The 65,288-nt window shown below is 35.6% G+C and overlaps 1 long non-coding RNA gene across 2 annotated transcripts; it reads left to right on the top strand.

Annotated features, from left to right (window-relative positions):
* Positions 1–29,542: 29,542 nt before the first annotated feature.
* LOC134475469 (uncharacterized) lies at positions 29,543–58,575 on the top strand. Of its 2 annotated transcripts, none has more exons than XR_010046603.1 (6): positions 29,543–29,748; positions 31,487–31,550; positions 32,067–32,096; positions 45,479–45,521; positions 46,315–46,407; positions 46,862–58,575. It is a non-coding gene; the product is annotated as an uncharacterized LOC134475469 (long non-coding RNA). The 2 variants fall into 2 exon arrangements; XR_010046602.1 differs by having other exon boundaries at positions 46,664–58,575.
* The last annotated feature ends 6,713 nt before the right edge of the window (positions 58,576–65,288 follow it).

The raw sequence follows: 65,288 nt of genomic DNA, 5'->3' as shown, positions 1-65,288 counted from the left end.
AATAGAACAGAATAGAGTAGAAATAATAAAAGCAAAACAATGAATGCAATAAAGGATTTCAAAATAAGCTAATAGTAAATCCAAAATGGCTACCATAATATGTCTTGTTACATTTAAATAGCTGCTCATGCCATCAGATTTGACATAATCAAATAAAACCAAAGAGAATAAAGCCCAGCCCAATAAAACAATGAAAATGTTATGGTTTTCAGACAGGGATCACCTCTTTGTGAGGCTTGTTCCTCCCTCCACCCCACCACACAGTCTGTGAATGACACTCACTCACAGAGAGAAGCTTGGATGTGGCTGTTCCCACTCTGGTAGCAATCCATGCATGGTACTGGTTTCTAGGTGGGGATCACCTCCTTGTGGGCCTAGTTTTCTCCCCCTGCAGTCCACAAGTGGTGCTGATACACTGAGAGAGGCTTGGCTGTGGCTGTCCTCACTCCAGCAGCTGCCCACGCATAATTTAAACATTTTAATGTTGCTATATATTGTGACATTCAAGAATCCACCAAGATATTTTTCAGAGGTTTATTCTCTCCTTAACCATCATAACATCTAATGAATCTGATTTGCAACTCAATAAATTGTGGATGAAACTAAGAAAAATGGTTAAGTAGGATGTCCAGTCAAAACATAGACCAGATAGTCCAATGCATCATTGCATATGTGGTTTCCCAAGTAGATTCTTTGCCAGAAAGTCTGAGTGCTCACACCCTTATTACTCTTCTGATTCCTCCACTGCAGAAATACAGTTAAATAAGACTCAGGACCTCTTTCTGCCAGGTTACAGATATTTCTGCAGAGTTTAATACAGTCTGAGTTCGTGGGTTAGGAACTATTGCTTTCCTTCTACCTACGTGTGGTGATTCATTTGGCAGGCAATTCAACTGTCACTAAATTGTCCAGAGTCAGGATTACTCCTATGCAATGAATTCAATTAAAGCAGTCACAGGATAATCTTTTACAGTGATATCTATCAGGGCTGTAGAGAATAACGTAAGATCCGGTTTTGGGTGTCCCTTTAGCACTGGGAACAGTGCTAAATTTGAGCCTCCAATCCTGCTTAACTTGTCTGAATCTGGTATCTGACTGCAGGAACACCACTGTCTCTCAGTGGAATTCCCCCCTTTCTGCTCTCCAACTGCTGGCAATCTCCAGTGACTGTCTTTCACTCATCCAGGCTGATAACTTGGCAGTGTGAAGCCACCAAGGTGCTGCTCTGGGACTGAGGTTCAAACACCTAGTCTGTCCCCAAATAGCATGTCCCTGTGCATGTTCTGTATGACTGTGTTCTGGGGATGCTTGTACTACACTCATCTACTGTTGCCTCTGCAGGCATGCTTGGGAATCAGAGTCTTGCATTTTTCCCACTGTCACCACATGTAGGGCGTTCTCCTGGTCCTGATACACTTCTCTGTGAGAAGGGAAGCTATTAGTTTCACTGTGTTTTCTACTTGGCAGCCAGTCAGCTGCCTTCAGCAGCGTGACTATTTCTCCTCTTTTAGTTTCTTTATTGTTGCTGTGTACCGCCCCCCCCCCCGCTCCCTTCCGCCCCCCTCCCCCCACGCCCACTTCAGTTCTTCAAGCTACTGTCCTCCAGACTTCAGATCCTTTATGCTGGAGAAGCCAAGCTGCTGGCAGTCATTGCTCTGTCATTTTGTCTCCCTTCTTAACAAACTATGAGGTGGAAATGTGAAACTTTATGCCTTCCTCCTGGTCTGTTAGAGAGTGATGTGAACTAAATATATTTTGGTATGCTGAAGAATGCTAGATTTTCTTTCATGGCCTATTTTTTTTAATCTGTGTCTTTTAATTGGGCAATTGAGACCAATTAGACTGAGGGTCATTACTGAAAGATATTGACTTATTCTTGCCATTGCATTATTTTCCTGTTACTGAATTCCACATTTTCCCCATTTTTTCTTAGCTGTTCATTCCAACAGATATCTTTATTCTTTTTGACTTATTGACATTGTTGATTTAATTGTATTTTTCTAGGATGTCCTTGAACTTTTTTTGTTATGATGGTTTGTTGGTCATGAATTCTTTAGGTGCTTCTTGCTGTGAATATTTTTTATTTCTCCATTAATTTTAAATAAGTGTTTTGAAGAATGAACAAGTCAGGGGCAAAAGTTGCTATCTTTTAGCACATGAAATATTTCACTCCAAGACTTCCTGGTCTTTAAGGTTTGTGTAGAAAAGTCTTCTGTAATTCTAAATGATTTAATTTTGTATATGAATCGTTGCCTTTCTTTAACAGATTTTAGTATTTTGCCCCATATAGTGGGCTTCTGGAATTTTGAGTACAATATGGGATAGAGAGGTTCTCTTTTAGTCTTGGTTATTTTATGTTCTATATGCCTCATTATCTGTGTTTTATTGACATAATAATAGTAATCTGCCATTATTTCTGTTAACAGTTGTTTATGACATTTATGATATCTTCTGCTTTTTCACTTATTCAAATTATTCTTAAATTAGTCTTCTTTGCTATATCTATAAAATATTGGATTTATTTTCAGTTTCTCTTATTTGTAAGATGTCTTTGACTAGTTGGTCTTGAAAGGCATCATTATTTTCTAGTTCTGAAGTTCTGTCTTCACATTTGTTTATCCTGCTTCCTATAATTTCAATATGAATTTTAATTTTAATGATTTTTGGTTTCTGATTGAAACATTTAATGGACTTTAATTATTTGGTCATTATTGTTATGTATCATTTTGTTTAGCTTATCTAGCATTCTAGTACTATCTTATAAGAGCTCTTATATGATTTTGGTGATCATTTCCAATATGTGTTTTGTTATGTTTTTCTAATCCCACTAATTATCTCTTTGAGCTATTTTCTAATTTTTTCTGCTATGCTTTTAAGCAATTAAGGTGTGTGGTTTATACTATTTTGTCCCTTGGTGTACCTTAGATTGTCTTTGAGGGAGTTAGAGATTTGGGGAGGCATTTTGTTCCCTTTTCCTCCTATGCTTCTAATCTTATCTTCATTTGTTCATTTTGTTCTGTGTTAAATTTGTGAAATCTTATTATCTAAAGATCTTGTTGCTGGTATACAGTTGTCTTCAGCTGCTTTTTAGTGTTACACTTTTGGTATGGCTAACTATAACCCTTTGCTACAGCATAATGACTCAATAACATCAGTTACTGTGGGAAAGGAAAATACAGTGTAGTTATCCCAGCAACCAGGTTCTCTAGGAATGTTTTCTAGAATGGTTAATGTTACAAATGCAACCTGAGTATTGGCTTACAGAGAAACAGTGACAGTTTGTGACCCTGTTAATATCTAGTGAAATAGTTACAGTAGTACTACCTGAGACAAATTAGATTTTAACATGTCATAAAAAGCAGTTATGTACCATCCTTAATCCTAAAGAAGAAACTGCCAATTTTTCTAAGCAATGAAGCAACTCAGCTAGCATGTATAATTATAGCTAGCATGTACTAAATGCCACAGAGATATGTCTCTGCTAATGGTAGAAAATAATTCAATAGTAATTTTACTGCATTAACTATCAAAAGATTAAAAATGCTTTATAGTTATACTATTAAAGTTTAGGGTTTTGGAATAGAGGACACAATCAAAACCCTTTGCAAGATTAAACTCTATGACATAAGAATGGAAAGACAAAAGAGGCACAGAGAATATTTTGTGGAGTAGAAGGATGTGTACAGAATTAGTTAAAGGTAGGACAAATATCTAACAAGAAACAAAATTTAATAAAAGTGAGAGAAACCAGACCCTAGCCTTTTTCCATGACTCAGTGCCATTCTCAGACTATGGGAAAGAACTCAACAAGAAGCATGCCCTCCCTGTGAACTAGAACCATGTGTGGGCTGCCACCAATAGGGATCAGCCAGAATCCAGCCCCTTCCAGAGCACAGGTTGGGATACAAGAAGAGCCAAACACTCCACCCAACCCCATAATCAACTGGAAGATCTGGAGAAACACAGGCTATAATGATAGCTATTGAGGTAAAAGCAATTTGTTCCTTGTGTTGTTTGATATTTCACTGACTTTCAGATCTAAGGCCAGTGGTCTAATTGTCCATTCAGAGGATCATAGTACACAGTGTGGCATGTATGAGTGATCTCCTTCTAAAGGTGGCAGCCATTGTCAATTTCCTATTATATTGTTTTGAAGTCCTGTATAACTTTTATTGTTTTCTTGGGTTGGGTTTTATTCTGTTTTGTTTTGATTGATTTTGTTATGCCCAATGGAATGAGTAGCTATTTCAAACATAGCAAGATATATTATGGTAACTATTTTGGATTTACTATTGTCTTATTTTGAAGTCTTGTATTGCATTCATTGTTTTGTTTTTCTTGGTTCTATTCTTGTTGGAGATCACTATGAAGCAGCTCTGAGCAGGATTTAAAATTAATTAATTGGCTTTCTACGTTTATCTGTGAGTCTGTTCTAGGCCTAGATCCTTTGCCTGGTGATAGGAACTGATTCATAATAAGTGAACCTCTATGAATCACTGGTCTTGGCTGAGGCCAAGGTCTTGGCTAAGGTATCTCAAAAAGCAAGATAATGCCACAGCTGAGGGCACTTGGCTCAAACACCAATTAAGTAGATAGAGATTCAGCTACAGGCATCTCACTCTTACCATAAATGTCATCATAGAGATAGGATGATTCTCCTTAATTGGCATAATTTACTATTTGGAGAAGCCTTTGAAGTGACTCTCAAAGTCCTGCTCATTTTCCACACTTTCCTCAGTTTCCCTGCTCTTTGTTTGGACCTAATAAATATGGGTAGTCCAGAGAAAACTTTGTCTTAGCCCTTAGAGTCTCAAACTTGGCTAAAGGGCTTTGATCCTCCTGGAGTCCTAAAGTCATACAATTGTCTCATTTATTTAAGCCTTCACTGTACACTTGTTTGGAAGATTGTGGATCTAGGTCAGGACTTGATATATTCTGTTCTATTTTGTTTGGTTTTCACTAAGTCTGAAGGTATCTACTGCTATTTTGAAGACAACAAGAGCCATTATGGTAACCATTGTTGATTTTCTATTGTTTTGAAGTCCTGTGTCACTTATACTGGTTTGTTTTGATTGGCTTCATTCTATTTTATTGCTTGACTTTATTATTTTTAAAATACAATTTTTTTTAATGTGAGGGAGAAAAAAGAAAAATTATACAATGAGTAAAAATAAGAAAGGAATGTTTAAGGGATGGAATTTAGAATGGAAAAGAGGGAAAATGAGGAAATACAGTGGAATACATTTTGCAAACTTAATCCTTTCCACAATTCTGGACATGAACCAAACTGGATGAGGGCTAAATCAAACTCAGGAGTTCCCACAGTGCCCCTTCTTGGATGAACTTGGTGCTGACACCCCACGACTGACTAATAATTCTTTCCTCCCCAGTTTTCTGTCAGTGGATTGGATAAGATGTACACAACTAATCCCTGGCTAACCCATAAGAATGAATAGTTTGGCATATGAAACTGGTTACATGGTGCTTATTAGCCCTTGCTTCTCCAGGAGATCCTAGCATAGGGAGGGAAAAGAGGACTGGAAAAGAGGACTGGAATTGCATCTATTTGCTTTGAAGCAGCCTAAATCCCCATGCCTCTGCTCTGATCTGGCTGGTGTGTTGGCCAGATTAAGTCCATTGTCCTGCCCTACATGGTTTCTCCAAATCAAAAAGGCTTACACCCAAGGTTCAACATGCCTACAGAGGGAACTGGCACCCTGGCACCAAAATCATGAGAAACGTGCCAAAAGGGAAAGAAAAAGTGGGATCTCTGCCTTTTAGCTTAGATCCCAGAAGTGCTGAGACACATCTTTGACAAGCAAATGATTCAGATTTTGTAGAAGCCCAGAGCCATAGCAAGAATAGGCTGTTGGGTTGATAGAGGGATGCGTGCCACTTACTAGAGGAGACAGAAAAACTTTGAAAAAGGGCTCAGAGAGCCTCAAGCTTCTCCCAGATGACAATCAGTATGACCAACAAGAAGTTACTAGATAGATGCATGCAACAAGCATTCAATCAAATCAGGTTATGTGTGGGACATCACAGAGATCTCTCAGTCACTTCTACATGCAGGTGCCAGATGATCAGTGTCTTTAGTACGGATATAAAACTGAATCTGCTTCTCTTCAAAAATTGAAAAATAAGTGAATTGACAAAAGGTAGCTGAAGTGGCTGAGTGTCTTGCCAAGTTGTCAGCCTCTTTTGTCATTGTTTATTTTTTGTTTTACCATTTGTTTATATTTTGCATATTTCATATGAGAGAAACCATGCAACATTTATTCTTACATATCTGATTCATTTTACTTAATGCTATGTCTTGAAATGCATCCATTTAAATATAAGTGACTTAAGTTTATCCTTCTGACAGCTTAATACTCCATTGTGTATAAATATCAAATTTTATTTATCTGTTCATTTTTTGATGGACATATAGGCCACTTGTCTAATTAAGCTATAATTAATTGTATTGCTATAAACACAAATATGCATATATCATTGTAATATGATGTCTTTACATCACTCAGGAAGGAATCTAGAAGGGAAATAGCAAGATTGAATGCAATTTCTAATTTAGTTTTTCAAAGAATATCCATTTGAATTTCTATTGTACTAGTTTACACTTCCACCAACAATGAAGAAGAATTCTTTCCTCCCACAGTCTCACCCGTATTGGTTAATTTAAAATTATTGATAATAGTTATTTTTACTGGAGTGAGATGTCATCTCAGTGCTGTTTTAAATTGCTGTGATGGCCAGAGATGTGGAACATTTTTTCATGTATTTATTGATCTCTATTCACTAATCAAAGCAAACAGACTGGCAGAATGGATCAAGAAGCAAGGTACAACAGTATGTGGCATCCAAGAAACACATTTAATTAAAAAAGAAATTCATAGACTGAAAGTTAAAGGATGAAAAACAATCCAAGATGAAGAGATACCAATCATAAATATATATGCAACAAATACCAGTGCAGCATACCACATAAAACAAATGTTAATGGACATGAAAAACTGAATAAGCCCTAACACAATTGGATTAGGGTATCTCAATATCCCGCCATCACAAATAGACTGCTTGACCAGACAAAAATCAACAACAAAATAATATAACTGAACCAAACTTTTCAATGAATGGATTTATGTAGATATCTGAAAAGTGTTCCACTCACCATCATCAGAACACTTATTCTTATCAGCCATACAGAGGATGTTCCCCAAAATAGACCATATACTAGCTCATAGAACATGCTTAAGTAAATGTAAAGGAATTTGATTTATCCCATATATATCATCAGACCATAGTACAATGAAATTGGAAATCAATGGTAAAAAAAACCACAAGAACTTCTTAAATATATGAAAATTAAATAACAACCTCCTGAATCAGCAATGGGCCACAGATGAAATTAATGAAGATATTAGACCATTTCTACAGTTAAACAATAATGACAGTATAAGATACCAGAATTATATGACACAATGAAAGCAGTCTCATGAGGGTAATTTGTAGCAGTGAATACCCATATCAGGAAAACAGAACAATAAACAACCTAATTTTGAATCACAGGATTCTAGAAAAAGAAGAACAGTTGAAAACCAAAACTCATATAAAGATAGAAATTATAAAGATCAGAGCAGAAATTAATGCATTGGAGACTAGAAAAACAATATGAAGAATGAATCCAAGAATTGTTTCTTTGAAAGAATAAGAAAATCAACACAGCCTTAGTCAAACTTATCAAAAAAAAAATAAAGAAGGAAAGAAAAGACTCAAATTCATGTAATTAGAAATGAAAGGAGTGAAGCCACAAGGGACTCTGAAGAAATCCAGAAGTTTAACTACACCTACTTTGAGGAACTGTATTGAAATAAGATGGAAAATGCAAAAGAAATTGATAGATTCCGAGATATATATGAATTACTGAAGCTGAAACAAGAAGATATAAAAATCCCAAACAAACAAATATCATCAGTAAAATCAAAGATATAATTAAAAACCTACCAACAAAGAAAAATCCAAACCCTGATGGATTAAGTGCTACAAGAAATTTAGAGAGCAAGCATACCATTACTTCTCAAACTATTTAATGAAATTGAAAGGGAAGTGATGCTTCTAAATTCATTCCTGGAAGCAAATATTACACTGATACCAAAACCAGAGGAGGACCCAACTAAGGAAAAGAACTAAAGGCCATTCTCCCTAATGAATGTAGATGCAGAAATCCTCAATAAGATACTGGCAAGCCATCAATATGAATGTAGCAAATCATCAAGAATATTATGCATCATGACCAAGTAGGATTCACTCCAGTGATGCAGGCATAGTTCAACATATTCAAATTGATAACTGTGATACACCATATTAAGAAAGCCAAGTATAAAAGCCATATGATGAACACAATAGATGCAGAAAAAGCTTTTGACAAAACCCAATGTCCTCACATGATAAAAACCTTACAAATATTGGAATAGATGATCTTTATCTCAATTTGATAAAAGCCATCTATGACAAACCAACAGCCAACATCATCCTAAATGGACAAAAACTGAAACCATTCATTCAAAAATAAGGAATGAGACAAGTATGTCTACTGTGTCTACTCTTATGCAACAAAGTCCTGGAAACTTCAGCTAGAGTGGCTAGACAGGAAAAAGAAATAAATATAGGAAAACAAAAGGTTAAACTATTGTTATTTTTAGTTGACATGATGGTCTACTTAAAAGACTCCAAAAACTGCACTTCAAGATTTGATCTGTTCCAGAGGCTGGGCAGCCTGGGATGAGTGTTTCTGCACCATCTCCCTGACTCCAGTTAGTTTGGACCCTTGCTCGGCCCCAGACAGGGAATTTCACAGCTTCCTGTTGCACTGGACAAGCTCAGCGAGTCTTGTATGGACCTTCACAGGTCTCGCCACTCCCTGCCGGGCTAGGCGGACTCTGGAGTTCTGGGTCTCCAGTGCCATCTGTTCCAGAGGGTGGGCTGCCTGGGGTGAGTGTCCCCACACCAACCCCACAAACCCAGCTAGATTGGGACACTCGTTCAGCCCCGGACAGGGAATTTTGCACCTTCTTGTAGCAGTGGACCAGCTCAGTGGGTCTTGCATGGGCTTGCCCCACCCCAAGTGATCATCTCTCAATCTGGGGAACAGGGTGGCCAGAGTCCCAGGAGCTGAGGGAATAGAAGAGGATTTCCAACAGGTCATGGGGAAGCCTACAAATAACACTTGAAACACAGAAATATAGGAAAATGACAAAATGAGAGACAAAATTACAATTTCAAAACTCCAGCCCATCCCAAGAAACCTTAGTAGTTATATACGTAGAAGAAAATACATGCCATACACCTGAAATATCGGACATAATAGGAACTGAAATAAAGAATCAACTCCAGGAAGCTTTAAAGGAATTCAAACTAGAAATAATCTCCCAGGTAAAAGAAGAAATGATGAAAGAAATGAAAGAGATACTGAACATATCTAAAGAAGATACAGTTTAAAAATTGGAGGAACTAAACAAAAAGGTAGAATCCTTGGATGAACAATATAAGAAACAAACAGAATACATAAAGCAGATTCAAAAAGATATACAGGAAATCAAAAATTCCATTGAAAGCTGTAAAAACCACCTCAATGAAAGTGAAAATAAAATTTCAGACCTTGAAGACAAAATTGCAGCTAGTGAACAAGAAAGGAAAGATCTTTTAAAAGCAACAAGAAATCAGAAAATAACAATTCAACAACTGCAAGATGATGCAAACAAAAACAACATAAGATTGATAGGGATTAATGAAAAAGAAGGGGACAAAATTAAGGATATCAAGTAGATATTTAGAGAATAACTGAAAATTTCCCAAACCTGAGATTGGAAACTGATATCAAGATCAGTGAAGAATGTAGAACTCAAAATAGTCATAACAATAATAAAACTACACGCAGACAAATAATAATCACCATCCCAGGAATCCAAAATAAGAATAGAATACTAAAAGCTGTCAGAGAGAAAAGACAAATCGCTTATAAAGGAAAACCTATGAGAATCACAACAGAGTTCTCAGCACAAACAACAAAGTCAAGAAGAGCATGGAGTACAGTATTCCAGATACTAAGGTAAAATGACTTCCAACCTAGATTGATATACCCTGAAATACTGTCCTTCAAAATCGATGGAGAAATAAAATACTTTCATGACAAAGAACAGCTGAAGAACTTCATGATGACCAAGCCAACCCTGCAAAGAATACTGAAAGGCAGCTTAGATACATTTAGCAAAAAAACAAGGAAAGCAGTCAATTAAACAGAAAGTACAGATAAAGATTCAACAGCAGAAAGATAACATGTCAATAATAAACCAACATATAACAGTTATAACCATTAATGTAAATGGTCTCAATGCACCAATTAAAAGAAACAGACTTGCAGAGTGGATCAAGAATCAAAAGCCAACCATATACTGTCTCCAAGATACCCATCTAACCCAAAAGGATAGTCACAGACTGAAAGTCAAGGGATGGAAAACAAAATTTCATGCAACAGGGACCCAAAAATAAGCAGGGTAGCTATTCTGTTTGCAGGCAATGTGAACTTCAAACCAATAATGATCAGAAGAGATAAAGAAGGTCATCACATACTGGTTAGGGGAAAACCTCAAAAGGAAGAGATGGCAATCTTAAATATATACGCAACAAATTCCAGAGCACACAGTTATATAAAACAAGTATTAACAGAATGAAAAACCAAATTAGCAGTAACACAATTATAAAAGGAGAGCTTAACACACCATTGACACCAAGGGACAGATCAACCAAGCAGAAAATCAGCAAAGAAAAACCAGAATTGAATCACACCCGTGAACAAATGGATTTGATAAACATGTACGGAGTGTTTCATCAAACAACATCAAAATACACATTCTTCTCAACAGTACATAGGTCATTCTCTAAAATAGACCATATATTAGCTCACAGAACATATTTAAATAAATGCAAAAGAGTTGATTATCAGATCATAGCACCATGAAATTAGAAATTAATGACAAAAGATACTGTAAAAATCGTACAAATATATGGAAACTGAATAACACACTCTTGACTAATAAGTGAGTAACAGGGGAAATTAAAGAATAAATTAAACAATACCTACAAGCAAATGAAACTACAACTTACTGGAATCTGTAGGATGCAATGAAAGCTGTCCTCAGAGGAAAATTTATTGTACACAGTTCCCACATCAGGAAAACAGAACAAATACAAATAAAAAACCTGATCCTACACCTCAAACATCTAGAAAAAGAAGAGCAAAGTCAAGCCCCAAGCCAAGAGAGGAAATTATAAAAATCAGAGCAGAAATTAATGCCATAGAGACTAAGAAAAAAATTCAAAGAATCAATGTATCAAAGAGTTGGTTCTTTGAAAGAATACATAAAATTGATAAGCTCATAGCCAACCTTATTTTTAAAAAGGGAAGAAAAAGCTCAGATTCATGCAATAAGGAATGAAAAAGTGGAAATCGCTACAGACTGTAGAAATACAGAAGATCATCAACCACTATTTCATAAACCTCTACTCTCATAGGTTCAATAACACAGAAGAAATGGACAGTTACCTAGAAACATAAGAAGTACCAAAGCTGCGCCAAGAAGTTGTTAAACTGCTGAATAACCTAGTTTTTAAAAAATAAATTGAAAATATAATTAAGTCCTTACCTATGAAGAAGTGCCCATGACAAGATGGGCTCACTGCACAATTCTACAAGAAATAAAAAAAAAGACTTAAGGCCGACTCTCCTCAAACTCTTCAATGAAATCAAAAGGGAAGCAATTCTTCCTAAGCCATTCCTGGAAGCAAATATTACTCTAGTACCAAAACCAGAGAAAGACCCAACTAAAAAAGAGAACTACAGGCCAATCTCCCTAATGAACACAGTCACAAAAATTCACAACAAAATATTCGCAAACAGAATGCAGCAAATCATCCAGAAGATTACACACCATGACCAAGTGGGATTGATCTCAGGCAGCATAGATGTTTCAACATATGCCAACCAATAAATGTAATCAACTAAGTCAATAAAACCAAAAGTAAGAATTACATGATCATTTCTGTAGATGCAGAAAGAGCTTTCCATAAGTTTCAACATTCATTTATGATAAGAACCTTACAAAAAATTGGTATACATGGTCTTTACCTCAATATAATAAAAGCCATCCATGACAAACTAACAGCCAGTATCATACAAAATGCCCAAAAATTGAAGGCCTTTACTTTAAAATCAGGCACAAGACAAGGATGTCCCTCATCATGCATCCTATTTAGTATAGTACTGGAAATACTAGCCAGAGCAGTAAGACAAGAGAGAGAAATAAAGGGGATAAAGATAGTAAAAGAAATTAAATTATCATTATTTGCAGATGACATGATACTCTACACAGAAGACCCCCAATACTCCACTGAAAGACTCTTAAATATAATAAATAAATTCAGCAATGTATCTGGATACAAAATCAATAGCATTCCTATACACTAACAACAAATCACTGATAGAGAAATAGGAGAAATCACACCCTTTACTCTAGCAACCAAAAAAATGAAATATTTAGGAATTAATCTCATGAAAGAAGTGAAAGACCTATACAAGAAAAATTATGCTTCACTGAAAAAAGAAATTGAAGAGGATCTCAAAAAGTGGAAAGACATTCCTTGCTCATGGATAGGAAGAATAAATATTGTGAAAATGGCCATTCTCCCAAAACTGTTATAGAGATTCAATGCAATGCCAATAAAAATACCATCAACATTCCTCATAGATCTTGAGAAATCACTCCTAAAATTCATCTGGAGTGAGAAGAGACCTAGAATAGCAAAGACATTTCTAAGCAGCAAAGGCAAGGCACAAGGCAATCACAATCCCTGACTTGAAGTTATACTACAAAGCTACTATAGTAAAATCCACATGATACAGGAATCAAAACAGAGCTGAAGATCAATGGAATAGATTAGAACATACAGGCACAACTGCCAACACACTCAACCACCTTATCTTTGATAGAGGGGCCAAACATGTTCATTGGAAGAAGGACAGTATCTTTAATAAATGGTGTTGGAAAAACTGGCTCTCCATAGGCCAAAAACTAAAACCAGACACATGCTTTTCACCATGTACTCAATTAAAAACTAAATGGTTCAAAGATCTGAATATTAAAACAGAAACACTAAATCTATTGGAAGACAAATTGGGTTAAAACCTTGAAAACATAAGGGTAGGTAGAGAATTCATGAACAGGACTCAAACCATAAGGGAAATACTTCCCAAAAAGTTTCTGCATGTCAAAATAAATCTCCAGCACAGTGAAAAGAAAACCCAAAAACTGGGAAAAATCTTAGTGAACTGTCCCTCAGACAAAGGACTACTGTCTAAAACATATAAAGAATTAAAAAAAATTAGACCCCAAAATTCAAATATCCAATCCAAAAATGGGCATCTGAGATGAATACACACTTCTCAGATAAAGATATACAAATGACAAATAAATACATGAAAAAATGTTCATCATCATTACTCACTAGAGAAATGCAGATTAAAACCACACAGAGATTCCATCTCCTGAAAGAATGGCCAGGATCAAGAAAACAATAAACAACAAATGCTAGAGAGGCTGTGGGGAAAAAGGAACTCTCCTGCACTGTGGTGGGAGTGTAGATTGGTGCAACCATTGTGGAGGTCAGTCTTGAGATTTCTCAAAAAGCTGAGATTGGAAGTCTCATTTGTTACAGCTATTCCACTTCTAGGCATATTCCCAGAAAAACTGAAAACATCATACCACAGGGATATATGTACACTGATGTTTATAGCAGCACAATTTGTGATAGCCAGATCTTGGAAACAACCTAAGTGTCCATCAACTGAGGAATGGATAAAAAAGCTGTGGTATTTTTATACAATAGATTACTACTCAGCTATAAAGGAGGATCACATTGAGATATTTATAAATAAATGAGCACAACTTGAGACTATACTCATTAGTGAAATAAATCAAACCCACATTTATAAATACCAAATAGTTTCCCTTGTGTAAGAAATGATAACAATACATAAAATACGTGATAATCTTCATTCCCTGTTATATTGCTTTGAAGCCTTATAATGCTTTAATTCATTAATTGGAATGATTTTATTCTGGGTTGTTTGATTATATTGCCTGCGATAATATGAACAGCTATTTTGCAGAAAACAAGACATCATAATAGCTAGTCCTGATTTAATATCATCTTGTTTTGAAAGTCCATCAAGTTTTTTTGTTCTGTTTCCATCGATCTTAACATGTTGTATCTTATTGGATTTTATTATATGTGGTAGTACAAACAAAAAGTTTTATAGACAAGGAGATAATATAGAAACCACTGTTCATTTTCTCTTAGTTGGTTCTAAATACCCTGTAATGCTGTCATTCTCTTGACTGGTTTTACATTGTCTTGATATGTTTGATGCTACAGTATATGAAGTTTTACTCAAATATTTCAAGGAGAGAGACACTATGGTAAGTACTGTATTGTTGGGATATCTTGTGGTGAAACACTGTGTTGCTTAAATTGTTATGTTCTGACCTGTGCTGTTGTGTTGTTATGTCCTCTTTTATCTCAATCTCCTTTTTCTATTAATTTTTATTTGTATTTTTTAATTAAAAGAAAAATAGCAGGATATATTACAGTAACCATTTTGATTTCCTATTAACTTGATTTGAAGCCCTGTATTGCTCTCACCATCTTGTTTTGACTGATTTTACTCTATTCTGTTTTGCTTGATAGTATCAATTTTGAGGGTATAGGCAGCTACTTTGAAGACAATAAGATTCACTCTGATGCCTATTCTGGTTTGACTATTATCTTCTTTTGAAGTCCGGTAATGTCTCCAATGTTTTGGTTTTATTGGTTTTGTGCTTTACTGTTTTGTTCAATTTTATTATACCTGATTATATAGGCAATTCTTTTTAAGATAGCAAGAGGCATTATGGTAACCATTGTTGATCGCCTTGTATTCTGTTTTTACATCATGTACTATGTCCGTCCTTTTCATTTGACTGACTCTATTTTGTTATGCCACATTTGGTTTTATTCTCTTCAGAAAAAAGCAAGAACTGTGGGAGTAATAAAACCCAAAATCTGTACATTTTATTGTAAAAATGAGAGGAAAAAAGTGCTCTAAAGGATGTAACTGCATTTATATTTAAATATATAAGATAGATAACCATATTACTGAGTTTTGTTGGATCAGTGAACAGAACTGTTTGCAGTCTCATTGTTTAAATGTCCACTTTGTATGCTTTAATTTTGTAATTTGAACAACTATTTCTAAGATGACATTATGTAACCTATTAACCAGTGATTTCTTACTGCTTATTTTTTGAAATTCTGTGTTATTTGTACCCTTTTTATGTTTTTTTTTCTCTTTAAATAAAATTTTTAAAAAGTCTTCCATTTAATAAGCAAATTCAATAATTTAGCTGGTTGCAAAGTCAATACTCAAAAATCAATAACCTTCCTGTACATGTATAACAAACTTACTCAGAGAGAAATTATGGAAACAACACCTTTCTCAATGGCATCCAATAAAATATAATACTTAGGAATCAATCTTACAAAGGATGGAAAAGAATTCTGGATTGAAAAGTACAGTCCTATGAAAATTGAGATCAAAGAAGATATTGAAAAAGAAAAAATATTCCTTTTTCTTGGATAGGAAGAACCAATATAGTGAAAATTACCACAGTGTCAAAAGTATTATACATATTAATTCAATTCTGATCAAAATTCAAATAACATATCTCACAAAATTAGAGAAAAATATTCTAAAATTCTCTGGAAGCCATAAGAGACATACACTATCAAAGGCAATTCAGAGCAACAAAGTAAAAGCAGAGGGCATCATAATCCTTAACTTGATATTATACTACAAAGCTATTGTGGTAACAGCAGCATGGAACTGTCAAGAGAAAAAAAAAAACACCTGAGGATCAATGGAAGGGATGAGAAGATGCAGAAAGAACTCCAGAAACCTTCAGCAACTGTAGAGAGTGGCTCAGAATGGCTGCTGCTGCCCTGCCCCTCCAACCTGAGGGCATTTTGTGTGTCAGCCTACATTTCCCATGATCCTCCCCTTGCCTACAGTGAGCATGACATGAGCAACTTCCCACTTCAGCCTACATCTCCCATAATCCTCTCCTGCTTGCGTCATATCCAGATGTGACCATGACCTATCAGATAACACTCCGTGCCCTCTTCCTGCCCCATTGGCCCGCCTCCACCCTGTACAAGTTGTAGCCATTTTAAGAATAAATGGAGACTTGAATGGAATCCCGCCTTGTCTCCATCTCTCTTTTCTCTTGCCCAGCCCTTCAACCCCGTCCCTTCTCCAGGCGAGGCTCATGGACCAATCTGCGGGACGGATCAAGCCACCTTACCTTTGACAAAAATGCCAAACATCTTGACTGGAAGAAAGACAACTTATTTAATATATGGTTCTGGAAAAACTGCCTTTGAAGTTTGACTCATATCTTTCACCATTCATTAAAGTTCAAATAGATCAAAGATCTGACTATTAAAGCAGAAACATTAAATCTTCTGGAATCTTCTGAAAGAGCGAATAGGTAAAACTATTAAAGACTTTGGTGTAAGTAAAGACTCTATGAATAAATTCCCAGTTGCACAGGAAATATCACAAAGAATCAACAACTGGGATCTCATCTTAATAAAAAGCTCTTGCACAGGAAAGGAAATCACCAACAGAATTAAGAGACAACCCACATAGTGGGGCAAACATGTTTGCCAGCTGTTCCACAAAGGATTACTCTCAAGAACATATAAAGAACTCAAAAAATCAAACATCCCAAATTTAAAGTCTCAACCCAAAAATGGGCATTTGAGATGAATACACACTTCTCAGATTAAGAAGTACAAACAGCAAATTAATATATAAAAATACATTCAACATCACTGGTCACTTAAGAGATGCAAATTAGAACAAGTCCAAGATTTCATCTTACCCCAGAAAGAATGGCTACTATCAGGAAATCAACTAATGAAATGGTGAGGAGGCTGTGGAGAAAAAGGAACCTTTCTCCACTCTTGATGGGTGTGTAGACTGGTGCAACCGTCGTGGAAATAAGTATGGTGTCTCCTAAAAATCCTAAAAATGCACTAGAAGTTCCATTTGACCAAACCATTCCTCTCCTGAGTATCTTTCTGACTGAACTAAAAACATATACATCCATATATGCCCAAACATATAGTGGGCAGTTTGTAATAGCCAAATCTTGGAAACAACCAAAATGCTCACCAACTGGTGATGGATAAAGGTGTATTTAATTTTCATGACTAGAAATATAGCTCAGAGGTGTAAGTGCCTGCTTGGCAAGCACAAGCTCCAGAGTTCTATTCCTGGTTAACATGCGCACACACACACACACACACACACACACACACACACACACACATAAAAGGTTACTTTCCATGTCAGTACATGATTTCTGATTTTTCTTTTGCCATTGATATCTAGCTTTATTGCAGTATGATCTAGTGATATGCATGGCATAATTTCAATTATTTTGTATTTATTTAAACATATTTTATTGCTTAGCATATGTTCTATTTTGGAGAAAATTCCATGTGCTACTGAGAAGAATGTATATTTTCTTGTTCAGTGGAACACTATAGAAATCTAGTAAATCAATTTGTTTGAAGGCCTAGTTCATCTCTAATATTTCTTTGTTGATTTTTGGCCTAGTTGATATATCAATTTGTTGTAGTGTGTGGTATTCAGTTCCCCTATTATAATTATTTTAGTGTTTATCTGACTTTTTATGAGCAGTAGTATTTGTTTTATGAATCAGGTCATGCTGCTGTTTGGTGGATGTACATTCGTGTTTCTTATATGTTACTTTTGAATTGTTTGGTGGATGTACATTTGTGTTTCTTATATGTTACTTTTGAATTGTACCCTTAACCAGTATGTAATGACATTTGGGTTTTTTTGCTCCTTCTAGTAAGTTTTGGCTTGAAATTATTTTTTCTGAAGTTAGAATAGTTACTTTTGCTTTTTTCCTGCTCTTCATTTCATGGAATATTGCTTTTTCATTCTTTCATCTGTAAATTTGTTTTCTAATTAAATGTGTTTTTTGTATGCTGCATATTGCTGAATTTTTCCTTGATCCATTCTGTCAATCTGTGTCTTTTGATAAGGGATTGTCTTAGTTACTTTTCTCATTGTTGAGACAAAATACCCAGCACCCGGTTGTGGCCACCCCAGGGGAAGGACAACCAGCATGTCGTGATATCCATGCCATATTGGAACTTAGGACGCTGGGAAACCAAGCAACAAGCTCACATCCCTGCTAAACAGTAGTGAGCCAATTGGTGCAATGGCTGAGAATCAAACATCCCACCTCCCCTGCCACCTGTTAGCAAATGGGAGCCAGAGATCTGAGCATCTCTTGGGAGGTTGGCCATATGCAATATAGCAAATAAGAGGGATTTCCTTCCACCATCTCTCTGAAGGCAAATATTTTTACTACTGTTTTGCTTTATTCTGATTAATGGTATTGCTCTATTCAATATTCTGTTTTGATAAGTTCTATAATGTTCTGAATTTCATTTTATTTTGCTATATCTGATTGAAAGAACTATTGTGAAGATAACAAGATATATTGCTAATTATGCTGCCCTGACATATCAAGGGAATCAACTACAGTAGTATTGTCCAAGATGGATTGATTCATTAGATACCATAAAAAACTAATTATATGCCACCTCTAATGATAGAAAAGAAACCCATAACTTTATTATAAACACTAATACAAAGCAAATATTGGCATACAATTAATATGCACTAGATTTTTTTGTCTTTTTTATCGGTACCGGGGATCAAACTCACGACTACCTGCTTGGAAGGCGGTACTTATGCCACTGAGCTAAATCCCCAGCCCCTAATATGCTAAACTTGACAACTTTATGTCCACAAATAGCAGAAAATAATTCAACAGTAATTATGTAGGTTTGACTATCTGAAGCTTAATGAAACTTAAGGACTATGTTATTAACAATACAGGGTGTTGAGAATGTGAGACTGGAAGGAGAAAAATTTTTTTAAAAATAAACTATTGAAGAAAAAGAGTAGAGAGAAAGGTATAAGAGAACCCACTAAGGAGTAGAAAAATATTTATACAATTAGATAAAGGTAGCAGAATGTCAAATAAGGAATAAAACATAAAAATTTAAAAAGAAAAATAAATATTATAGAAAATCAACCTAAGAAAAAAGAAAAAAAATTAAAATTAAAAGGTACTGGGAAGAAAGAATTAAGAAATAGAAAAAAAGATTTAAAAAAACAGGAAAAAGAACAAAGAAAAAATTTTAAAATTCATATAAACCAAGGAAGATAATAGAGTAAATCAAAAAGAGAAAACACCCTCTCAAATTTCTCTGTAATTCTGAACAAGTGGTTTTATTCTGGGATGCATATTCTCAATTTTCTCCACCTAGCCTTAAAGCCTGTGGTTTCTGAGGTATCCTTATATTCCAAAGGCCCCTTGGTTTATACAGGCTGTGACAATGTCCAAGTCAAGATGTATCCTTAGTCATGCTGGTAGGAAGTCAGAACCCACATCTGTGCCAGATGCAGTCAGTAAGGTAAGGGTTCAAATAATCAATGCCTACACTTTGAAACCTAGAGCAACAGTAGCTTGAATTGGCGAATTGGCTTCTGGCTGCAATAGGTAGGATCAGTATCTTCAGGAGTCTCTTTTTAGCTCACTCCCTGTTCAAAGCTGTCTCCCATGGCTTCCTTTCACCAAATCACTGTGGGTGGGTAACACTGGGAACACTGGGACCCCCGAAGTGAAGCTGTTTCATAATGGTTTTGAGTTCCTGACTGAAATACTCAGTACTTTTCCAGAATTTCATGAAATCCACACTCTCTCCAGCCATATGGTGAGTGTTTTTTTTGGTTCACTCCCCAGCTGTTGCCTGTAGTGAAGATGAGCTCATGGATCAAAACTCTGTGCCATGCTGCAGATCAGAACTACCAGTCCAGTCCAGTTTTGGCCTAGCCAACTTCCATCACTTCTGAACACCCTGGATGACCCAGCACTTACTTTGCTTGGGCAGAGTGAGGTTGGAGAGAAAGTCCAGATAATTTGTTATTTTCTCTATGTTATGGTCCATCTCCTCAAAATTTCTGTAGTTTGTAATTTTCCTGTCTTTTCCCTTCCAATTTATGGGATTCTACTTCAGTTTTTTCCTTCCCAAATTTGTTATTTTCTAGCATCAAGATTTAGAATCACAGGGAGTCTGACTCATTACCACTAACCATTCTGTTACTTTCTTTTTAAAAACGTTGATATTTTTAACTTCTTCTGCTTCATTGTAAACATAGATATTAACTATGTTAAAAAGTAGAGACTAATTTTTTTGTTTTTGTTTTTACTATAAATTTAAAAGAAACAAGAGATTAAGATAAAAGAGGACATAACAACATATTAACACAGGTCAGAACAGAACAATTTAAACCACATATTGTTTTACCAAAAGATAACCCGAAATAACAGTAGCTAACATAGTGTCTCTTTCCTTGAAATATCTGAGTATAACTTCATATATTATAGCATCAAACACAACATGACAGTATAAAACCATTCAAGAGAATGGAAGTGTTACAGGGTATTTAGAACCAACTAACAGAAAATGAACAAGGGTTCCTATATTATCTCCTTATCTATAAAAAATTTGTTTGTACTATCACATATAATAAAATCCAGTGACATACAACATGATAAACCAGTGGAGACAGAAGAAAGAAAGCTTCGTGGGACTTCAAAATAAGATATTATATCAGCAGTAGCTATTATATTGTCTTGTTTTCTTCAAAATAACTGTTCATACCATCACAGAAAATAAAATCAAACAACCCAGAATAGAACCATTCCAATTAATGAAAAGAATATAAGGCTTCAAAGCAACATAATGGGGAATCATGTTTACCACACATTTTACATATTCTTACCATTTCTTACACTAGGGAAACTATTCAGTATTTGTACATATGAGTTTGATTTATTTTGCTTATAAGTATAGTCTCATGCTGAACCCATTTATTTATAAATATATCAATGTGATCCTTCTTTATACCTGAGTAGTACTCCATTGTATAAAAATACTACAGCTTTTTTGTAGTATTCCATTCCTCAGTTAATGGAAACTTAGGTTGTTTCCAAGATCTGGCTATTACAAATTGTACTGCTATAAACATGGATGCAGTTTTTCTAGGAATATGCCTAGAATAGCTGGAACAAATGGGACTACCAGTCCCAGCTTTTTGAGAAATCTCCAGACTGACCTCCACAATGGTTGCACCAGTCTACACTCCCACCACAGTGCAAGAGAGTTCCTTTTACCCCACAGCCACTCCAACATTTGTTGTTGGTAGTTTTCTTGATCCTGGCCATTCTTTCAGGAGTGAGATGGAATCTCTGCCTGGTTTTAATTTGCATTTTTCTAATGAGTAATGATGATGAACATTTTTTCATGTATTTAGTTGCCATTTGCATTTCTTCTTCTGAGAAGTGTGTATTCATCTCAGATGCCCAATTTTGGATTGGATGTTTGAATTTTGGGTGTCTATTTTTTTTTAATCTTTGTGTGTTTTAGACAAAATTCTTTTGTCTGAGGGACAGCTCACTAAGATTTTTTTTCCCAGTTTGTGGATTTTCTTTTCATTATGCTGGAGATTTCTTCTGACATGCAGAAAGTTTTTAATAACAGATGATGCCAGTTATTATTCTGGGAAGTATTTCCTGTGCAGTTTGATTCCTATTTATGAATTCTTTACCAACCCTAATATCTTTACGGTTTTTACCCAATTTGTCTTCCAATAGATTTACTGTTTCTGTTTTAATAGTCAGATCTTTGATCCATTTAGATTTTAATATAGTATATGGTGATAGGCATGGGTCTAGTTTTAGTTTTCAGCATGTGGAGAGCCAGGTTTTCCAACATCATTTATTAAAGGTGCTGTCGTCCTTCCAGTGAACATGTTTGGCACCTTTATCAAAAATAAGGTGGTTGAGTATGTTTGTAGTTGTGGTTGTATATTGTAATCTATTCCATTGATCTTCAGCTCTGTTTTTATTCCACTACCATGTTGATTTTACTACAGTTGCTTTGTAGCATAACTTCAATCAGGGATTGTGATGCCTCCTGCCTTGACTTTGCTGCTTAGAATAGTCTTTGCTATTCTAGGTCTCTTCTGGTTCCACATGAATTTGAGGAGTGATTTCTCTAGGTCCATAAGGTGTGTTGGTGATATTTTTATTGGGATTGCACTAAATCTGTATAGCAGTTTTGGAAGAATGGTAATTTTCACAATATTTATTCTTCCTATGCATGAGCAAGGGATGTGATTTCATTTTCTGAGATCCTCTTCAATTTCTTTTTTCAGTGTATAATAATTTCCCCTATACAGGTCTTTCAGTTCTTTTATGAGAATAATTCCTAAATATTTCATTTTTGAATGCTAGCATGAAAAGTGTGGCTTCTCTTATTTCTCTCTCTGTGATTTTGTTGTCAGTATATAGAAATACTATTGATTTTTGAGTACTTATTTTGTATCCCACTACATTGCTGAATATATTTATTATATCTAGGAGTCTTTCAATGGAAATTTTGGGGTCTTCTATGTAAACTATCATGTCATCGGAATTAATGATAATTTAAATTTTTCTCTTCCTATCTTTACCCCTTTTGTTTCTCTCTCTTATCTAATTGCTTAAAGTAGTACTTCCAGTACTGTACTATTGGAGTGGTGATAAGGGAAATCCTTGTCTTGTGCCTGATTTTAAGGTAAAGGCCTTCAATTTTTGGTCATTAATAAGACACTGGCTGTTGATTTGTCATAAATGGTCTTTATTATACTGAGGTAAAGACAATCTATTCAAATTTTCTGTAAGTTTCTTATCATAAATGAATGTTGGACCTTATCAAATGATTTCTGCATCTATAGAAATGATCATGTGATTCTTACAGTTGGCTTTATTGATATGATTGATTATATTTATTGATTTACGTATGTTGAACTATCCCTGCATGCCTGGGATGAATCACATTTGGTCATGGTGTATAATCTTCTTGATGATTTGCTGCATCCTATTTGCCCATATTTTATGGAGGATTTTTGCATCTGTGTTCATTAGGGAGATTGGCCTGTAGTTCTTTTTTAGTTGGGTCTTTCTCAGGTTTTGGTTCTAGAGTAATATTTGCTTTCAAGAATGACTTAGGAAGGATTGCTTCCCTTTCAATTTCTTTGAAGCATTTGAGGAGTGATGGCAGTAAGGCTTCCTTTGTATTTCTTGTAGAATTTTACAGTGAATCAGTCTGGGCCTGGGCTCTTTGTTGTAGGTAAGGACTTCATTACATTTTCAATTTCATTAAGAGATATTGGGTATTCAGCAGTTCAACATCTTGACCTAGCATTGATACTTCATATGTTTCTAGGAAACTATCTATTTCTTCTGTGTTATCAAACATATGAGGGTAGAGGTTTTCAAAATAAGTGCTGAAGATCTTCTGTATTTCTTTTTTCTTCTTTTTTTTATTTAAGGAGAAAAAGAAAAAAAATAGAAAAAGGGTACAAGTTATACAGAATTTCAGAAAACATAAACAGTAGGAAATCACTAGTTAATAGATTACATATTGTTATCTTAGAAATAGTTGTTCAAGTTACAAAATTAAAGCATATAAAGTGGACTTTCAAACAGTGAGACTGGAAACAGTTTTGTTCAATGATCCAACAAAACTCAGTAATATGGTTATCTATCTCATACACTTAAATATATATGCAGTTATATTCTTTAGAGCACTTTCTTTTCCTTTCTTTTGTACAATGACAATTACACATTTTGGGTTTTATTACTCCCACAGTTCTTATTACTTTTTTTTTGAAGACAGTAAAACCAAATGTGCCATAACAGAACAGAGTCAGTTGAATAAAAAGGATGGACATAATAGATAATGTAAAAACAAAATACTATGTGATCAACAATGGTTACCATACTGCCTCTTGCTATCTTAAAAAGAATTGCCTATATCATCAGTTATAATAAAATTGAACATCTTCTTTTAAAGTCCTGTAATGTTTCCAATGTTTTGGTTTTATTCTTTACTGTTTTGTTCTGTATTTCTATGGAGTCTGTAGTGATTTCACCTTTTTCATTCTTTATTGCATGAATTTGAGATGTTTCTTCCCTTTTTTTAATAAGGATGGATAGGGCCTTGTCAATTTTATTTACTCTTTCAAAGAACCAACTCTTTGATTCATTGATTCTTTGGATTGTTTTCTTAGTCTCTATTGCATTAATTTCTGCTCTGATTTTTATAATTTCCTCCCTTCTTTTGGCTTTGGGCTTGACTGGATCTTCTTTTTCTAGATGTTTGAGGTGTAGTATCAGGTTATTTATTTGTATTCATTCTGTTTTCCTGATGTGGGAACTCAGGGAAATAAATTTTCCTCTGAGGACTGTCGATGTCCGCTCCCGGCCGGCAGGAAGGACACACGACAAAGTCTGGTAGTGGACAACCTTTTCTTTTTATTTTCCTTCTCCGTACAGCCTGCCCTGGGTTCTCCCAGCTGAAGCCTCCTCTGGTCCACTCCCCGCGGCTCCTTTTGTGCTTCAGTCTGCCCCAAAGCCTCTACCGGTCCGCTCTCCGCGGCTCCTTTTGGGCTTTTACTTCTGGGCTTCTACCTGGCTTCTTCTTCCGCCCAGGGGTGGCACCGGTATATATACGGGTACAGTGTCCAATCATGTTAAAGTAAGCAAGGCAAGCTGATTGGCTAACATCATCAGTTGCCAGGCAGACTATATTGTTGAGCGGGTTGTTTACGCGGTAAGCAGGAAACTAACATATTCGATGGGAGGGGTAATCTACCTCAGGCTTTGCTCTTTACCACAGGCCGCACGTCCGCCGCGCAAGGCGAGCTATCACAGACGCGGCTCCCAACAGAGGACAGCTTTCATTGCATCCCACAGATTCCACAAAATTGTATTTGTATTTTCTTTTGCTTGTAGGTATTGCTTAATTTCTTCTTTAATTTCCCCTGTGACCCACTGATTACTCAAGAGTGTGTTATTCAGTTTCCATGTGTTTGTTGGATTTTTGCTGTATCTTTTATCATTAATTTCTAATTTCATGTCACTATGATCTGATGACATACAACGGATAATTTCAACATTTTTGCATTTATTTATATATGTTCTCTGGGCTAATGCATGATCTATTTTAGAGTATGTCCATGTACTGCTGAGAAGAATGTATATTCTGATGTTGTTGGGTGGAACACTCTGTATATATCTATCAATTTTGTTCACATGTGTAATTCAGTTCTATTATTTCTTTGCTGATTTTCTGTCTGGTTGATCTGTCCCTTGGTGTCAATGGTGTGTTAAGGTCTTCTGGTAGAATTGTGTTGCCGCTAATTTGATTTTTTTTCATTTCTGTTGATACTTGCTTTATATAACTGGGTACTCTGGAATTTGGTGCATATATATTTAAGATTGTTGTCTCTTTCTCTTGAAGTTTTCCTCTAACCAGTGTGTAATGACCTTTTTATCTCTTCTGATCATTATTGGCTTGAATTTCACATTGTCTGTAATTAGAATAGCTATGCTTGCTTTTGGGGGGGTTCCTGTTGCATGAAGTATTGTTTTCCAACCTTTGATGTTCATTCTGTGAGTTTCCTTTTGAGTTATATATGTTTCTTATAGACAGCATATGGTTGGATGTTGTTTCTTGATCCATTCTGCCAGTCTGTTTCTTTTAATTGGTGCATTGAGACCATTTACATTAACGGTTATAACTGTTATGTGTTGGTTCATCATTGATATGTTATCTTTCTGCTGTTGAATCTTTATCTTTCCATTCTGTTTTTCTGCTTTGCTTAGTGGTTTTTTCCGAAGTGTATCTAAACTGTCTTTCAGTATTCTTTGCAGGGTTGGCTTGGTCATCATGAAGTTCTTTAGCTGTTCTTTGTCATAGAAGTATCTTATTTTGCCATTGATTTTGAAGGACAGTTTTTGCAGGGTACATCAGTCTAGGTTGGAAATCATTTTACCTCAGTATCTGGAATGCTGCACTCCATGCTCTTGTTGACTTTGTTGTTTGTGCTGAGAAGTCTGCTGTGATTCTGATAGGTTTTCCTTTATAGGTGATGTGTTGTTTCTCTCTGACAGCTTTTAATATTCTATTCTTATGTTGAATTTCTGAGATAGTGATTATTATATATCTGGGTGTAATTTTATTTTGACTTTGATTATTTGGAGTTCTATATGCTTCACTGATCCTGATGTCAGTTTTTGTTCTCATGTTTGAGAAATGTTCAACTATTACTTCTCTAAATATCCTCTTTACATCTTTTATGTTGTCCTCTTCTTTTTCATTTATCCCTATCAATCGTATGTTGTTTTTGTTTGCATCATGTAACTGTTGGATTGTTATTTTACTGATTCCTTGTTATTTTTAAAAGATCTTTCTTTTCTTGGTCACTAGCTGCAATTTTTGTTTTCGAGGTCTAAAATTCCATCTTTACTTTCATTGAGGTGGTTTTTACAACTTTCAATGGAATTTTTGATTTCCTGTATATCTCTTTCATCTGCTTTATGTGTTGTGTTTGTTTCTTATTTTGTTCATCCAGAGATCCTACCTTTTTGTTTATTTCCTCCAATTTTTTAAACTATGTCTTCTTTAGATATGTGCAGCATGTCTTTCATTACTTTTATCATTTCTTGTTTTACCTGGGAGATTATTTGTAGTTTGAATTCCTTTAAAGTGTCCTGGAGTTGCTTCTTTATTTCAGTTGCTTTTATTTCAAATATTTCAGGTGTATGGCATATATTTTCTTCTATGTACATAGCTCCTAAGGTTTCTTGGGATGGTCTGGGGTTTGAGATTCCATTTTGGTTTTCCACTTTGTCATTTTCCTATATTTCTGTGCCTCAAGTGTTGTTAACAAGGCTTCCCCTGGATGTGTTGGAAATCGTCTCCCTTGCCCTAGGCTCCTGGAACTGAATGGAAGTTGCTAAGCCTGGTCAAGTTAGGCCCTCAGGACCTCCCATGCCACCTTCAGTGTTTCAGGTAGCTGGGCAGGCACCTAACCACCGTGGATGATGGGTTGAAGCTCTCCTCAGGCAAAGACCAATGCCCTGGAACTCACTTCACGTACTCTCAAATCCTGTAATTGAAGGTGACTGGACATAATATAGTTGGTCCACAAAACCTCCCAAGGCTATTCTAGTGTGCCTGGGCTCTGGACAGGTCCTTGAGCTCCGGAAGAGTTGATCTTAAAGTATCTCAGGGCTTGGGGTCATGCAAATTTACCTCTGCCGCCACAGAGTTTTTCAGTTTGATAGAAGGTCACTAGGACTGTCCTGGGTGTGGCTGGGCTCTGCATGGGTCCTTGAGCTCTGGAAGAGATGATCTTAAAGTCTCCCCAGGGCTCAAGATGGCGCATGAACTTACCCCAATCAGCTGTTTCCCGGTTTGGGAGGTCACTGTACATTTCTCGGCAGGCCTGAAACCTGCCAAGCACAGCCCAGTGTGGCTGGGCTCTGCACGGGTTCTTGAGCTCCTGAAGAGATGTTCTGAAAGTCTCCCTGGGTCTCCGGATGGTGCACAGACTTGCCCCAGCCAGCTGTTTCCACGTTTGCGAGGTCTGAGACTAATTTTAATAAGTAGAATTTAGTAAAATTACTGAATATTTTGTAACATAATAGATCTTACACACTCCTATCATGAGCTATTTTTTATTATATATTTTAATTTGCTTCACTGGAGCAATTATCATGTACATGTATACACACAGTATATGTGTATCACATTATACAGTTTGACTGTATTCACTTATTTTAACTTTAAAAGAGTAAAGGCATACTTATAACAAATGAGTGAATAAAAAATTTAAGGGAAGCAGAAGTCTCTGTGGTTGTTATGCCTTGTATTGAGATGTTCCCCCAAAGCATCATGCACACATATTTAGGGCTTTACAGAGGTGGTGAATTCTAGGATGTGTGATGTTGAGATTAAATTATGTGATGCTAGGATTGAGTGCAGGATTACTAAATTAGTCCACTGATTGATAAGTATAATTCTGGGTGTGGATAATGGAGAAGTCCACCCTGGGTGTGAATGGCACTATCCAAAAGGCAGGTCATCTGAAAGGTTTAAAAGTGAAGAGATTCTGCCTCACATGTGCTGTTGTTGCAGCAGCTGCTGCCTGCCTTGCTATTTCTTTTGTGATGCCTCATCGCCATTCCACCCTGCCTTTGAGCCAGATGACTATGGACTAAAACCTCTATAAACTGTGAACCAAATGAACCTTTCCTCCTTTAACTTGTGTGTGTTGGCAAGCTTGAGATTCTGAGTTCTAATACAAACAAAAGAGGAAAAGAGAAAGAAAGAAAGAAAGAAAGAAAGAAAGAAAGAAAGAAAGAAAGAAAGAAAGAAAGCTACCTGAACATGTCTTGGATTAGAGTAAATTTAAGGAGACACTCTACTTAGGCAAAAAAGTGTAAGGAGTCAATCCAAAACTCAGTAACTGAAGATAAACAATATTTAATGATATTTTCAAAAGGTCAAAACCGCTGCAAAACTATGCATGAAGAACAAAATATTGATATTTTAAATAAAGACAATATTTTACACTCAATCTGCAAGTTGTAACTCAAGCTAATGTATTGAGTTTTTCTCACACTTAAATTTTGTGCCACAAATGAGTCCTTTAATCTCTTATTCTAGTCCAGGCTCTTGAGTCTTGGATACTTTCATGTGTGGCACCTACTTAATTCTGTTCACTGTTACTTTTGGATTAAAAAGTCATTCGTCTTCTATTACAAGCTGCAAAGTACTATTGAATTCTTGGTGCACTCCCTCCAAGTGTGATGGTGGTATTTTAACAGGTATCCCTTCCCTAGGTGCCACCCTCTCTTCCAGTTCCCTGTATCCCTCCTTTCCACCTGCTGGAGGCATGCCATATTGACACCCTCCTCATGACAGGACCACAATTCTGCTTTGGTTGAAAGAGCCCACACAGACATATTTCAACTCTTTTTAATTCTGAATAAGTACTCCTGTCACTTCACCTCCTCGCTCCTGCCAAATTTTTCAGACACATACTTATCCAAGACTCAACAGGCTCCCCAAAGCACCCTTTCCCTCTGTGAAGAAGTGAAAGTAAGGCTCTGGAAACTGAAGAAAGCAAGTATTGGGGCCTTAGCCAGCCATTTCAAAGTAAAAGAAAGGAAAAAGATCGACACATCTCTGATTTTTCTTGCAGCCATGTGCAAGTACTATGCATCCACGAATTCCATGTGCATCTCCATCTCACCGCGGGTCAGAGTAGGCTTACTACAAGGGTTTTTGGCAAATCCGCAGACCACACCTTCCTATCCTGCCACTTCTTCTTATTGGCTTAACAGCCTGTCACTCCAATCTGGCTCCCACTCCCGATAAACGTAATTTGGTTGGGTCTTGGCTTGTTTCATGTTGCCGATAAACGAGAGGCTTTTTGTTTTTTTTTTAAAGAGTACGGGTCCTGCTGCAGTTAGTTCATTGGAAAATTCAGTTGCTTCTCAGAGTGATCAAGGAGAGTCTGCTTTTGTCTTTTTTCTGTTAACAATCAATCTGTCCAATAGAGTTGCAATAATGCCAAAAAGAAAGGTAAGTGAAACGGAAAGGTAGAAGGGAGTTTAGCTACTGAAATACGTCTTTCATAAGGCAGAGATATATTTAAAAACATTTTGACTTCTAGTTTTATTCTGTGATGTACTGAGTAGAAGGAAAGAGAAGAGGAAAAAGCAGTCTGGTCAACTCTTAAGATGGTCTCTCATGCAACTAGTGTTTACTTTTGATGTGTTTTGTTTAGGGCAGAGAATTGCTTCAGAGGTGTCTGCATGCTGAATTACAAACAGCCATGGTGTAGTGCCTTCCTTTCCTACCCCAACCCCTTTTTCTGCTTACTGTATTGGAGAACGTTTATCCCAGTCACACTTTCGGAAGCCAGTTTCTTCCTGTCTCCTGCTTGGCTCGGGCTCCCTTCTACTTTGGAGAAGCAAAAGCCCGGGCTTTCTTCCCTCTGTTCCTCCCTCCCGTCCTTCCTTCCTTCTTCCCTTCCTCTCTCTCTTCTTCCCTCCCTTTTTTCAATTCCCTCCTCCATTTCTTGTCTTGCCAGATGCTTATGAAATGGTAATACTGTACCATTAGGTGGCGCAAACTTCAAATGGTAGACTTTCGCCGCTGCAAATAGGAACTTTTAGGTTGAGAAATGTGGCTCTCTCCCAGCTCTCTATCAAAAGGTGGATGGTGAACGAGTCTCATCCCACTATTGATGTTTGGAGACAGCCGTAGATTTGTTGCCTTCTAACATACAGAATTGCTCTGAACTGTCTTGGGGCTACAGCTCTTTTGCAACCCTCACTTCAAAATTTCTGCCACCTTTCAGGTGGGAAATAAGATTAAGTTTGTTGTTTTTTTATGTTTGGGTTTGTTTGTTTCATCTAAGTCCCTATAAGTGAAACAGAATACGGATTCATTGCTTGGTAAGACTATAAAACATTTTAGTAATGTATATCTTTATGATTGCTTATATATTACTTGTATTAATCTGTCTGCTTTCCCTAGTCCTAAAACACAAGAACCAGGTTGAAATTCCCCAGTACTCTAGAGCTATAAGTTTGAATCATGCAATAGTTTGATTATTCCAAGGATGTAAAGTTACACAGATAGGGAAAACAATCCTTTCTAATCACCACACTTCTTTCTGAGGTTTCCACCTTTGTGCTTTCCTAGGCTTGTGCAATGAGTCTTGCTGTTTTACATAGCTGACAATACAGCAACTAGGTATGTAGCCGGAAGTTTTAAAATCCGTGGCCAGCTTCTCAGAATAAAGCATTGCTGTTATCACAGAAAGATTCTTTCTTCAAAGCATTATGAGCAATTGTAGTTCTTGTATGCAGAATGTGAAAAAGAGAACCAATAAAGAAGATCTTAGGATACAGTTGCATAGCAAACATAAATGAAGAGAGGGTACTTGCATGAACCTTTGCTTTCATTTGGCCAGTCCCCACTTTTTTTTTTTTTTTTTTTTTGCTCTAGCACAGTACAACAGATGTACTTCAAAATGAAAATGGTTTGTTTTTAAGAGATGTTATTTACACAAAAAGATGAAATTTCTCATAGATTGTGTAAACATATGTCTTAGGCATCCTGGTGTTCATTTATACTTTAGTAGACAGGAGTATGTATTATAACTTCTAGTAAATAACACATGACTACTTGAGTGGGTGCCCAGGAAAAAGTCATAATTAGCTATATTGCAATTATACTCCATAAACATTATTTTCTGATCTATGTGGTTATATTGATGACCTTATTCCTATGTGATTTTTCATCTTCACAGACTGCAGATCAAGGTGACATGAGGCAGGAGGTGATTGTCTTTACTTTCAGCATCTCTCCAGGAGGTAAAATCCACTTGTTTTGTAAATTTCAAACTCATAAACAGCTTAAAAATAGTTGTGGAAATATTTGGACCACATGAGTTCCAAAATGGGATAACAGTGAACTATTTCATAAACATGATAGTAATAAAAACTACAAGCTTCTTAACATTTAAGACCTTGTAGTTAAGATACAAAGAAATTATCTTTTTAATCAATAAATAAATATACAAACAAAATTTAAAAAGTGCTTTGTCACTTGTCCAGAAGGGCCTATATTTTCATTTTAAAATGTTTCCTGCTACTAGCCAATGTGTTAATATAGTCTACAATTAAGCTTACTTCAGGATTTTTTTTTTCCTTAGCATAAGAAGGATCCACAGCAGGGCACAATGAAAACTTAAATTTCTACAATGTTATTTGCTAAACATGTTAACAATTTTAATGAAAATATTTGTGTAATATTACAGTAAATATTTTCACAATAAAAATCATCCTAGTTTTGTGTATCTTACTTGACATTTCTTTTTTCATTTATAGCCAAAGAGAAGATCAGCTAGACTGTCTGCTGTAAGTAGTCATTTAAAAGAGAAGCACATGCATTATGAAATGTTGTTTTAAAATTTAGAGAATCTTAAATAATGATATATTTAATAATAGGTTTATTTTTGAAATTTAAGAAAAATATTCAACTAAAGGAATATTTTTTTCTAGTGTTCATTTGTAAATCACACTCATTTTAATAAAACATTGGATTTCATTGTCGGAATTTTTTCATCAATCATAATACATTCTATCTTTCACACTTTTTCCATGAATGAATATTTTTTGATGCAGAGGCCTGTGCCCACTATACCAGAGTTGAAACCCCAAAGAACATCAACACCAACTGAAAAAATATTCTATTTCTAGTGCTGACAAAAATCCTGTGCTTTTAAAGATATTTTTGATAAGGTACATGGCTGATGGTTGTGCTTTATTTTTTGTTCAATTAGTAATAGAGTATATTGCACCATATAACATATATAAACCCTTCAGGTTGGGAACAGTTTTTCCTGTTTTAAGATTCTTCACCATGTTTCAGCATTTTGTATAGAGACAAAACATCATTTTAGTCAAACAGACCTGTTAAATGTATATGCCTTTATTATCTCATAGTCACAGTACGGATATTCCTGAGAAAATAAAAGGTGCAAGGTGAAGTAAATAAGTAGTGTTTTGTAATAATCGTAGTAACTAACATGTGATGCTATCATGTACTTCCCACAGTGCTTTTGTACACATTAATTTTGAATAGATACAATTGCTTTTTTACAGTTGTCTTTGTTCTGATGATGATGTGGTTAAAAGCATGTTAAAAATAGAAATAGAATCAATAATGATTTCATTGGTAATTACTTCATACATAAGGATATTTAAAGTTTGTTGAGATTTTTAAAACCATAGAAGACTAAAGCCATAAGACATATTAGAGACCATAACTAATCCTTGAGTAGTTTAAAAATTTGGAAACTGTTGTCATGTTTACAAAGTGCTTTGAATCTTTGATTAGAGGATATTGTTAAGACAAAGGCTAATGAACTATTAGCAATAGTTGATTTACTACTAATAAATAAAAGCAAAAAATAACATTTTGTTCTTTTGTATGATGTAATAGTCTGCTTCTATGTTAAAACAGCAAAAATTATATAAGATTCTTTACAAATTCTACTTCCAATTCTAAGAAGGGCATATGTATAAATATACACAAAAGAACAAAAATGTGATAATAAAATATGTATGGTGAATTTATAATTTTTTCTCTATTTTTCTTTTTAATTATATGTAGTTAAATTGGTAAATAGAGTTTAACTTCTTTTAAACAGAGAAAATAAGGCTGGAGGTTTATTTCAGTGAGCATTTGCCTAGAGCATTTGCCTAGCATACATGTAGGTCTGGAGTGTTTCCCCAGCTCTGATGTGCTGAGTCAAGGTATAAGGCTAGACTAAAACAGTGTGTAATCATAGACTTGAAAATTGTTTACATTTCTTACGTCCCTGCCTCATTTTTTTAAAAAAGTTGTAACAGCAATTTAGAATTTTAAATCCAATTTCACATACATTTTTGCATGTGTAATGTGTGATATTACTTTCTTTCCATGTTTAAATAAAGCATCTTCAAAAAATTTTGTGCTTTTGCTTAAACTTATATCACATAAGTGGCAAATCCACAATTCAAGCACAAGTTTTCTGTCCTCTTAACTCAGTGGTCTTTCTATTACATGCACACTTATACAAAGAGTTTTCTTGGTAAAGCAATTAGGATTCAAGACTTTCAAAACTTGTAAATACAAAGATTGAATTACCTATAAATCCAAAGTGATCTCTTAAATATGACTAACAATGCTATCTATAATGTAGCATTTCTTCTAATTATTATCACTGAATGCTTTTCAATGAACAAAACCCTACTGATAATTTTTAGACTAGACTGAGATAAATAGACAACTTCTCATTGGGGACAATGCATTTGTCAGTGTAATATGATGCTGACAATTGGTCCTTGGTGGCCACTGATCACCATTCTAACTTATTGATTCCCCTACACATCAATCAGCATAAAAGTAAAACTTTGATTTATATCAAGGGAGTACTGCTCTTTATAAATCCTGCTTTACTACTTAACATAAAACTAAAAAGTGATATGTTAATTTTGTTAACATTTTTTCCCTCAATTATTATAAAAGTTGATAAATTACTTTGGCCATTTAACCAACAAAGCAGGTGATTTGTGCATTAGTTGTTATTGCTTCTGTGTTGCTGGACAGAAAATGAAGACAAAAAATGATATGATAGGAAGAAACACAGTTGCAAGTGCCAAAATACTAGCTGAAAACAAACAAGAAATTGATAAATAGCAATAAAATGGAGAAATTAAAATTATAGATTTTCTTTTACGTTTTTCTTGCCTTTTTGAGACAAAATCTCATTATGTAGTTCAGGCAGGCCTTGAGCTCACTTTGTAGCCCAGGCTGGTGTGGAACTTGCAAATGATTCTCATGCCTCAGTCTGACAAATTCTGGGATTACAGGAATGTGCACCATGCCTGACTGAGATATGTTTTTTAACAATGGATTCAAGTGAAGGAAATCTTAGTTGTCATTTAGTTTAAAAGTAGAGAAACATTAAACGAATGTTTATTCTTTAGTATAATGACATAAAGATAAAAGAAAATGAGTTGTTTTTATTTTATGAAAAAATAAAAATTTTATAACAAAATAAGTGAATAATAGCAATTACTGTACTATGTATTATTATCTTCAAAGTATTTACTTAGAAAACATATATAAACCAAAAAGATTCTTACAAAGGAGAACCAAACACAATACTACAAAACTTTTTAATGAAGAAAATAAATATACAATATGAGAATTTATAATACTTGTAGTGAGAGCAGAAAGTTAGCTTACTACTGTTGTAGAAATGTCAGTGATCATGACCTAGTAGTAACATAATGAACCAATTATTAAATATAGGCCAATCTTTCATTGCTGTTTTGGCATACAAGATATATGTAAATTATTTTCCTTAAATACGTTCTTTTATTTACACATAGAAAAATAAAATACTGGTTAAATGTTTCAGCAGGTTTTGCTTTGAATATTTAGTGCCCATAGTCCAACTTTAGGTATTCTAGAAAAATACTGAAAATGTCATATACTATGTGGTAATCAAATCTAAAATACTTACTAAATGATTTTATGATATTTGGTGAAAGATTTTTAAAATAATATTTATAAAATATTCTAATTTTCCCATTGATATAAACAATATATGTATTTTCCAATCCATGTTTGTACACGTGTTACTCATTGAGGATTCCTGACACAAAATAACTCTATGCCATCTTTAACACATTTACTTTGTACTTAGTCATATTTCTGAAAATTATTTATATGAATAAGCTTTCCTGAATTTATTGTCATACATCTGTGAATGTGTAGACATATTTTAATCTTATTACTTAGAATATTTCCTCATGGTGTGATTTTTCTACACTAAAATTGTTTTCTTATAAAAGTAATTTTTTTATTTTAAAAATAAAAAAGTCAGAAAAGAAAAACAAAAAGTAAGAGATAAACAACAACACAAACTCCAAACAATAACAACATAGGTTTTCAAAACAGAAAGAAAGAAATTTAACAGTGATTGTTATAGTGGATATTGTTCTTTTTTTTTTTTCAAAGAAAGAAAAGAAAATTTTTTTTCTTTTTTTTTTTTTATCAGTACCAGGGATTTAACTCACAACCACCTGCTTGTAAGGCAGGTACTTATGCCGCTGAGCTAAATCCCCAGCCCAAGAAAAGAAAATTGAAAAAAATAGAAAAACAGAAAAAGGTAGAACAATACCAAATTTTAAAAAATCATAAAATCGCTATTGATACATTAAACATTGTTGTCTTACAAATAGACACCAAAGTCACAAAATCAAAGCATAAAAAGTGGCTAACCCTTCTGTTCATTGATCGTACAGAAATTCAGCTATATGAGATCAAGAGAAGATGGCAGAGAGATAAAAGCAGCTACAAAGCCTCTCTGAGATAGCCAGCTTAGACTCCAGGAATGGTGTGGTGTGGGGAGTCCTAAGCCAAGGGAGATATACCCTGCCAACCCAGGAATGAACTAAGCTGAAAGAAAACAATTGGAAATGCCATCCTGGTGCTACAATTGGAACAGCTAAAGTCTCAGTGCTGCCGCTGGAACTCACGACTTGAATACCCTGCTGCTGCTGAATTAGCACAGTCGGGACAGAGATGTGAATGCTCTGAGAGCAGGAATCAGTGAACTGAATTGACAGCAGAACTGATAGGGAACCCTGCATCAACCTGCTGTGAGTGAGAGGAACAGACAAAGAGGCTCCAACAGAGGACATTCTGGGACTGGGCAGACTAGCTGGAATGGGATTGCTGCAGTGACTTCAGTCACATATTCCCCTCTCAAGCAGGATTGGTGGGGAGCGCTTGACCTGGGTGATGCCATGGACTGAGGCACAATAGGCCAGCCCAAACCAGGTCCCTGCATCCTAATGCAGTGAAGCCTTCAGTAGGTTAACTCAGAGGGGCGGGCCCATCGTAGGCTGCCTGGGTGTGTACCTCCTAGTAAACTGCAGTGGGCAGGACCACCTAGTCAGCGCACTTCAGACAAACTGAAACCAACAAAGAAAGAAAATGGTCCTCCTGTATATGCCTATATGGAAGGAACAAAAATATGAGAAGAGGAGGCAACAAGAAAGAATCCTCAGTCCTCCATCTTGAGAAGACCAATCCAGGAAAGGTAAATGCAAAGGAGAATGAGGACAGAAAACAAGCAATATCAGGCATGGCACCAATAGACATAAAGCGATATCTTCAAGACCTCATAGACAAGTTCAAAAGTGAAGTATTTAACCAAGTAAAGCAAGATATAATTAGAATAAAGAAATGCTAAGCACCTCCCAAGAAAAATCAGATAGTAGAATGGAAGAACAAAAAAAAAGGGAATTGTTTGATGGAGAAAATAGAGAAAACATAGAATACATGAAACAGGTTCAAAGAGATTACCAGGAAGCTAAAAACTCTATTGAAAGCTAGCATAACAGCTTGAAAGAAACTAAGGATAGATTATCTGAACTGGAGGACAGATTTGTAATGTGGGAACATATAACGAAAAAAAACCTTACAAATAATAAGGAAACAAGCAGTAACAATACAAAGGCTAAAATATGACAAGAGAATCTATAACTTAAGAATACAGAATATGGAAGAAGAAGCAGGCATACAAACAAAGGAACTGCAAAGGCTATTCACAGAAATAATTAAGGAAAACTTCCCAAACATAGGAAAAGGAAAAGGTGCTCAGATGTATGAGGCATACAGAACTCCAGCCACCTACAATCAAAATATAACTATACCCAGGCATATAATAATCAAGATTCCCAATATCCAACATAAGAACAGAATATTAAAAGCTGTCAGAGACAAGAAACAGATCACTTATAAGGGAACACCCATCGGAATTACAGCAGACTTCTCGGCACAAATCATCAAATCATGGGGCAAAATAATCCAAGCCTTGAAAAACAATAACCTCCAAGATTGATATATCCTGCACAATTGTCCCTAGGAATTAATGGAGAAACAAGGTGCTTCCAGGATAAAGAGGAACTGGCGGAATTTACAACCACCAATTCAACTCTACAGAGAATACTGCAGTACATTATAAAGAGAGAGAAAAGTACCAGGATTCTTGAAACAGTGGCAGAGACGCCACAATGAATGGAGCAGAAAGTGAAATGAAAAAGACAAACAGACAACTAATTACATAAAAAAGAGTGCAACAGAAATGAAGCAAAGAATGCTGGATATAATTTCTAATATAGATGGCCTAAATATACTAACTTAAGGGAAAAAAAGAGAGAATCACAGGCAGAGTGGATCAAGAGAAAGGGTCCACTGAGAGGCTCTTTATAGGAAACATAATTAGCCTGAAGAAGGTTATATAGATCAAAATCAAACATGAGAAAATGGAACTCGATGTGACAGGGAACCGGAGAGTAATAGGGGTAACTGGGCCAATATTTATGGATAGGTTTAACAGACAGGCTTTAATAAATGAAGAAATATAACTAGAAATCCAGACCAGGAGTGAAAAAGTTCATAAACACTTAGGTAAATAGCAGGTTGCCCCCTCCGAATATAAAACCATGAGTGATTGGGAGACCCAAAAATACACAGTTCATTCTGGGGGAGTAAGGGGAGGAATAGTCTTCAAAAAAACAATAGAAGATATAGCTAATAGTGTATCAGGAATTAAAACCCTTATTACTTACACCACTCTGCTTGGTTGGAACTTGTTACATCCTAGTTTATATACAAGCACTGGATCTGAGGGCACAGACAGCTGTCCCGAAGATATCAGGACATAGAACAGTGGTCATCTTTAATTTCCTATTAACTCAATCAGGATCCCTGCATGACTTATACTGTTGTATCATGACTGATCTTAGTTAAATCTGACTTGTTTGATTGCTGCTTATTATTGACAGATTTTATTCAAAACTGTTAAGTTGCTGATATCAAGTTAAGGAGTATAGACAACTATACTGAAAATGACAAAGATTTACCACGATATCTATTCTGATTTGATTACTACAAGTTTTTGTAGCTCTAAACTATCTAAAAAGTTGTATTTCTGTTAATTCTGTTATGTATTGATATGTTCAATTATAATTTATCAGAAGATATAGCCAATTCTGTTGATGATAACAAGAAACAGCACAGTGACCATGGTAGAACTCCTTATACAGAAGTTCTATATGTATTTTTAGTTTTTTGTGTCTATAGGAATGTTTAGTTCTGTCCTGCTCTGTTCTGTTTCTTCCTCTAATATATAAAGGATAGAAACAAATGTTAAGATTCATGCTTGTGTAAAACCTATAAACAGTTTATGAGAACTGATCTTATGACACATGATGAAATGAACAAATACTTTGAAGGAAAGAAAGGAGCACTGCAGTACCCAGTGCTGATTCTGGAGTGTTATGATGTGAAATCTAGCAATATTATTAATCTTTGTTCAGAAGGATTTTAATCTAATAAGTTTTGTTAGGTCTCAACATAAACGAAGATATGGATAAATGCATACGTGTCTAAGTGTACAGGATTGATAGCCATATTACTTAGTTTTTGTTGGATAGTTGAACAGAACTATTTGAAATCTCCCTGCTTGAATTCCCATTTATGTGTTCCACTTTTGTATCTTGAACAACTATTTTTGGGGGGGACAATATGTATACATCAACTAGTGATTTATGACTGTTTATTTTCTTCAAAAGTATGTACTATTTCTGCCTATTTTCTATTTTGTTTTAACTTTCTTTAAATAATAGTAAAAAAAGAAATTCAGTAATATGATCACCTATCTTATATACTATGTATACTGCTATGCCCTGTAGAGCACTTTCCTTCCCTTTCACTTTCAGAATATCTATTACACTTCTTGCATCTCATTATTCTGTCAGTTTTTATTATTTTTTATACTAGAGAGACAATGAGATATCTACTTTGAGACTTGTTTATTTCACTAATGAAGATATTCTCAAGATGCCCCCATTTACCTATAAAGGCTTCAAGGAAATCCTTTTTAAAAGCTGAGTAATATTCCATTGTATAGAAATATCACTTTTTTATTTCAAAGAGAATAAGATTAAAAATAACAAAACAGATCATAAGGAAACAATTTTAAGAAACATGGCTTTCAAAGCGAGTCCATTAGAGATCTTTACTGTCTATTGTATTGTCTCTAGTTTTCTTCCAAATACTTGTCCCCATTTTCACACACGGTGAACACATACTGAACATTATAGTACTAATCTAATTAGAACAGGATGATGAAGGCTTTTTAGGTCATCAACACCTGACATTAGGGAAGTCAGCAAGGGCTGCCATAATGTTTCTCATTCTCTTTGAAGTAGCTGTCCATATCTTTAAGTATGCTGAAATTAAATATAAGAGACTACAATAATATCACTCTGAACAGTGAATAATAGTATTGCTAAATTTTATATCATAATGCTACAGAATTAGCACTGGGTGTCTTAGTGTCTCTTCTTCAGAGTATCTGTTCATTACATTATGCATTATATAATCTGTTCCTGTAAACTGTTTAGAAATTCTCCATATGTTTGAATCTCTATATGTATACCTATCCATTCTGTATTATAGAGAAAAACAGATCAAAACAAGACAACAAAACAAATTTCTAGCAAAATATGAAATGAAAAAGACATATAAAACCACAATATTAGGTGATCTACTGTATATACTATGCTTTCTCTTATTCTCAATAGAATTGTCTACATCATCAGACATAATATAATTGAACATATTATTACATAGCAATTTTAATAAAAACATAACATTGCAGCTATTGTAGGACTTCAAAAGCAGTTAATAATCAAACCGGGATGGGTATCCTATTACATCCTGTCATCTTCAGAGTAGTTGCCTCTGCTCTTAGACTTGATACTATCAAGCATACCAAACTTGAATAAAATCTGTCAAGGTAAAACAGCAGTCTAACAAACCAGCTTCAAATAAGATCAGTCATAGTAAGGCAATGTTAGTAATACAAGGCTTCAGTTTAAGTTAATGGGAAACTAAGAATAGTTACCGTGGTAGAGCCTGCTATTTTGGGGATAGATGTCTGTGCACTCAAATCTAGTGCAAGTAGACAGACTGGAACAAAATAAAATCAAACTGAGACTATTGTGGCTTTTAAATCCTGATACACTGTTAACAATGGCCTTTGCCTTCCTTTTTAGGCAATTTCTCACCTTTCCCTTTCTCCGGATGCTTTGTATATTTTGGGTCCCAGTAGCTCTTTTAGTTTTTAGATTAGAGGGTCAACCCATTTTCTATCTGAGTGTTGCTGAACCCTTTTACCCCTGAGCTTGATCTTGAGCTGTATTCCTTTACTTTACTTACTAAAGCCACAGAGTTTTCCTTCCTTCTAGCTGTGTTGTTCTCCACTGCACAAAAGTATCATAGCTTTCTAACCTATCTGTGGCTTCTGGAGGAGTTGTCCCTATTTCTCTCTGGTTCCCTGTCACATAGAGCATTGTTTTCTCATCTTTGACTTTGAGTTTACTAACCCCCTTTCAAGTTGAGTACATTTCCTATTCAGAGCATCAAGATGGATCGTACCTCCTACTCTATTCTGCCTGTGTTTCTTTTTGTTAGTGTATCAGGACTATCTATATTAAAGATTATAGCTTACCTTCTCTGCCTCATCTCTGCTATTCTATTTTTCTGCTATTATTTGTCCACTTTCCTCCTTCATTCCACTGTCTGCCCCATTCATTGAGGCCTCTCTTCCACTGTTTCTGGAATACTAATTTTTTTTTCTATCTCCCTGTCTAAAATGTCCTTCAGTATTTTTTTTAGGGTTGGATTGGTGGCCATGAACTCCCACAGTTCCTCCTTGTCTTGGAAACATTTTATTTCTCCATTAATTTTGAGGGAGTTTTCAGGGTACATCAATCTGGGTTGGAGGTTATTTTCTTTCAGGGCTTGGACTACTTCACTCCACGTTCTTGATTTGATTGTGTTGATAAGTCTGTAAAGATTTTGATGATTTTTCCTTTGTAGGTGATCTGCTTCTTTTCTCTGGCCACTTTTAATATTCTGTTCTTGTGAATTTTTGGGATCTTGATTATTATATGTTTGGGTGTAGATCTGTTTTGGTTGTGTTGGTTGGAGTTCTATATCCCTCACTTATCTGGATATCATTTCTTTTTCCTATGCTTGGGAAGTTTTCCTTAATTATTTCTGTGGATAGCCTTTGTAATTCATTTGTGGTTACTCTTGCTTCTTTGCTCACATTTTTTATTCTTAAGTTGTAGATCCTCTTGTCATCTTCTAGCCTTTGAATTGTTACTTCCTGGTTCCTTGTTATTTTTAAGAGATCTTTTCTTTTATGATCACACATTGCAAATCTATCTTCAAGTTTTGAAACTCTAATTTAGTTTCTGTCAAAGCATTTTCCCAGCTTTCAATGGAGCTTTTAATTTCCTGGTAATCTTTTTGGATCTGTTTCATGTATTCTAGATTTTGTTTATATTCTTCACAAAAGGTTTTTCTTCCTTTTCTGGGTTCCTCCATTCTTCCATCTGTGTCTTCTTGAGAGGGGCTTAACATTTCTTTTATTAATCTTTTTATATCTTGTCTCACTTGGGTTAGAATTTCAGCTTTAAGTTCTTCTATGAGGTCATGAAGGTATTTCTTTATATCTGCTGATGTTGTGGCCAATATTGCATGATTGCTGTACTGGTTCTCTTCTGTATTTACCTCTCCTAGACTTCTTTTCTCAGGGTCAGTGGCTGGAGGATTTTTCTTATTTCTTTCTCTTGTCATGTTTCTGGTTTCTTTCAGACAATTGTGTGGTGGATGTCTCAGGCTCTCTCCATATTGCTTACAGTTTTTCTGAAGCATGCTGGCTGGAGAATTGCTGCCTTCTCCAGTTTACTGTTATCTGAGGTGCACACCGGGATGATGTGGTCTGGTCCTACTTCTCTGAGCCAGTCAACTGGTGAGTACCTTCAGCATATTAGTCTGCGCTTTGCTGACATCACAGGTTCAGAACAGTTTTGTCCCTCTCTATTGGGTCCCAACCAGGGGCATGACTCAGCCCAAGCCAGTCCCATCAGTCCTCTTTGGGCCAGGCGTGGCTGACTGATACCACTGCCACACCAGACTCAGGCCTATCTGCCCAACTCCAATATGTCTTCCAGCTGGCCTCACGCACCACAGGATCCAACTTCTAGTACTCACCGTGAATTAATGCAGTTATCCACTTTGACTCCACTCCTCTCTGTGCTGTGCCCTCTTGCCAAGGGCCCGGAACTCACCAACTCCTCTTATCGGTGGCTGCGGCTTCAGCATGACCATGAATTGTCCATTGCCACAGTGATCCCAGCACAGTGTGGGACTGATCTCAATGAGCAAGTCTGTCTCCAGCCTTCCACCCAAGTTTTCCTCCTCTTGCCCTTTTTCTTTTTCCTCGGTTTCCTCCTGGGTCACGAGAACCCCTCTCCCCTCATCTGGACCTCTCCATATTGTCAAATTAAAGTGTCTGAGCTGTTTTTCCCAGACAGGCTCACCACCCAACTACCTATCAAGCCGCCATCTTCTCAGTCCCAGAAATACCACATGTTTTTCATCCACTCTGTATTTGATGGACATTTTGGTTGTTTCAAAATTCAACTGTCATAAATTGTGCTGCCATGAACATCTGTGCACATGTATCATTATGACGTAACATTTTCAGTTTTCCTGGGAAAATATCCAGGAGGGGAATAGCTGAATTGAATGGAACCTCCAATCCTAGTTCTTTCAGGAATCTCCATACTGAGATCCACAGTGGTTGCACCAGTCTGCACTCCCACCAACAGTGGAAAAGTGTTCCTTTTTCCCCACAGCCTTGCTAACATTTGCTATCAGTTGTTTTCTTGATGGCAGCCATTCTTTCTGGAGTGAGAGGAAATCTCAATGCTGTTTTAATTTGCATTTCTCAATGACCAGTGATAGTGAACATTTATTCATGTATTTATTTGCCACTTGCATATCTTCATCTGAGAACTGTGTGTTCATTTCAGATGCCCGTTTTTGGAGAGGATCTTTGAATTTGGGGCATCTATTTTTCAATTCTTTATATGTTCTGGATTTAAGTCCTTTTTCTGAGGGATTGCTGGTTATAATTCTTTCCCATTCTGTGAATTTTCTTTTCACTCTGTTGGTGATTCAAGTGCAGAAACTTTTCGATAATATAATATCCCAGTTGTCAATTTGTTGAAGTGTTTCTTGAAGTTTGCACTTTGTTCATGAATTTTCTGCCTACACCTTTGTCACCAAGATTCCTACCTACTTTGTATTTCAGTAGGTTTGGTGTTTCTGTTTTAATATTTAGATCTTTGATCCATTTAGACTTTAGTTATGTGCATATGCATGGGTGATATGCATGGGTTTAGTTTCAGTCTTTCGCATGTGGAAAACCAATTTTTCCAGCACCATTTATTAAAGAGGCTATCCTTCCAGTGATCATGTTTAGCACCTTTGTCCAATATCAAGTGGCTGAGTGTCTTTGCAGTTGTGTTTGCATCTTCTAATCTGTCCCACTGATCCTCAGGTCTGTTTCTTTGCCAGTACCGTTCTGATTTTATCACTTTATCATTTTTTTGTAGTATAGTTTCAAGTCTGAAATTGAGATGCTTCTTGCCTTGCCTTTGCTATTCTAGGTTTCTTCTGTTTCTAAATGAATTTTAGGAGACTTTTGTCTAGATCTGTAAGGTAGGTCAGTGGTATTTTGATTGGGATTGCATTAAATATGTATAACACTTTTGGGGGTATGGCCATTTTCATAATGTTGGTTCTTCCTAATCAAATCAAAGAATATCCTTCCGTTTTCTAGTATCTTTTTCAATCTCCCCTTTTAGCATAGCATAACTTTTAGCACACATATATTTTACATTCTTGGTTAGGTTGCTTCCTAAGTATTTCATATTTTAGATGCTATGGTGAAAGGTGATCTTTCCATAATTTCTCTCTCAGTGAGTTTTTTTTTTTTTTTTTTTTTTGTGTGTGTGTGTGTGTACAGGAATGCTATTGATTTTTAAGCACTGAATTTGTATCCAGATATGCTTCTGAATTTGTTTATAACTTCTAGTTGTCTTTTAATGAATTTTTGGGGGTCTTCTTTATAGAGTATCATGTCATCTGCAAATTGTGATAGTTTAACTTCTTCCTTTCTTATCTTTATTCCTTTTATTTCTCTCTCTCTCTTGTCTGATTGCCCTGGCTAGTATTTCCAGAACTATATTGAACAGGAGTGGTGATAGTGGACATCCTTGTCTTGTTCCTGATTTTAGTGAGAAAGCTTTCAGTTTTTGTCCATTTACTATAATGTTGGCTGTTGGTTTGCATATATGATCTTTATGAGATTGAGGTAGACACCATGTATTCTGAACTTCTAAAGGGTTTTTATCATGAACATGTGTTGACTTTATTGAAAGCTTTTTCTGCATGTTGAGGTGATTATGTGGTTTTCATTTTTGGCTCTGTTGATGTGGTGCATTACATTTATTGATTTGGTATATTAAACCATCCCTGCATTGCTGGAATGAATTCCACTTGGTCATGATGTATAATCTTCTTGATGATTTGCTGCATTTTATTTGCCAGTATTTTATTGAGAATCTTTGCATCGATGTTCATTAGTGAGACTGGGCTATAGTTCTCCTTTTTGGTTGGGTCTTTCTGTGGTTTTGGTACCAGAGTAATACTTGGCTACAGGAATGATTTAGAGAAGATTGCTTTCTTTTCAATTTTATTGAAGAGTCTAAGGAGTGTTGGCATCAAATCTTCTCTAAATTTCTTGTAGAATTCTGCTGTGAATCCATCAGGACCTGGTCTTTTCTTTGTTGGTAAGTATTTAATTGCATTTTCAATTTGAATTGCTGGTATTGTGTTATTAAAAATTGCTATATCTTCTTGGTTGAGCTTTGGTAGCTCATAAGTTTCTAGCAATGTGTCCATTTTCTCTGTCTTTTCCACTCCATGTGAGTAGAAATTTTCAAATTAGATATTCATGATCTTTTGAATTTCCATGGGGGAAATTTGTAGTAATTTCCCCCTTTTCATTCCCTATTGCATGAATTTGTTTTTTTTTTCTTTCTTTTTCTTTGTAAAGTTAGATAGAAGTTCAATTTTGTTTATTTACTCAAAGAACCAGCCTTTTGGCTCATTAATTCTTTGTATCATGTTTTAGTTTCAATTGCATTAACTTCTGCTCTAATCTTTATAATTTCCTCTTTTCTATCAGCTTTGGGTTTAACTTGCTCTTCTGTATCTAGAAGCTTGATATGAAGCATTAGGTTGTTTATTTGTGCTCATTCCGGTTTTTTTGATATGACAATTTATTGCTATGTATTTCCCTCTTGAGACCACTTTCATTGCATCCCACGGATCGCAGTATGTTGTTTCTGCATTTTCATTGAATTTTAGGCATTGCTTTATTTCTTCTTTAATTTCATCTGTAGCCCACTGGTTGTTAAGAAGGTTATTTAGTTTCCAAGTATTTATGCAGGTTTTGCAAGTTTTTTGCCATTAATTTCCAATTTTAATGTGCTATGGTTAGATATTATGCATGGGCTAATTTCATTAACTTTGCATTTACTTAAGAATGTTTTATGGGATAATATATGTTCTATTTTGCAGAATGTTGTCCCATGTGTAGCTGAGAAGAATATGTATTCTGATGTGGTTGGGTGGAACACTCTATAAACATCTACTAACTCCAGTTGCTCACAGGTATGGTTCAATTCTATTATTTCCTTGCTGACCTTTTGTCTAGTCCATCTGTCTCTTTGTGACAATAAGGTATTAAGGTCCTCTGTTATAATTGCATTGTTGTGTATTTGGTTTTTCATGTCCATTAGTATTTGCCTTATATAGTTGGGTGCTCCTGTATTTGGTGCATTCATATTTATAATTGTTAGTTCCTCCTCTTGAATTTTTCCACTAATGAATATGTAGTGACCTTCTTTATCTCTTTTAATCATTTTAGGTTTGAAGTTCACATTGAAGTCTGCAAAAAGAATAGTTACCCTTGTTTTTTTTCTGGGTTCCTGTTGTGTGGAATACTGTTCTCCATCCTTTGACTTTTAATTTATGAGTTTCCTTTTGGGTCAGATGTGTTCTTGTATACAGCATATTGTGAGATCCTGTTTCTTGATTCATTCTGTCAACCTATTTATTTTGACAGGTGAATTGAGGCCATTTACATTTATGGATATCACTGATATGTACTGGCTCGACTTTGCCATGTGTTGTAGTTAGGGGTTGTACACAGAGAACAGTTAGGATCAAGACATGGAGTTTATAATATTATTTTTATAATGATCATCAGGAGTTAACACAGGAAAATGCAGGAAATCTATCTGCAACACCAAAGACATAGAGTTTTTAGTCAAGAGCCTAAACCCCACAGCAGTGTCCCACATGAATCCAGATAAAAACCCAGAGGTCAGGACAATGCCTCCTATGAGTCCAACTGGAAGTCCAGAGCCCACAAGAAGGACTCACATCAGTCTTTTCTATGGATCCGTGCTAGGAAGACCCAAGGGTCAGCAGTGGAAGCCAGAAAGTCTATGCCAGCAGGATGAAGAAGCTGTGCTGATGGGATGAGGGTTCTATGTTGGAACCAAGAAGTCACACTCACAACAAAGGCCAGGGCTATCTTGAAAGGCACCACAGCCATCCTCAGTGGCACAGGGGCCCTGAGCTCCTCTGACGACAAGCACAGTTGGGTACATGCCAGGAAGCAGGAGTTCATCCTGGAGACCAAGAGGCACACATGTTCCCCTCCAGAGCCAGGAAGCAATTCTCGATGTGAAGACCAGAGCTCCTCCAGGAGAACGAACAGCTCAAACAGCAACTCGTAGGAGAATCCACAACAACACATTAACGCCTCAATACCTCAACACCTCCCTTCTTCTCTACATATTTATCCTGGCAACTTTCCTTAGGTGGAGCATCTTCACTCAATGCCATGCTGATGTAATCCAGCTGGTGTTAAATTGATTACCAGTTCTTAATCCATAACACCATGTTATATTCCAGTTGTTTGCTTTCTGATTTTTCTCCTTGCTTAATTGCTTGTCCTACCTGGTGGTTTCTTCTTCTTGTTTTTCTGGGGATTGTGGTCATTTTTATCTCTATCTAATATGTCTTTCAATACTCTTTCTAGGGTTGGTTTGGTGGACATGAATTTCTTCAGTTGTTCTGCATTGTGGAAGCATCTTTTTTCTCCATTAAGTTTGAATGCAAGTTTTTCTGGGTATATCAGTCTGGGTTGAAATTTCTTTTCTTTGAGAATTTGAAATACCTCACTCCAAGCTTGTCTTGAATTGAGGGTTTGTGTTGAAATGGCTGCCGCAATTTTGATGGAATTTCCTTGAAAGCTGTGTTTTTTCTCTAACAGCTTTTAGTATTCTGTTTTCATGCTGCATATCTGGGATCTTAATTATTATATTTCTAGATGTAGATTTATGTTGTGATTGTTTGGTGTTCTATATGCCTCACCTGCATATCAGATTTTTCCTCATGTCTGTGAAATTTTCTGCTATTACTTCTGTGAATATATTAGTTGTGTCATTTGCATTTGCTCCTGCATCTTCACTGATGCCTATTAGTCTTATATTGTTTCTCTTAGCATTATCTTGAAGCTGCTGGATTGTCATTTCATGCTCCTTTGTTGTTTTTATAAGTTTTGTCCTTTCATGATCACTAATTTTGATTCTGTGCTCAAAGTCTGAAATTCTATCCTCAGCTCCATTTAAGTGCTTGTTCTAGCTTTCAATAGAATTTTTTTGTTTCTTGGTCTCTCTTTGAGTTTGTTTTATGAATTCTGCTTGTTTTCTATATTGTTCATTCAAAGTTTCAGTTTCCCATGATCCTGTACTTTTTATCTATTTGTTCTCTACCTATTCTGAGCAACTTGTTTACCAAGTTTGTTTTTTCTGATTTACATGAGAGATTAATTTTGATTTGATTTTCTCTGTAGCCTCATGGAGTTGTTTTTTATTTCACTTGCTATCTTTTCATAGATTTCTGGTGTGTTATTTTTGAAATCCTCTATTTCAATATCTCCTGTACTTGCTCCTGTGGACTAGATGTTTGAGATTGCATTTTGCTTTTTTGTTTTACTGTTTTCTTCTTTTTGGTTAGTATTTTATCCTTCAATCCCACTAGTGTCAACTGTTGGTAGTGTGTATCTTGGGGTCCTACTGTAAGGTTGGTGTTTGTCCAATTGCTGGCTCCCACAATGAAGAGGTGGATCAGTCAACCTGAATTCCCCCTGAAGGGCCCGTTGTTGAATCCTATGGTCTTCCTAGGCTTACAAGTCTAGGAGTACTGATGAAAATCAATCCCTAGTTCCTGCTTTTATTATGTCTTCAGGTTGTTCAGAGTCACCAGATCTCCCTGTTTGTAGTGTTGTCTCGTCTGGGACTCTACTGTGTCTCTGGGTGTCCCACAGGCCCCCTTGATTTTCTCCACGTTTGGGAAGGCCTATTTGGCCCCCTCATCAACCTACCTGATATTCTCTGTGTGGAGGAAAGACTCACCCACTCACTTGCCAAGCTTGCTTATGGCCTATTTCTGGAGTGGGCTTCTCTGTTGCTCCTGTTTACCCACTGAAGGTGGCAAACTCTATTTCTATTTTAGGGGCAAAATCACCTCAGTGGTGGAAACCTGCTGAGTTCTTCTTACTGAGTCTCCCCTCGATACTTCATGGTTAACCCTCTGTAGTCCAAGGTTCTGGAGGGAGGTATGGGAGCTGAAGATCAACAGCATTGCTAGATTCAGGATGTGGGCTGGTACCTGATCGCAGTGGTGGTACTATGGAGGCACACACCATGGGTTGGGCCCCACAAGGGTCTCAGTTCTGGCCTCATCCCATGCACACCTCTGGTTGGAGTTCCTGGGTCCTGTGAGGTGGTCTTCTGAAACTGCAGGAGTCACAGGAGAAACCTGGTCTAGACTTGTGATAATAGACAGTAGTAATCCTTGTGGGTTTAGTGTTAGCTATATTTTTGTGTGGCTACTAGTATCAAGCCCTCTCATGGAAAAGTTTTTTCTTCAGGTATTTCTTCTGTGAGTAGGAGATTCTTGGTTTGTGTCTTTTACAAGATCTTACCTTCCCAGTTATTTAAGAGTGTGATGTTGTTATCTGTTTGGCTCAGTTCTTGGTGCATTTGTATAGGGCAATGTTGAAGTTATTGCTTCAGAGCTACCCAGTATTTTTATGGAAGGGAAAAAATTGATTACAACAGATATGATATACTAGATAAGTAGCAAAATTAGCTGTAACAATAGCACCAAACACAATTTAGAAACTGACAAATTGTAGTAACTGTTGGTTTTGTACCTTTTTGAATTGATATCTCATAATTTAGTGCCATTTGGCCTGGACTCACTGTGTAGTCCAGGCTGGCCTTGATTCTGAAGCAATCCTCTTGTCGTAGCCTCCTGAGTTCCAGGATTACAGTAGTGTGACGCAATACGCAACTGATCTTATGCATTGTAGATTATTGTATCAGTGTCTGTAGTTGCATAAGAGAACCAATTGTGAATTAGGGGTTTGTATGCAAAGTATTTCCTCTTGGCAGAGTAACCACTCTGTAACCTGGACATTTAGGGAGAATAGTGTATAAAGCAAAGATAGTAAGGAAGTAGAAGAAGGCTGTTGAACAAAGGATGATCATGCAAGATTTGTGAAACCAGAAAAAAGGGTATAAAAGAATGGAGAATTATTTGAGGGATTATCTGAACATAGTCTCTGTGTTTGGGAGATAGCATTTTCTGTTGTTGGTGTTCTCCCCAGCCATTTAAAAAAGAGACAAAAAGAGCAAAAGAAAAAAAATGAAAGAAAGGAGAAAAATCAGATAAAAATGCCAGTTGTCTCTTCCTGGATTCATTCTGAGCTGCTGGCCAGTCCCTTGGAGGCCTCAGTCACCTATTGACTCATATTGTTGTTGTTACTTTGGACTTTTCACACCACTGATTTCACAAGCCCATCTTGTGCACCTTTGTTGGGATACTACTGAGTTGGTAGCATTCCTTCTGGTCTCTGATCATTCTGAAGGAGTTTACCTCAATAGTGACAGTAGTGAGAGGAGGGGCTGCCTTCCTTTGGCATGGCTCACCTGGGTTTCTGCACTAGTGGAGAGACAATGAAAGGGGTCTTTCTCCTACACGCAGCTCATTACTTCTTTAAAAACTGTTTTAATTATTAGAATTATTTTATGTTTCATATATAGTTTAGACTAAGCTTTCAGTGAAAATGTTTTCTGAAATTTTTACATGCATTGTATTAAACCTACAGATAAGTTTGTGAAGAACATTTTTAATGTGTTGAGTTTTTGATACAAGAATATAAATAATCTCTCCATTTATCTTTTATTAAAACATGATTTATTATTGTTTATTATGGATATTATTCTTTGCATTAGATTATTAAAATCTTTTACTAATAATAAAAAATTGTAATTTTGGTCCATTGAGCATTTTTTATCATTTTCTTGCTTTTTGGTCTTCCTTATATATTTTAGATTTTACTACCTTAATAGTTGTATACTTTGCAAATATTTTCTTTAAAATTTTGGGTTGGCTCCTCAGTCTACTGAGTACTTTGCTAGAAAGAACTATTTTCATATGATGCAATCCCATTCAATTATTTAAGCTTTTGTTGCTTATACTTTTAGAATTATATCCAAGCCACCTTTCCTCAAACCAATGTTTTTGAACATTTTATTGTTTTCTTCCACTAGTTTTACAATTTCAAGGGTTACAGTTTAGTGTTCAGTTCATTTTGTGTTGATTTCATAAAATATATACCAGCTCGAATGACATAATGCAGTATGCAGACACTGAAACAAAGAGGACTGGAGACCAGTTTTCTTCCCACAAGAAACAAGAAAATGATCTGAAGATGGCTGGAAAGATAAAGCAAGTATAGAGATTTGCATTATGCAACATTATCACAAAACTGTAAATATCAACATTATCACAAAACTGTAAATTTCAGAGGTGATTTTACTACTTTTATTCTCCCTTGTTTGTCTGATTGCTATCCCTTTCCTGTCTGGTTAGATATCATCTGGTTCTGTTTTGAATTTTATGTTTATTTTTATATTTGGGCTTTTTTTCCTTTCTCCTCTCTTTGCCTGGTGTCCTCATTTTTCTTTCTTTTCTTCTTTTTTCATTCTCTTCATTTTCCCTTCCTTTCTTCTATTCAATATTTAGGTTTTTTACATTTCTTTTTCATCTTCTATTGCTGTTTTTACTCTTTCCTCAAGTACTACTTGAATTTAAGCTTTCAAGGGGGTAAATATTGTCTCTGCCCTTTCTGATTACTCCTTCACATTCTATATCATTATTTCCCTCCTGTATCCCCCACTTTCCCAAAACTTGGGCAGTCATCCATTGATCTCCAGTCTTGATACAATATTTGACCTCATTCATCATTTTATCCTGTTCTCTATCTCTTGCAACCTTCCTGCACCCAAAGAAGAGTAAAAATCACTCCACTGAGAGGAAAAGTCACTGCATACAAGTGCATAGCATATGTTTGATTTTGTTATCTAACTTTAGAATTTTCTCATATCGTCAGAGATAGCAAGTTAATCTTTACCATAGTTTGCCAGTAGTTAAGCTGTACTTGAAACTATTGTTATTACTAATTGTACTATATTAGCCAGGAGGTTGTACATGTTATAATCAGTTTTTCTAGACTGTATGATAACACAGTGACAATACAGGGTCATAATCATCACCAGAGCCCAGTATGAAAGGATTGGGCACTGAGACAAATTGGGAAGGTAGGTTCTTGGGCTATCTATATAGAACCACCTACAACCAGGGGACATCCCTGAAGAACAGACATCTCTGAGGGAAGCCTCAATACTAGTGGTAAAGCTATTTATCATAAGAAATTGGCAAGCATCAACATAGAAAACAAAATAAAATTTAAAAATATAAAAATAGAAAATGATAAGACACAAAAAGGAAAATGCAACTCCAGACCATCTGCCCACCCAAGACAAGCCCAGGACTCAATGAGATAGATGAAATTGAAAGCCAAACACTAGATCTTTGTGAAATGATAGCAACAAAAGTTAAAAAAAAACTAGTGGAAAAGACTATAGAGAAAATAATCCCTCAGATACAAAAAGAAATGATGTTTATATCAATGATATTACAGAAAATACAGATAAAAAATAGATGAGCTTAGAAAAATGATGTAAACAAAGAATGCTCAAAATAGGAAAGAAATGGAATCTGTGAAACAGATGAAACAGAAATTTAAGAGATTAAAACCTCCACTGAATATATATTCAACAATATATATTCATTGAATCAAGGAGAGGATAGAATTTTGAATCTTCAAGAAAAAGTTGCAGATAGTGATCATGAAAAGAAAGATGTGTTAAAAACAGCAAGAAACCTTGAAAAATCCACCAGCTTCAAGATGAAGCAATAAAGAATACCCTAAGTTTGATTAGAGTCAATGAGAAAGCTAGACAGCACAAAAGCCATAAAAAAGCTTTTCACAGAAATAATTGCAGAAAACTTCTCAAGTATAGATAAACAACTAGACATATAAATAGATGAAACATAGAGAACAGCCATGGACAAAATAAAACTATACCAAAATATATAATAATCAAGATACCTGAAATTCAGCACAAGAACAGAATATTTAAAGCTGTTAGAGGAAAGAAATCACCTCTAAAATAAAGCCCATCTGAATCATGACAAACTTCTCAGCATACACCCTCAAATCAAGAAGAGCATGGAGTGAAATATTTCAAGTCCTGAAATAGAACAGCTTCCATTCCAAAGCTATCTTTCAAAATTAATGGAGAAATAAGGTATTTCCAAAGGAAAGAAAAAAGGAAGAAATTCATTACCACTGAATCAACCATACAAAAGTACTGAAAGATAATCTAGATAGATATAAAAATGATCACAATTCCAAGAACAAAAGCAGAAAGAAACCACCTGGCAGGGCAAGCAATTAGTCTCAGGAGAAATGTAGGGAAACAACAGCAGAAAAATACCATGACAAAGATAAAACCAATCCATATCAATTACTGCCACCAATGTAAATGACCTTGATTCACCAATCAAAAGAAACAGAATGGCAGAATGGATCATAAAACAAGATCCAACAATATGCTGTATATGCAAAACATATTTAATTCAAAAAGAAATTCATTGACAGAAAGTCAAAGGATTAAAACAATGTGACATAAAACAGGAAACTTGAAAAAGGCAGGGGTACCTATTCTTTTTGCAGACAATGTGAATTTCAAACCAGGAATGATCAAAAGTGATAAAGAAGATCACTACATATTAGTTAGAGGGAAATATCAAGAAAAAGTAATAATCATAAATATGTATGAGCCAAATATAAGACTATACAATATATAAGACAATTATTAATAGATATGAAAAATCAAATAAGCGATGACACAATTTCTATAGGAGATCTTAATACCAAATTGTCACAAAAAGACAGAGCAACTAGACAAAAAATCAGTAAAAATTATCAGAACTGAACCAAACTTAAGAACAAATGGACTTAGTAGATGTTTTCACAGTGTTCCACCCAGCATCATCAGAATACACATTCTTCTCAGCTACACATGGGTCATTATCTAAAACAGACCATATACTAGACTACAGAACATTCTTCAGTAAATGCAAAGGAACTGAAATTATCCAGTGAATATTATCTGACCATAGTGCAATTCAACTGGAAATTAATTGCAAAAGAAACTGCAAAACTCCATAAACATGGAAATTAAATATGACCTTCCAGAAAAAGTATTACACATGAAATTAAGGAAGTTATTAAACTATATCTACAAGAAAACAAAAATGCAAATGCAACTTACCAGAACCTGTGGGATTCAATGGAAGTTGTCCTAAGAGGTAAATTTATAATGGGAAATTCTCACATCGGTAAAACAGAATAAGCACAAATAAACATCCTAATGTTGTACCTCAAATATCTAGAAAAAGAAGAGCAAGCTGAGCCAGAATTTCATATAAAGAAAGACATTATAAGGAACAGAGCAAAAATTAATACAAAAGAGGCTAAGAAAGCAGGACAAAGAATGAATGAATTGAACAATTTCTTTTAAAGTATATATAAAATTGAAAACAGCCAACATTATCAAAAAAAAAGGAAAGAAAAGTCTCAAATTCTTGCATTGATGAATTAAAAGGGTGAAATCACTACAGATCCTGTAAAGATTCAGAGGATCATCAAGACCTACTTTGGAAATCTTAGCTCCTATAAAACAAAACAGAAAAAAATGGGCAAATTCCTAAATATGTATGAAATCACTAAAGTTGATTCAAGAAGATATAAAAATTGTGAATGACAATATCAGTTGATGAGTTTGAAAATGTAACCAAAACCTTACTGAAAAATAAAAGCCCAGGTCCTGATGGATGCACTCCTGAATTCTACAAGAATATTCCTCTCAAGTTCTTTAATGAAATTGAAAGGTAAGCAATAGCCCCTAACTTATTCCTGTACGCAAGTATTACCAAAACCAGAGAAAGCCCCAAACAATAAAAGAAAAATACGGTTCAATCTTCCTAATGAACACAGAAGTAAAAATTTTCAATAAGATACTGTCAAACAGAATGCAGAAAATCATTAAAAGATTATACTCCATGACCAAGTAGAATTCATTCCAGGAACGCAGAGATGTTTCAGCAATGTAAATCAATGTAATACAATTATCAAAACAAGTAAAAACAAAAATCACTTTATCACTTCAATAAATGCAGAAAAAAAGCTTTTGATAAAATCCATTACTCATTCATGATAAAAAAAAACTCTACTAAAAATTGGAATAGATGATCTTTACATCAAAGACAAACCAACAACCAGCACCGTATTAAATGGGCAGAGACTGAGAGCTTTCACTCTAAAATCAGAAATAAGACAAGAATGTCCACTATTACCATTCCTTTTCAATATAGTTCTGGAAATATTAACCACAGCAATTTTACAAGAGTAAGAAATAAAAAGAAAGAATAGGACAGGAAGATGTTAAATTATCATTATCCACAGGTGATGTGATACTATAATTAGAAGACTTGAAAAACTCCACCAAAAGACATCTACAGTTAATAATCAAGCTCAGTAGCATAGCTATATACCAAGTCAACACTCAAAAATTGATAGCATTCCTATACAGAAACAACAATCTCATTGAAAGAGATAATAGAGAAATCACACCCTTCACAATAGTTTCTCAAAAAATGAAATATTTAGGAATCAATCTAACAAAGGAAATAAAAGATCTTTACATTAAAAATTACAGTACTCTGTAAAAGGAGATTGAAAAGGATATTAGAAAATTGAAATATATCCCTTGCTCATGGATAAGAAGAATCAACATAGTGAAAATTGCCCTACTCCCAAAATTGTTATACAGATTCAGTGCAATCCCAACCCAAACACCATTAGCTTATCTCATAGAGCAAGAGAAAATAATCATAAAATCCATTTGAAGCCAGAATAGACCTGGAATAGCAAAAGTAATTCTGGATAACAAACCAAGGCAAGTGGTATCATAATCCTTGATTTGAAATGCTACTACAATGCTGCCATGAAAAAAGCAGCATGATAATGACAAGAAAACAGACACAAGGGTCAGAAAAATGTACTAAAGATGTAGAAAATCTTCAAATACACGCATCCACTTTATCTTTGACAAAAGGTCCAAACATATTCCCTGGAAGAATGATAGCCTCATTAATAAATGGTGCTAGAAAAACTGACTCTCTGCATCCTATCAGCATGCACTAAACTAAAGTCAAAATGGATCAAAGATCTAAATATTAAAACAGAAATACTAAATCTATTGGAAAAGAAATAGGTAAAAATTTGGAAGACATAGGTGTAGGAAGTTTTCATGAACAAAACTCAAGCTGCATGGGAAATACTTCAAAGAATCAACAACCAGGATCTCATATTTTTAAAAAACCATTGCACATCAAAAGAAATCACCAAGCTGGGAATTTAGCTCAGTGACACGCATGCCTGCCTGAGACATATGAGGTCATGAGTTCGAGACCCAGTACCAAAAAAAAAAGAAAAGAAAAGAAAAGAAATTACCAACTGTCAGAAGAGACAACTCACAGTGGAAACAATTTTAGCCAACTATCACTCAAACAATGAATTTTTACCTAAATCATATAAAGAATAAAAAAATCAAATCCTCCAAATTCAAAGACCTAATCCAAAAATAAGCATCTGAGATGAACAAAACTATCTCAACTGAAGAAATATACATAATATACAAATAAATATACAAGAATATACATAAAATGTTCAACATCATTGATCATTTGAAAGATGCAAATTAAAATGCCACTGAGGTTCCATCTCACCCTAGAAAAAATGGCTACCATCCAGAACTCAACCAACAACAAATGTCAGCAGGATTTTGAAGAAAAAGAAACCCTTCTCCACTGTTAGGAGGTTAGACTTGTGTAACCACCATGGAAACCAGCGTGGTGATTCTTCAGAAAACCACGGTTACAGGTCCCATTTGACTCAGCTATCCCCCTCCTGGATACTTCCCCAGAAGAATGAAAAACATCATACCACAATGACATATATGGAGCCATATTTGTAGCAGCACTGTTTTGTTTTTTTGGTTTTTTTTTTTTTTTTTTTTTTGGTTTTTTTGTCTTTTTCCTTTTTATCGGTACCAGGGATTGAACTCACGACTGCCTGCTTGCAAGGCAGGCGATTATGCTGCTGAGCTAAATCCCTAGCAATGTTTGTAATAGCTAGATCTTGGAAACAACACAAATTCCCATCAACCGAGGAACTGATAAAAAGGATGCGATATTTTCATACAACTGGGTACTACTCAAAGATAAAGATAAACTTGGGACTTTTATAGGTAAATGGGTGCAATTTGAAACCTACTCATAAGTGAAATAAATCAGACTCAGGTGTATAAACATCATATTGGCTTCCTAGTGTAAGAAGCTAAAACAATAATAAGATTCAAAAAGAAAAAGAAACTGGGATAGGAGAACAAGAAAAGTAAGGGAAATTGCAAAATAAATAAATAAATCTATAGATAGACACAAGATAGTCATACTGTTAATTTCATTTAATTCATTGAAAATAAATATTTGTGCCTGTATTACTTGATCAATTTTTTATTCCTTATTCTTATAATATGAGCCACTATTTTGAAGATAACATTATGCAATGTATTAACATTGTTACTCTCTTAGTATCTTGTTTCCAAATATTATAACACAATTTTCATTGTTTTTTCTTTCATATAAAAAAGGAAAAACTTCCAAGCATTCATTTTTGTTTCAAGAATGTATTTGTTTTATTTTGTTTTTTTATGCTTACCTTTGATTTTATTTTTTTTTCTCTTTGCCTCTGTTTTCTTACTACCACTTTTATTCTAGGACAGAAAGTGTTTCAGAACTATCTAAAATTACATAAGCCAATTGGGGCTTCAAGTTATTCTGAGACTTCTTCATTATTCAATATAGAATACAAGGTTCTTGAAATATTTGTGAACAAAAAAATTCATAAACAGTTTTTAAAAGGATAGACAGACATGGCGTGTTTGAGGGGTTTTGTTGTAAATTACATTGGAATAAAAGTGCTTGTGCTATTTTGCAGCTTATGCAAATTTTTGTTACCTGTAACTTAGAAAAGGGTGTTTTTATTGTGATATAATGTGGCCTGAATGACTAAATCCTCACTCAGTTTTATGAAACTGTCCTTAAATGGATTATTTGGAATAAATTTGACCAGGATAATAGTTTCTTTCCTGTCCCTTTTCTAGATTAGTGACTAGTACAAGGATGTGCTTTGTGTATCCAGTAACTATTAAACTATTTGCCTAATGTCTGCGAATTTATTGGAGTTTAAATTTACCTAAATTCGGCTAACGGTCCTTGGTCCATTCTAAACCAGTAATACTTGAAAATATTTGTCAAAATTGACTTGCTGAAAATTAATTTTTGTCTCCTTCTACCTTCATTCCTTAACTAGAAAAATGAAGAAATTTGGCTTAAAAATGGCTTGTCTTTGAGTTATCCTCAATAGAGAATACTGTTCCCTAGACTGGTTTTGTTTTTCTGAAAGAGAGGCCTTGAGTAATATAGACAAGATAACATGTATAGAGTCAAACATTTAGCACAGTGGAATGCATCTTAAAATCTGTGGCAAGGGTTTTAAGTTGACTAAGACCTACTACAATAACTTAAGACAGAACAAAATCTTCAGGTAATACAAATGGAAATTAACTACGCAAGTAATTAACTTTGAGATAGGTATTTCTTACCTTGCTGCAACCACCTTCAAAAATGCAAATTTCAGATAAAGTAATGCTTAGATCTATAGAAAAAATTCTGATCAGAATTACATTCTAGTTCTTTGACCTCTTGAAGAGTATATTGTTCTACAAATATTATAAGACAGAATAAAGAACCTAAACAGAATACAATTAAATTTTTAAATTTGTTAAGATCTTAAAGACTCTTGGAAATCAAAGCCAGTTTAATACTGATATAATGTGACACAAAGACTTGAAATGTGTTTTCATGGTAGAAATATTGTGAAGCACATTAATAGAATAGTGGCTTAGCGTTCTTTTATTTATAAGTTTAAATTCTTTCATTTATAAGTTTAGCTTCTCAGAAAATAGTATGTCCAAATAGTCTTCACAAAGGCTGCTTCTAATATTATCAGAAGTGGTCCTGTAAGGAAAGAGGACAGACAGACAGGCAGAGAAACAATAGGATAAAGGCTTCAATAAGTTTTTGGCTAATCTTGACTAAAAAGAGTTAAAGCTTCTGCGGATAAAGACAGCAAAAAAGGTGATAATACAAGCAGTTACCCTGACCACGCCCATCTCACAAAGGACAGCCACTTAAAAGCCACTCATATTCTACATTGCTCTTCATTTAATTACTATTTTTCCTTTTTATGTAAAGCCCTCCTAATGGACTGATAAATTCTTCTAACAAGACAAGGATAGGGAAATAAAACTCATGTAGAAATCTGCATATTGATGGAAGGCACAAGTGTAGAACCTTAGCATCTGAAATGGCCAATCAAATTATGACAAAACCTGGGTAGGGTGAAGACTAACACCAAATAAAAAACAGCTAAAACCACACAGGCCTTGGGTCTTCCATCAATCCAAAGCCCCTATTCTTTATCAGGTAGCTGTGTTTCTCCTCTTTATCCTACTGTTCAATAAAGCATCCAATAAAATGTCCCCCTTTCCTTAAAATTTATATCTCCAAGATTTTTTTATTGATATAAACTCTATAAATCCCAGAAAGATTTTCCCTACAGTGCAGCAGTGGTGCTCATCCTCTGCTGAGGAGCAGTAGGTGGTGCTTGTCTCTCAAAAGCAACATTGGTTGTTCCATGCCTAGAAATCCAGAAAGGAGACATTCTACTGGACACAGTATCCAACTGTGACTGGTCTTTGCCCCACTTCCTGGAATTCTGAAGGGATGACATTATAGGTAGTCCTCTTTTTACTTCACCAAAGGAGCTGAATCCATCAGATATCAGAGAGGGAACATGCACCTTAGTATCAGTACTGGGATTTGAACCAGTGCAGAAATAGTGTTCAAGACTCTTAAGTTATTTAGTTTGTTAGTGCTATTTGGTTTGTTAGCTCCCCCTAGTGAACTTTGTCTTTCATGGAAAGTTTAACTAGAAATGATGCTAAAACATAAATGTAGCAAGTCTTTTACTCAGTGTTTTTGTTTTGTTTTGTTTTGTTTCATTTTGTTTTTTGCCTTTTTGAGACAGGGTCTTGCTGTGCAGTTCAGGCTGGCCTTGAGCTCACTTTGTAGCCTAAGCTGGTCTCGAACTCGCAGCAATCCTCCTGCCTCAGACTCGAGTGCTGGGATTACAGGTGTGAGCCACCATGCCCGGCCTCAGGATTTTTAAAATTTTTTTATGGAGGCATGGTTTACTAAAGATTGAAGAGGGAGACAGAGAATCATCCTGAAAAGACTTTAGTCACAATTTGTCTTTTTCTACCATTAAGGTAGGGCTATTTACTTAGTTTTACTCCCCCTGTCCCCCTCTGCCATTCAGGAAGAAGCGATAGGTTTATTTAAAATGGAACATCTCAGCATAGGAGATTACGTAAACAAACTTGAAAATAACTTTTAGAGAAAAATCAAATGGGATCTAGAAAGCTTAACATGTCTGCTTTAGAAAAAGTTTCTCTCTCTCTCTCTCTCTCTCTCTCTCTCTCTCTCTCTCTCTCTCTCTCAATTTATTTGGCCACAGCATTCTTGGAACTGTGTACAAATCCTCTCCCAGAACTCAACTGCTCACTCCTCATAGCTAGGTGTGGTCAGTACCAGATCCTGTCCATGACCCTCCTTCTCCTCTTCCTGCTTTCTAACCCCTTTGAAACATTGACATTATAGGGGAGAATCACAGTTCGTTTCTCCTTGAGATGTTTCATTCTTGCTTTGGTCTCCCCTCTGACACTGAACCTGGGGAGAGAGCCTATTCCTGGGCATGCTGAAATCAATGGCTTCTAAACTGAGTTGCTGGGAGGGATGCAGGTAGCCCAGGATGTATTCTGCCTGCCAGATTTTGCTCTCATAGTGCATAGGCTTTGACATGTTCGGACTGGCCTTGTGCCTGCAGCACCTGCTTCTCATCTCCCTTTTTTCTTCCATCAGTTCCTGCTTCTGCCATCTCTGCATCCTTCCACTTTCCCTCAAGCTGCCCAGAGGCTGAGGCAAAGGAATTGATGGTGAATTCCCTAAATAAAAAGGTCCCTTCTTTTGCATTTTCCATCTTCCTCTTGCTGGTAGCTGTGCCCTGCTGCTGCACAAGTTGTGATTTGACCACAGTAAAAGAGTGAAGTGCAGGGAGGCACAGAAAAATGTGGATTATGTCATAAACTAAAATAAGAGTTGTTGAATGTTAAATAAATTGATATCATGGTACACATCTGAGCACTCAGTTTATTTTTTATTTTTTCAAATTCATAGATAAGGAAAAAGAAGAAGAAATATACTGCAATAAAATTTTAAAGTTTGTTAATCAGGGAGTAACAATGGTACATATATTATACATTGTCATCCCCAAATCATTCACCTAGAGCACAAGATACCAGTATAAATCTTTCTCGTCAGCAAATTCAGAGAAATCAGTAATAATGCTATCTTAATTATTTTAAATACCTATGCATACACATACATATGTTTTTCTTTCAGCTTGTCACACTAATGAAACAATATGATGTTTACACATGTATGTCTTATTTATTTCATTAATGAGTATATGCTTCAGGTACATCCATTTACCTATAAAAGTATCCAGTTTATCATTCTTTATGGTTGAGTAGTATTCCATTGCATAAAAACAACACATCTTTTTATCCATCTCTCAGTTGATGGACATTTAGGTTGTTCCCAAGATCTGGTATTACAAACTTTGCTGCTATATGTTGCTGTGGTATGATATTTTTAATTCTTTTTGGAAGATACCCCAAAGGAGAATAGGTGGCTTGAATGGGTCCTCCAATCACAGTATTTTGAGGAATCTCCACAATGGTTTCCACATTGGTTAAATAGTCTGCAATCCCACCAAGAGAAGTGAAGTGTTTCTTTTTCCCTCCAGCACCTCCAGCCCCTCCAGCCCCTCCAGCCCCTCCAGCCCCTCCAGCATTTGTTATTGGTTGATTTCGTTCTTTTTTTTTTTTTTAACTTTTTATCGGTACCGGGGATCGAACTCACAACTGCCTGCTTGCAAGGTAGGTGCTTATGCTGCTGAGCTAAATCCCCAGCCCCCTATTGGTTGATTTCTTGATGTTAGCCATTCTTTCTGAGGTGAGGAGTAATCTCAGTATTATTTTAATTTACATCTCTCAAATAACCAGTGATGTTGAACATTTTTTTAAAATCAGTACCAGGGTTCAAACTCATGACCACACACTTGCAAGGCAGGTGCTTATGCCATTGAGCTAAATCCTCAGCCCTGATGTTGAACATTTTTAAATGCTGTTTGTATTTCCTAATGTGAGAAGTGTGTATTTATCTCAGATGTCCATTTTTGGACAGGGTCTTTAAATCTAGGAAGACTGATTTTTAGAGTTCCTTATGTGTTCTCCATAGTGATGCTTTGTCTGAGGAAGAGCTGGCAAACATTTTCTCCCACGTTGTGGGTTATCTCTTCACATGTTGCTGGTTTATCTTGTTGTGCAGAAGATTTCAGTAGGGTCAGGTCCCATTTGTTGATTCTTTGCAACTGTTCCTGTGCAATATGGATTTTGTTCATAAAATCTTTGCCTATGTCAATGTCTTTCAAGACTTTTACCTATTCTATTCCCCAGAAGATTTAATGTTTCTGTTTTAGTATTAAGATCTCTAATCATTCTGATTATAGATTAGTAGATAGTGAAAGATATGGGTCCAGTTTTAATCTTCAGCATGTGTAGAGCCAGCTTTTCCAGCACCATTTATTAAAGAGGCTATCTTTCTTTCAGTGAATGAGTTTGGTACGTTTGTCAAAGATAAGGTGGGTTAGTGTGTCTGCAGTTTTTTCTTCATTTCCTACTCTACACTACCGATCCTCAGGTCTGTTTTTTGGTGAGTACCACATTGTGTGTTTTTTTTTTTTTATCACAGTAGCTTTATAGTATAATTTCAAGTCCAGAATTGTGATACCTCCCATCTTGTCTCTGTTGCCCAGCATTGCTTTTGTCTTCTGGTTCCAGATGAATTTTAGGATTGTTTTCTCTTATTCTGTGAGATATGCTATCAGAATTTTGATTGGGATTGCACTGAATCTGTATAACAGTTTTGGAAGTATGGCCATTTTCACTATATTGGTTTTTCCTAACCAACATCATGGGATATCTCTCCATTTTCTAATATCCTCTTCAATCTCTTTTTTCAGAGTAGTGTAGTTTTCATTGTGGAGGTCTTTTATATCTTTTGTTAGGCTGACTCCTAGGTATTTCAGTTTTTTCAGTGCTGTTGTAAAATGTATTGTTTTCCTGATTTCATTCTCATTAGGTTTGTTATTTGTATACAAGAAAGCTATTGATTTTTGAGTGTTGACTTTGTAATCAACTACATTACTGCATTTCCTTATTAAATTTAGAAGTATTTTGGTGGAGTTTTTGGGGTCTTTTAAGTAGAGAATCATGTAATTTGCAAATAATATTAGTTTAATTTCTTCTTTTGCTATCTTTATTCCTTTTATTTCTTTCTGTTGTCTAATTGCTCCAGCTAAAGTTTCTAGGACTATGTTGAATAAAAGTAGAGACAGTGGGCATCCTTGTCTTGTTCCAGATTTTAGTGTTAAATATTTCAATTTTTCTCTATTCAGTATGATGTTGGCTGTAGATTTGTCATATATGGCCTTTCTCAGATTGAGATAATGAAAGAGAAAAAGAAGTAAAAGGCAAACTAAATAAAACAGACAAAGAAAAAAACAACTAATCCACTTCCAGGATTCTCTTTGGGTTCACTAGCTGACAGCCTATGGAGAGAAAGTCTCAAATCATGCCACTGTATCCTAGAAAGCCAGCCATTGCTTTATGGAAAAATAGTAGATAATCTTAGCAGGCCTTCCCTGAGACCAGACTCATTGGGTTTGCTGCAGGCCAAGCAATTTCCATTAGTCTGCACCCCAGTAAGAGCTCCTGGAGGAAGCCAGCAGCAGTTCTGGTTCCAGGTCTATCTGGCTCAACTCTAAAATGGCTTTTGGCCAATTGCTCTCTCCCACAGAAAATCTGAGTCCTCTACAGTCACTGCCAGCCAGTACAGTCTTCCATATCTGCCACTTCCTTCCACTGCCATGTCTCTCTGCAGAGGTCTCTGTGGTCACCAGCCACCACCATCACCATGACATGTGTCTCCTGGTTCCAACACCTCCTCTCACACAGTGACTATGGTTCTGGGTGAAGTTGCTGCCAGCTACCTCCTTCTTCTTTCCTGAAGTTTTTTCCCTTTTTTATACTTTTGACGCCACCATCATTTGCTATCTCAAGTATTTGATACTCCTAAAATAGACAAAAGTTAATTCACCTGTCTTATTTACAAATATGTTTTAGATATATTTCTTCCTAGTTTGAAGGTTTTTGTGGTTGGAAAGCAATGCTCAAACTTTCTTGGAAGCTGGGATAGGTTATCATTTACCAGCTGGAAGAAAGAAGGTCCAAGCTCAGTCTCATTCAAAACCTATGCTAATATTAGAAATATTTTTAAAATACCAATGTTTTATCATTACACTCATAATTTCAGTTTGACTTTAAATACATCCACTTTATCTCATAATTTGAACACAGTTGCAATTCTCCTCTATAACTGAGAAAAGCCTCATTCTGTTGCTGCCTAAAAAAAGACAATGGCATTAGAGAAAGAATGACACAAGAAAGAGCTTCATCAATGGTCAAAAATGGTGGAGAGGATCTTCATTCTCCAAAAAAGTTTCTAAATTCCAGATAATTGAGGATTACAAATACAGGAATCATGAGCCAGAGTTCAGCACCCTAAGTGCCTGCCTGGCAAGCACACGGTCATGAGTTTGATCCTCAGTACAAAAAAAAAAAAAAATCCTA

Source organism: Cavia porcellus, unplaced genomic scaffold (assembly GCF_034190915.1).
Source record: "Cavia porcellus strain 051 isolate PalLab524CR breed Dunkin Hartley unplaced genomic scaffold, mCavPor4.1 scaffold_3, whole genome shotgun sequence".
NCBI classification, from domain to species: domain Eukaryota; kingdom Metazoa; phylum Chordata; class Mammalia; order Rodentia; family Caviidae; genus Cavia; species Cavia porcellus.
The sequence above is the reverse complement of the archived record's forward strand: the minus strand, read 5'-3'. Positions and strand labels throughout refer to the sequence as shown.